This window comes from Halichoeres trimaculatus, unplaced genomic scaffold, assembly GCF_033239565.1.
Source record: "Halichoeres trimaculatus isolate MK-OKI-2021-1 unplaced genomic scaffold, fHalTri1.1 fHalTri1_scaffold_12, whole genome shotgun sequence".
Classification (NCBI taxonomy): domain Eukaryota; kingdom Metazoa; phylum Chordata; class Actinopteri; order Labriformes; family Labridae; genus Halichoeres; species Halichoeres trimaculatus.
The window spans coordinates 25,852,252-25,923,671 of NW_027437190.1; the positions used below are offsets into that span (position 1 = coordinate 25,852,252).

A 71,420-nucleotide genomic window follows, 5' to 3' on the forward strand; every position below is an offset into this window, starting at 1 on the left:
TGGCAGCCTCAGTGATCTTACATGAATGGGGTGAGATTCAGGGAATAAGCAGGGCAGAGAGGGGTGGATGTGATGCCATGTGCTGCAGCGGCTGCTGGTGAAGGCCGTTCTTCTCAGCCTCAATCATTTTCTAAAGCTTTAACCTGTCCTCCTGCTCCTTCACACGGCTCTGTGGACAAGCCTTTCAAGAGCTCCTCCGCACTGGAGGAAAATATTTAACCTCTCCTGCAAAGAGGACTTAATGTACCACAGCAAATATGTTGTATCACTTTCAGTCTTCAGTTATGAAGTAAAATGAAAAACTTCAGTGTTGAGGAAGGAAAGTTTGCTTGAGTGAGATTCAAGTTAAAATCTTGAAATGTGACAAACCTGAATTAGATCCTTTAAAATGATTGACACTTTTTTTTCCCCTTGGTGGGAGATTTATATCATTTAAAGTTACTTTCATAGCTGCCTATTCAAAACCAAATATCTCTGACAAAATTCCACTTTCATTTACATTCACAGACAGACAAAGTTAGATTTTTTTATAACAAACAGCATAGATGCTCTCTTAAAACTGTGTTGGATGGACAGCAGGAATTGAATTCACATTGCACCATAATGAAAAACAAAACAAATCAGTCTGAGACATGGCAGCTACTTTCTGGGGGAAATCTGCTGAAGTCTAACTGAAGTTCCCCTGTGAGAATTATTGTTTGACTGTGCACAGGTGGAGCTATCAATCCAGTGTTTGTTTACATGGCAGCCAGATGTTAGCCATCATGACCAAGAGCAATTCACAACTTAGTGTTTTTTAATGAACTTTTATTGAAGGAACAGACCCAATGCTTAACTTGTGTCACTGAATGTAACATTAGACTGTCTTTAAGTGTATTTTATGCTCACTTTTTTCTTACTTTTACCTTTGCTGCAGGTCATAGAGCTTATTGTTGTTGAATTCATTAGAGTTCCATAAGTGAAATGGAACTGTTTGTGAATTGGGGAACTGTGGTTTATAATTTCAAATCATATTTGTTGTTTGTTTAGTCATTGTAAGAACTGAGTTGAAATGAAATAAAGTAGAAATTGATTAACTTTCATGAGTTTACTGTGCATTGCAAAGCTATAGGGTGTTCTTCTTCATTCATATCTTCACTCTGACAGTACTCCGGAAAAGGTAAATTAGGGCACAGTAACACAGGCCATCTGAAAAGTGCCACAGCATGCTACAACCTTAAAGTTCAGTTTGTTTGGCCAGTGTGACCTTAAGTCTACTATGCTCACACGTGTTTCACTTCTCTGCTTTGGCACACTTTAGAGAAGTGTACTTTACAGGCACACACACACAACCAGGGCATGGCATATAATCCATGACAGATAACCCTGATGACCACTCCCCTTGACAAATGTTTCAAACAAAGGGGGTGTTAGAGGATCTGTGTCGCGGCAAAAGGACTGAACATCAGCCAAAAAGTCACTAAATTTATAGCAATGTACTCTGTGCTCTCCATTGTGTGGACTCTGATGAGCACATGCTGCTTGTAAACATTGCGTGTGCCTTAAGTCTGGTTCATATTTGAGTAGTGTTACTGTGGGCCGTACTGGCTAGCTATAGAAGGGTGTTACCAGGGGGAAATTGTGCTTACAGCATGGTTCAGATGGCCAGTGTGACCGCACTCTTGCTTTAGACAGTTTAAGGCAGGTGAGTAGGAGGGAACTGAACATGAAGAGTAGATCAGAGTGGAATGGAGTGGAGTAGAGTAGAGCACAGTGAAGCCAAAGAGTATAGTGTACTGGAGAAGGATAGACCAGACTTAAGTAGCCTGGAGTAGGGAAAGTGGAATAAAAGAGTGAAATAGAGTGAATTAAAGAGTAGAGTTGCTGTTTCTGATACAGAGTTTTTAAGCCTAACATTGTTAGGTGCCACATTTAGCCTCCTCACTAACATCTACAGGGGACCTACTTGTCAGTCCAATGAGCTGTGTCTTAAATTGGGAAAACTCGTGATCTTAATATCAGCTAAGCTGCTCAGTTATGAGAAGTATTGAACCATGCTTATTATTTTTTATGGAACACTGGGTATTGTGTACATTGCTCCTACAGATACTTTGATTTAAAAAAAAATGTATATATGACTGATCACATTGAATAAGATCTAACCAAAAAAAGAAAGAAAAAGAGCTAGAGACATATTTTTCTTTAAAAAAAAAAAAAAAAAAAAAAAAAGCTTAAATGTATATCTATTGTACAAAACCATTATTTAAAAATTTTTGTTGTAGGGGAGACTGGGGACAGTTGCAACAAGGGACGGTTGCAACAAGCCTTATTTCTCCAATCAGAAACATGCTAGAGTGATGACACTCACACTGCACATGCTCAGTTAGACCCTCTACCCACCAAGAAGAGAGAGGCCATATTGAGAATCTGGTCCTGCTTCTATCAAGTAAAGTTGTTTAGGAGGTATGAAAGTAGCATTTTTCATGAGCTGTTTTTTTGTCATACTGTCCTGACCTTATGTATGAATGAATCCAAACCTGTTTAGTTTGAATCACTGTTTGTTGACTATTAAATGACATGATGAGCATGTGTCAATGTCAATGTGGCTAGCTAGCACATGGCGTTTTGTCATGACTGGTACCATGGGGACAGTTATAACTGTTGCAACTGTCCCTATGCTATTAGGTTAGTCATATTAGAAGAGACCACACAACTATATTTTTAAGATTTTTAGTTCAAAATAGGCTAAATTAATATCTTTTATTGCTCATGATGAACAGAACAGGCAATCATATGGAGAAACTAACGCTAATGATAAACAGAATAATTTCCCAAATAACTTGTTGAGCAAAAATTAGCAATTACATATTATTGTATGATGTATGTGTCATATAAACTTGTCATATAGTGAATAAATCATCTAAATAGAGAAATTGTTAAAAAAAAAAAAAAAAAGAAAGAAAGAAATTATTCCATTCTTTTTGTCCCCAAATAATTTTAAACAAAACAAAACAAATTAAATACCTTAAAGCTGTACAGAAAAGAAAATTGAATTTGAGCCCACTCTGGGTCATGACATTAGTATTTGTCCTATTTAGACAAAACACTGAGGATAGTTAGTGAAAAATTAAAGTTTTTTTTTTTTTTTTATAAAAAACACGTCCCTGATCTGTGTTGCAACTGTCCCCAGGTTTGGGGTCAGTTGCAACGTCTGAATTTCTCTATTCAAATTAATATTGTGATTAATATGTTATATGTAGCCATCTTTAAATGGTATGGGCATTTAGAAGACAGATGTAGGTTTAATATGTAAAGATTTGGTGAGACTAGTCCAAATATTCTCAGAGTAACTGAGGGTAATGTAAAAAGTGTTGCAACTGTCCCCAGTCTCCCCTATATAACCTTAATGCACTTTCATAACTGCAATTTTAACACTTTGTTTGCACACATGTAGTAAATAGAAAAATTGGCAATTTCATTTTTGCAAATGGATGTTTTTATTTCATCTTTTTACACATCTGGTATTTTATTAAATATGAGCATCTGAATGTTTTTTCATACTTATGGGCTTTTGTATGTTGAAAATTGCATTATTCCTACTTGTGATGAAACCACAATTTGGTCTGTCCCAAAAGTGACACCTTTTGTGATATAGATCCTTAAAATGTGTGCAGTTTCACTTGTTCAATAGCTAGGGCTCCTTTGTTATCATCAGTGTTAATGTAATGGACAACGTTTCCAGGGCAGCCCATCAGCCCAGCAGGAAAAGTAACACTCGTGTTACAGATCAGGTCAGGTTAATTCCACATACGACAGGCGGGCAGGCAAAGGCACTGAACGTGACAAGACAAGATGAGGCAGGGCCAAGCAGCACAGGACCAGACAGGTACACAACAGGTCAAAACACAGTGCATCACTGAGCAGGACAAGCTGCAATGTCACCAGACAGGACTGGGACACAACACACCACTGCGCATTTGAATGTGTCTGTTTCACCTGATGACTGCAGACGCTGTCAGTCAGGACTTGCATAAGCCCCCTGGTTTCCTTCTTTAAGTTTATGCTAAAGGTAAATTCTAACTTCACTAATGGCTGTGCTGGCTGTTACATCGTGGCACTGCAAGTAAACAGCAGTTAAAGAAAGGGAACTGGCAATAGTTGCAATTTGTGTGCAGTGTGTGTGTAAGTGTTGTTTTTGTTGTTTTTTTTTCTCTGGGGTTTGTTTCCTCCAATCTGTGTTTCTTTAGCTGCCATGTTGTGCATGCTGATGTGTCTCTGTAGGAGGACACGCCTGGATTCCTCTGCGGTAAAACTGCAGGAAACTCCAGTGAGTTCAGTGTCAGAGTGTTGTTAGTGGAAGTGAGTGAGGTTGGGTTGATTTTTCACATTTTGCGTGGGCGTTTTGTTTAAAAGTCACATTTTATTTTGCATTTTTCAAGGAAAACATATTCAGTGGTATTTATTTAACCCCCTTATTGTGCGGTGTAAATCCAGACATGAAATTCATGCAAACATCAAAACAGAGATTTTCTTTGATACTCCCTCTCTGTGTCATGTTGGAAAGGTTTTTTCACATTACGGGGGCCACTCTGTTCCCACTTGGTGTAATTTAATTACAGTGGACCTTGGCATGCCCAGGCAGTGCCCACGCAGAGCTGTGCAGAACGCCAGCCGGGAACATCCTGTCTGAGGCGACAGGAACATCAGACGCGACAGATGGCTCATAAATCATGGAGGTGCGTGCACAGTGTCACTAGGAGGCCTTCCTCTGGAGAGCACGCTGTGAGCAGGTGGGCAGAGGGAGCATCAGCTCAGCAACACAAGCCCTGGACGCATTACCACTCTGACTGGGGAGCTGTCTGGTGTAACAGAGGCGAAATCAGGGGGGAAACAGCAAAATCAGTTTCCATCCCAACATTTTTCTGTATGATTTCATGTTTTGCAAGAACTATTGTATTTTGTTGCCTGATTGGGATTCATTAACTAGTAAGACACCTGCTTGTAGAGGAACTGTTTTAACCACATTGCTTACATTGTGTGCAATATGTCAGATAAACTGATTCAAATTATTGCTGATCAAAACAAAAATATGATTTGATCAAAATAATCTCACATGGATAAATTTAGAATAAAAGTAAAAAATTATTTATTCCATGGACTTTAGCCTTATCTTTATCATGATTATTGTGCCGTGGAACTGATTGGATCATTAAAACTGTATTAGAGACACTTAAAGAAATAAAAAATAAATAAACTTTCTGAGAAAGAAAACTCAGGATTTTCAAGAAAAAAATCTAAATACTTTGTGTTAACAAGATGGGTTTGCCATTTTACAAATTTGCAGCTTTACAAACGTTAAAAATTAAAAACTTTTGATTCCTTCATGTGGCCCTAACACACCGTCATAGATCATTATTCTGCCTTAACAACAAAAATTCTTGAAATAATGTAAAACCTTTTATAAATATATATATATATATATATATATATATATATTTTTATATATATATATATATATATATATATATATATATATATATATATATATATATATATATATATATATATATATATATATATATTAGGCAAGGGATATTGTATCATGAGCAGGAGGGTATGTGAATTTGAATCTTTCTCGTTTAAGGCTTGCTCACCGTGTCCGGATTTTAATTAGCATACACAACCGGTTACTATAAAATCATCCTACAGCAAAGTAAAGAAATAACTTCATGGAACGTCACCATTTTGCTTCATTGAGGCATAAAATCCCGCACTTTATAGCAATCTATCAAAATTTGTCTACACCTATTCATAAAGAAATCAAACTATATTATTCAGGGTGTAAACTTGAAGCAAAATTTTTCAGTCTGATCAGGCTGCTTTCACTGCTCACTGCATCAGCTCATGTCTCTGCATCATTCAACACCTCAATTCATCCTCATCTGACGTGAGTTAATTAACACAGTAAAGCATTAATTGATCCTGATTGCTATTCACACACAGGACGAGTCGTTTCTTTTACAACTGCTAACTGCCTTGGATTCTAATTAACACCTCACTTTGTATTCACTCGTATGAATACAGAGCTGCTGCTCCTTTGAGCATGAGGTAGAGTGCAGCAGGTGACACTATTGCACATTTACTAACAGCAGTTTATTCGTTTGGGGCTTTAGTTATTTTTCGAATTGTGCCCATGAAATGCAAGAACATTGCATACGACAGGTTCTGCTGTTCCTTTGATAAAGAATAACAAATATTTAACATAAACTATATATGCTGAGGATATGAGTATCATGATAACGATCGCGACAAACAGAAGAGGAATAACATGGATTACTCTGAGTAATGATGCCTTTAAATGAAAAATTGTGCTTTCTTCCTGATTTGGCAACGTGTTGCTATGCAGGTCCTTCACTTGTTGCACTGTCTGGAATCACTAAGCAGATAAAAATACATGCAGCTAAAGTGACTTTTTTGTCCCAAAGTATACAAACAGATGGTTTAGAAGCAGCCCAGCAGGTGTATTATTATCAGCAATTATAACACACAATTAATATGGATATTTTATGTGTATTTAGTTTGGGGGAATATAGAATATTTTTTAAATACTGCCTCTGCTCCTGGGCTTTTTCCACTCTGGTATGAAATAAGAATAGGTGCAAATTTGGGTCACTTTTGAGGAAATGTCATTTGTTTTGTTTTGTTTTGTTTTGTTTTTTAATTAAATGAAGAACCCTTGTCAATAATAAAATCAATTATGTTATAGTGTGTTTAATAAACCATTATACACCACAATCATGACTAAAATTGTACAGGTAGTCAGTGGATAGGAAAATAATACCTGCTTTACTTGTCTGTTTTTGTTTAAAGTGATATAAAAGAGACATAAAACTCATTAACAATTATTGTAAAAAAAAAAAAAAATCTTAAAAGTAAGAGCATTTCCAAACCTTATCACATACATTTTCATACCAAATCATTATCCACATAAAAGAGTTATTGGCACATTCCCCTGTGCCTGTTGACACTGTGACAAAATGAAGTTTTATTTTGTGTTTTTAAATGGTAAACATTGTTACAAGAATATTAGGACCTGTCTCAGGCTGGTCTTGAGGATCAGGAATTAATGACAGTGACTTGGCATGTGTGTGAAAGCAGTCTGAGGAGGCTCCAACCATCTTGGAGCAAGATCATGTCCTGCATTCTAGTCATCTGTAACAGAGCTTGTGAGTAAAGTGACTTTAACCAGTGTTTCGTGTCAATACTACGACAGTCTTGCTTACCCTGTTGGGTTTTTGAGTCATGCAACCACCTGTTCACTATGCATCATCAAGTATTAACCTCAGGCAAGTGTGAGGTGAAGCTGTTGGTGTTAAACGGAGTATTGCTGCTTTATGCTCCTGACTCCTCACATTACTTGTCAGTTGTGTTTTTTCTTCTTTTCTTTACTTTAAAACATTATTTTACTTGTTGTAGTGATATCAATCAAGAAAGACTCCTCCTCATCTTTTGCTCTACACCCAGTCCACCACACCCCGCACCTATATAAATACACAGACTGTTTTGAGTTGTTAGAGCACAACCAACACAGATCATCTCTTTCTGTGAGGTACAATGTGAAAGAAAACATGAGGTCTTGAATCTGAAATGAGAAAATTTCAAGAATACCAAAGTAAATGTGGCTGAAAATACTCTAAATAAAGGCTTTGAATGAGGCTGAAGAAATTGGAGAGATCATTTGCAGCAACCAGTCCTCAGCAAAGGTCATCATATGGTGACACCTGCTTGATCAGTGGGGTCACCAGAGGTAAAGGCCTCAGCTGATAAAATATTCAAGATGATTTCAATTAGAGACAGGGACCACCCTTTGATAAGCGGATACACGGCTAGAAAAACCAGCTGACAGATGGATTGATGAATAAAACACCAACAGACTTTATAAGTGAGATTGATTCCTTTTCAGATCAATGCTTCTCATGCTTACCTTGATGTGAAAGAGCAGGTATCACCATTCTGAATCAGAGCACATCTTTGCCGGTCTCCAGGGAGCCGCTGCACACTTCAGTGTAAAAAAAAGACTAACTGAAATATTCAGCAATAAGTCCACTTGAAGCCAATGTCACTGGATCTTCATTCAGCAGCTGGCTTTTAAACACACACACATACACTCACACTCCAGGGTTTGCATACTAATGGCTGAGCTCTTAACACCTTCCCAGCATTCCTTAGAGGGAATCTCAAGGTGCATAGATAGCCTACACACTTGTTTGATTTTTCTTTGTATTTACCTGTTAATGAAATAAATGCACAAAGCATCTTGCATCTTGAAGGGAAGTTTGTTATGTCAAGTTGCTGTGCTCAGTCTGCGACCCCCCAAAAAACTCTGAGGCTTGTAAAAATCACCAATTTAAAAAAAAAAAAAAAGAAATTACAAAATGGATTTGAAATAAAATTCTGCATAATGAGGAACTCTGGTGAAGAATTTGGAATAAATATGACACAATTCAAGGACAAAAACATCTGTCTACCATGTGGTTGCCTTGGTTTTTCCACTGAAATATCTCAACAGTTATTGGATGAATTGCTGTGAGATTTAAGCTGACCTTTCCCCAAGGCCATGACATTTTTTGGTATTAGGCGGAATGTCTTAACAAATACTGGATGGCTTTCCATGACATGTGTCACAGACTCTGCGTTTTGTTTTTGGTGCTTCATGAAAATGTGAGCAATAAAAAAATAGTTTATAAAGGTATTAAAAAATGGTATTTTGGGGGGGATCAGGTCAGTCAAATGTATCCATCATTGCATCAGTGGTTGAATATATGTTTCAAAGTGTGCATGCTTCATTTCTAAGGTCATGGTAGACCAAGTAGCCTATAGATGTAGCAGCAGGAGGCCAATAGCAAAATATTCAAAATGGAGCAACAGATATCAGTACCTTGCCCCCCATCATGGAAGGCTGTTTCATTTTCAATGTCCAACTCTTTAACACTCGCTGCGTTGTTTTCAGAAACTTCACAGAGTTTTCTTTCTGCAGTCTGTTGACAGCTCTCTCTGTGATTCCAGCCTTAGATTCTGCAACTCACTTCAGCGCAATGAAGCGAGATTTACCGCCACGCTGCATGCTTTGCTCTTCATGCCCCATTTAAAGGGACATAGTCGTTAAGCTGCCACCTGCTGGCTGATGATGTGTAATGCGTTTTAGGTGCAAATAATTTCACCCCACCAAGCTCCACTCTCATAGGCACCTTTGCTGCTAAAGTCAGTGGAGGCCTGAAGAGACAAATAATCAAGTTGCGTTCATTTTCATTGCACATTATTTATTTTACTCATGAATTATAAAATATCTTCATTAATATTTAAAAAATGAATTTTTTTTTTTTTTTTTTTTTGCCAACTCATTAGATTAGATTACGACCACTGTGGACAGTGAACCTGCAAAGTTACTCTCTAATACTCATTATTCGCGTTATGTTGTGTTACAACCCTGGCAAAGGAGAAGTTACATGAAGAGGACAGAAAAAACAATATTTATATTTAGTCTGCTGTAAACATCACCAAATCATTTTAATTAGGTTAATATTACTTCACATTTCACACATTTTATCTGCTCAGTTAAGACGTGATTGGTGAATATAAATTTGAGTTTGCCTAAAACAGCTGACAGTATTGACTCTGGATGTCCTCAAAACATACATACACATGTATCACAGATCTAGTGTCTTATTTCTATGCTGTTTGAGGAGTTTTCAAATTATTTTATAATCCTATGCTGGCTTTTACTTCTCAGATCTATTTTATTGGAGAATAAATTTTCAGTATGTCAATATTTCATCATTGGAACAGTTTTGGAGATTAAAAGTTGTGACAGGAAGCTATAACCTCTTTAAAGTTGAACCTCATATTTCTCTACCAGCTTAAGTCTCCGGGATTCTGGATCGCTTTCCATGCAACAGAGTATCAAATCTAAAGTGTCTAGTATAATCGTTGCTGAATGGCATTTTCTGCAGTTAATAATTTAACTTAACATAATCAGGGGACAGGGGGTTTGAAATGCCTTATTGCACGGTGATTACAGAAGTGGCATCAGCAATGAGGCTTCACTTTCAGGCTTCATACATGAGGTTTTCTCCGCTCTCTGTTTTTGTCTTTTTTTATCGTTTTACCCCGGCTTGTCTCTTTTGTTTGTTTCTCACATCACAAGCTTGTGCTGAACAGGTTGCCATGTTGAAGTGTTGATCTGAAATGCTTTTTTTCTGTCAGATGTTTTTTTTTCCCCTTCTTTTAGGGATAAAGCAATTTACCACAACAAACACCTGATTACAAATGAGAGAGGCATGTGGGAGTGTGGGAGTAGAATAACTTGTTTTGGCCATTTAGATTTTAATTGATGTCATTATGTTTTCAAATGTTTTAGGTTTCAGGGATAGTGGCTGTGCAACTTTTACACCTGTTGTTGTAAGCCCCATGTCTCTCAGTCTGAATGTTTATCTTCAGCTGTCAAAAAAAGATGCTCCAGACCCTCTTTGCAGCACTTTGCATTAAAACTATTCACCTCCTATCAGTTCAAATAAAATAATATAAGTAAGAATATATTTTCTTGCTAGTTGTCATATGTTATATACGTTTTGACTTCTGTCACTGTGCGTTGACCTTTGACCTTCATTCCGTCCAGAGGGAATCTCCCTGTTCCTCAGCTGTTCCATCTACCAAGGTGGGGGTGGATGCGAACTCTGCTTGGCTGCATGTCAGAGTCAGGAGCAGAAAGTCAGATGTGTCATCGATCGGTCATATACAGTACAGTCCATCCAAACCAAGAATAAGCTCCTCTTACATGCCCTTTAACCTGTCAGATTGACCCAGACGTCCACATGGTCCAACAATGGAGAATATCCAGATGCATAGTCCTTTTAAACAATGCATATATTATCCCAGTAAATAAGAGGTAAATATTCTATGGTTAGTATCTGTGTTGTTGGACTGTTAATGTTGCATTTAAGTCCATCTGGGCAGCTTTTGGTGCAGCACTGACACTCTCTGTATGCACAGACGACACATGGCTCCATGAAGCTGAGTGGTTCATGGAGCAGATTTTCGCTGTATTCGCATTACTGTCTCCTTTCACTGCAAGGATGCCGGCCAATTAAAATCTCAAAATCTGTGTTATTCAGCAAAACCAAATGACTGTTTACTGCTGTGCAGAAGCTTACAGTGAAGAGGACTGAACTTCCTCTGAGAAGTTTAAGGGTGAGCTTCCAGATGGTCGACAGAACTGTTTACTGCACCGTAGGGGAGGATGTGACTACTGCTGCAGTACAATTAAGCTAGTCGCATATGACACTTTAAAAAACATTACTTTGCAGCTACTTGAGTAGAAACTTCACCAAATAATTGGTACATGGTTTAACTGTTTTTTTAAATCTTTTTTTTTTCTTTTTCAAACTAGCTTTTATCATCGATTCATTATCCTTCAAATTGGCAGAAAACAAGAGGGAAAAGGGAGGCTTAAAGGTCCTGTGAGGAGTTTTCAGCTGGTCAAAAAAATGAGTGAAATTATTACTAATGTTCCTGTGTGGCCCACAAAGCAATCAAGACTCATGGTGACAAGAGTGATTACCCGCTCGTGGTCATTTTTAATGCTTGTGAGCCACTCGATACTTTTTTTTTTTTTTTGCTTCCTTGTTTTTGGCAAGGTGAGTTTTAGCACAGTACCAACAGAGTCTTTGTTGGCATGTACCAAGGCAAAGACTCAGAGTGGGTGAAATAATTGGCTGTTATTGAAAAAAAGCACAAGTTTTCCCCAAATAAATAAATAAATAAACAAATTTTAAAACAGGGCAAGATGTACAGTACAGAGGGACCAAAAAACTATTTTAAACTGAAAGTTTTTCACAGGGGCTCTAAGATAAGATAAGGAAATCCTTTAATTCATACCAGAATAGGGAAATTTACTGAATTACAGAAGCAAAGACAGAATATATTGCAAAAAAAAAATGTTAAAAATAAAAACATACAATGGCCAATTTTTCACTTCGTTTTTAGCTTGCCATTTGATACAGCAGTGGTTACTATTAGCATAACACAAATGAAATGAAAAATAAAAACATTGAAGGTAGTTGCAATATGGGTAATGTAGATATCTTGAAAGGCACTACTGAAGATTTAGGAGAAAAGGTACAAAGCCTGCTTGGCTCCAGGTGCAACCAAAGTTAAGCCCGACAAATTGAATCAAGCAATGTCAGACTAGTTAGTGTTAGTTGGACTGCAAATTTGACAATCTGTTTGTTTCTGTCTGAGGATGAAAAAGTGAAATTACAGACATCTTTCAGGCCTGTTTTAGGTTTTTAAAGGCAGTATTAGCTGCTACTAGCTTAATACAAATAGAATCATTGACTATAGTATTAAGGTAGTTGAAAAATGGGCAATGGAGACCCAATATTTTTGACTAGGCAGATGAGCAGGTGGAATAAAAAAGACCAAGACCAATATACAAACATACCATCTTACTATTCAGGTTTGGCATCATTAGGAGTATGTACAAAAGTACAAGTTTAAGATGTTCAGTTTTGCATAATAAAGAAAATCACAGTACCTTAAGTGTGATTAAGTAGCTTGCCAGCCACACTCAAAATGCATTGCGACACTTAAAACTATTCTATAGCACAACTGACCATCCAGCAACAAGCTGCATACAAATTTAAGTGTTATAGTCTGTGAGTTCAAAATTATATTCAAACACCTACTTTGCAAACAAAAGTTTGTTTAATGTTGTTTATTTCTTAACTTGGTTGACAGGCAAGCTAGCTTAGCCATCCTGCTAAGCTCAAACCTGAAATAATTGTAGTCGCTATCACTGCTCAGAGTGACAAATGAAGCAAAATGCTCAATCCTTCAAAGGTAAAATCAAATTCCAAGTTAACAAATCAAGTAACAAAGAATTAATAAATTTTAAGAAACAACAAAAGAATATCCCATGTTTAGTGATATCATATATTCTATTTCAAGTACACTTCCCTTTCATGGTGTCACAGCAGTGTGAAGCACCGTGTGGTTGCCAGGTCTGGAAGCAAAAGGGCAGGTGGGTGCTGACAGAGACGGCTGCACAGACACCATGAACAGAGGGAAGGAGCCAAGACCTGCCAAGCATACACAGACACCAGCAAGCCCCCAAATGACACAACATATGGAGTACAGCTGAGAAATCCCTCCGCCTCCCTCCAACCCGCCATCATCTTTTCCTGCCACACAGCAGCTCTGTGAAAAACAGGCACAAAGCTGTGATAGCAAGTGCAGAATTTGAATATCTATTCCTGTAACAAAGGAAACTGTGTTAGGCATTCTCAGAAGACATGCTAAACCGTATACTGGTTCATGCTGAGAGTCCCTCTGTTGAAAACATCTAGTTCTGTATAATAAGAGAATCAGTGAAGCTTGTTGTGAAATAACATTTTCCCTGCAGAATCAAAGACTGTGGGTTGATATCCAAACATCGCCTTTTTCTGAAGACAGAGTTGATAAGAATCAGAAACGGAGGAATGCAAGGAGACTGTTTTTACCATGTACATTTCTCTAAATACAATCAATATGGTCGATGTGTTTCCCTCTACAACCACATCATCTTTTATTAATACATACAATGCTTAAAATGGCCTTATCAGGAACACGCAAACATCCGTAGGCCAAAAGGGGGTGAAGACTAAGCTTGGCCAATCAAACAACTGCTAAAGCAGGTTTGAACAAAACAAAAGTTTTAAGTCTTTGTTTCCTGTAAAAGAAATATTTGTCAGCTTTCTAGAGGACTTAAAGGCAATCTCAAGCATCAGACATTACAGACTTTCTCCTATTTCTTGACCTATTTTTACTTCTTCTTCTTTTTTTCAGCAAACCCAAAGATTATGATTTGTTTCTCTATACTACCTGAGTCTTCATCTAGCTTTCACAGATGGCCTGTGAAACAGTAGCGATAATGTTTGAATGATTTTAAATAGCACAAGTCAGAGCCAAGACATGACAGCATTAAAACCACACATGGCAGCTATGAAAGGAAAGACATCTTTAACCATCTGTTATCTCCCACACTGCTTTGGATAGATGCAACAGGAGCAGGGAAACAGTGAAGTTTGAAGCACTGGACCACATGGAGAAGGGTTGTAGCTTAAGCCCCATTTCCATCAAGTGGTTCAGTTCACTTCGTCTCAGCAAGACACACATTTTACAGCATTTCCACTGACTAGTCCCGGGATAGACCCCCAAATACCTGAGACCAGTGGTCCCACTTTTTGGGACCCAGACTAAACCGGTCCCAGAAGGTGTAGCTCCAACTCTGCACATTTTTGATTGTTCGAAAGAATCATCACTTACCGTGCAACAGCAGCTGCATTCCCCCTGGTGGCACACAGTCTTCTCTGAAACAAAACTTGATTGTGTTTTGTAACAAAGAGCCACATGGCAATCACAAAGAAATGAATTGCTGGATGTCTCACATAGTTGCTCTTTGTTTACCGTGTCAGATAGTATTCATTTGAGGATAAAAGTCATTTATGTTTAAGACATTGAAGTGTCTTATCTAATATATCATCAACATGTCTCATTAGTCTTTATATAAGTCAAGACCAGAGTTAGAAATATATAAATTTTTCCCAAGATATCCCATACCTAAAATAAGGCCTTTAATGCTTCTGACCTGTAAGGAAATCAGGTGCAGCAAGTATTTTTCTTCTTTAATATTATGTCATTTATTCTGCATTTAAAGATTTATGTGAAATTTGAAAAAGCTATATGTATGGTACAATAAAAATGAGCAATATCAAATGATATGTTTTAGTTTTATACATACAGTATTTGGTGCAATACACTTCCATATCAAACAATATTGTACAATAAGATTTAAAAAAAAAAACAATACAATACAATACAATAATTTATGATACAATAGGAGACGATACTATATGTGATGTCCATATGATGCCCAAATACACAATGGAATTCAACACAACACAATATGATGCAATAGGATACAAAAGGATACAATGTAATGCAATATGGTATGGAACAGTCAACAGTAAAATATGTTACACTGAGACACCATACAATATTATATGGTGTAAAAAAGAAAAATACAGTGAGGTGTAATACTATTCAATATGATATACTATGAGGTATGATATGATATATGATATGATATTAAATGATATGATATGACATGACATGACATGACATGACATGACATGACATGACATATCATATCATATCATATCATATCATATCATATCATATCATATCATATCATATCATATCATGACATGGTATGGTATGATATGATATGACAATATTTGGTGCAATACATTTCCATATCAAACAATATTGTACAATAAGATTTAAAAATAAAAATAAAAACAGTACAATACAATAATTTATGATACAATAGGAGACGATACTATATGTGATGTCCATATGATGCCCAAATACACAATGGAATTCAACACAACACAATATGATGCAATAGGATACAAAAGGATACAATGTAATGCAATATGGTATGGAACAGTCAACAGTAAAATATGTTACACTGAGACACCATACAATATTATATGGTGTAAAAAAGAAAAATACAGTGAGGTGTAATACTATTCAATATGATATAGTATGAGATATGATATGATATATGATATGATATTATATGATATGATATGATATGATATGACATGACATGACATGACATGACATGACATGACATGACATATCATATCATATCATATCATATCATATCATATCATGACATGGTATGATATGATATGATATGATATGATATGATATGATATGATATGATATGATATGATATGATATGATATGATATGATACGATATGATATGATATGATACACTAAGAACGGTACTGTGCTATATTGTTTGTTGAGTTATGATAAAGTTTAATACAATACAGTATAATACAGTATGACATGATGCCATAAGATATGATGTGATTGACACAATACAATGAAGATGGGTAGTAAGACTGTAAGTTGCAGTAGTCATAGAGAGAAACACATCAACCATGCTGGACTCTAATTTTACATGTCAAACTATCTTTACGACAGTAAAGATACTAGCACACTGTTGTGCTGTTGATGTTTACCTTGGTGTCCAAGTTGTTGAAAAGTATAAGGTCTTATAATGTAAATGCATCATAGGATCAGATAACATTGTTTAAACTCAGAAAAAGCACAAGTTTGTGTTTGCTTTCTAATATTTATCAAATAGCAACCGCAAAGGTGAACAATCATTCAAAAATGCAAGAAGACAAGATAAAAACCTTATTAACAAAACATCTGCTGCATCACAAGGTGGCAGATTAAACTGAAAAGACAAATTGAAAACAAAATTAAGGCCCTAAATGGTATTAAAAGTAAAACTATTATGAGGAAGAGGAACTGAAATTACCTTGCTGTTTCTACGTCTGCTGCCTTATTTGTTGTAATTGTTCTTATCATCATTAATATTGTTGTGAAAATAATGAGGGAGCTGTTATATTTATGAAACAACATGAGGCTCAGACAGCAGCTGGCTTAGCTGAATTCTGCCTTCAAGGAAAAGCAATTAGAGCCTCCTGATGAAAACAGTACAGAATGCGTGGTTGGAAGAAAAACTGGGGGGAAAAAGCATTTTGTTCAGGTAATAAACTGTGGAAAACTAAACTACTGATTTGAACTGTGGAAAGTAAACAGACTTTGTTAAACTAACTGACTTGCAGAAAGAACTTTAACCAAACAGTGGAGATACGTGTGGATTTAGCCAGCAATACGCTGCTATAATGTTCAATTAGGTAAGAATTCAAGTAAGAATTTGCTGCTGAGCATCATGGGAATTTACAGGAGGTGACTTTTGCTGGGATAGCAAAAACACTCCACCATGATTGATTCATCTCTCCCCCTCTCCTGACTGGCTTGCTTGGGTCTCTGGGCCTGTGTAGAACCAGACATTACTAATTAATTTCAACACTGAGCCGAGCAAGGGGAGACAGTTCAAGACAGCATCATGCAAAATGGAACACACCCCATCTAAATAAGGCCTGACAGGTGACTGTGTCCCCAATGCAAGCCTCTGCATGCACGCTGCAGCTGTCCACACGAGGTGTTTGTTTGTGGATATCATAAGAGTAGTATATGCTGACTGCTGCTTTTCCTAATTGGTGTAGAATTTGGAGGAACCATCCCGATGGTGTCATTGCTAATTACACTTAAGGTCCTACAGCAGCTTGTTGTCACTTTTTTTCTTGTTATGGAAAGCCTGGAGGGAGGGCAAACAACAGTCTTTGTTCCAGTTCATTTAAAAATAATGTGAAGGTAGGCTCTGAAAAGCTAATATTAATTGTTGCCACAAATTGCAGGCTTGGCATGTCAGGTGGAGGCAGAAAACCACAATAAAAGCACATTATGAACAGATGGAAAGGAGGGCTCTCTAATTTGATAAAGTAGAAAGAAGTGGTGCAATACCCTTGACAACAATAATTCGGTCATTTATTTTGTACTCAGTGTGTATTTTGACCATTTGTTCCTCACAAAAACTGTTGCTCCTCATGTGTGAGTATGTGTGTGACTGTTCCTCCCCTCCTCTCCTCTCCCTCACTCCCTCTGCTGATTGCTATTCGTGCTTTGGAAGCAGCCTGAGCCCTAGAGCTCAAAGAGTTCAGTATCTGTTGTGTACAGCAGTGACAGGAGGAGTGAGGAAGCAGCAGCAGTGGAAATGTGAAAGAAGAGGGTCCTGAAATTCACAATGGCAGCTGCTAAAAGCCAGTGTATTTATCTAGTTATCAATAATTTTCGATGGGAATAAAGGTTGGTGGTATCTTGTGCCCTTTTCAGTCTAAAACATAAGGCTGCTGGTGGAAAGGGGGGGGGAAACCTAGCTTGACAATGCTTTTGAGCTGCCATTTGCTCAGCAGCTCTTTCTCACATGCAAACCAATGAATCACTGATTGTCTCTGCACAGCTGATGTGGCATTGGGCAATGGGTCCTCTGTTTTACTTCTTAAAAGCCTGCTGTCATATTTCAATCATTAATCTATGACGTACATACCCAAGAAATTACATTTGAAAGGGTTTTAATGTTTTATTTTGTTTTATTTTTTCATAATTAGATGAGAGGCGATCTTTAATATATGCATTTTGCCTGTAGTTGTTTTACCCTTGCATTAAAATTCCATTAAGAAGTTTAAATTAGGGAATAAAATGTCTCTCAGTCTTTTTCTTGGTATTCTGCAGCCTCAGAATTGGAACAAGATACACCAAAATGCTCACCAATTGCACAAAACCATATCAAAGATTGCAAAGCTGCACATATCCTCACTCTCTTTCTCTCTCTGGATTCACACAAATAAGCACACACACATAACGCCCACACACTACCACTGGAAAAGACACTCCAACAGCACTGTTTACTGATATGCGGATTGGGTTTAAGACCGGAACGCTGAGCATTTCAATCTAAACAGTAAACACTCTTAATTGGATTGTGTGCTTATGAGCTTTGATGTGAATCCTCTAAGGACTGTGTATTATTAGGCCTAATTGATTCTGATACACATTTACACAAGTTGGGGAAATTAGTCCAAAACAAATGAGAGTGGTTTACCACCTTAAGGGTGTATCAGCCATTACTGGATCATTGTGCCGTTGCAGTGTCAGAGTTCACTGGTCATTTGGCAGCCCGGTGAGGCCACTCCGTCTGTGTCAACATCTTGTGGAAATGACACAGTAGACCTCCCGCTCATCACAAATGAGGCCCAGAGGGGCTGATGGGGGCTGAGCGAACGGGCTCGTTGCCACACTGAGGTTGAGAGGTGGAGCGCTGATCCTCTGTAGCTGACCTCGTATACCATAACCTCCCTCCAGAGGTGTGTGTGCGCGTGTCAAACGATTCAACCTCGTCCACATGGGATGCAGGTCTGCTTTAGAGTCCCTGGAAATGTCAGCCAACACAGGGCACAGTACGGTCGCTTTGCTGAAAGAAATGCCACCAACACCAGTGTCTATTGAACTGTTTGAATGTGTCAGTCTGGGTTTTTTTTTTATAAGGATTGTCAAATGTACAGACATAAAAAGTTCATACAGTCTACACCAGGCATCCCCAAGAAGTCTTAAATCCGACAACTGTGATCAAAATTTGTCAAAGTATAGCCTTTAGGTTAAGACATAGACTGTATAAGACATGGTTTTAATCTCTGTGATGTCATGCATCTGTTTGTGACACTTTGAAACCCATCATTATCTGTCGCCATATTGGAAACGCTGAATTCAACTTATATCAATCAGAGTACAGTGAGATACAGGGGAAAAGAAATGATCTATTCAGAATGAAGGGTTGGTTTTTTTGTTTTGTTTTGTTTTTTTATGTACCTGGTTCGAAACATGTTTTTCTAAGCTGTATAGATCTGCTTTTTGAATTGGCACATATGTAGTCTCTGGTACTTCAGGAGCCAGCCTCAGGTGGATATGGAACAATACTTAAGGCCGAGGGCTCTTTTTTGGGTCTCTGCTAGAAAAATGACTGACCCAAATTTAAAAGAGTATATTTCTGCATCTATACAGTCTGTATGAATAACTCTGGGGTCATAATAAAGGGAACACTTGTGTCACTAGCTCAGAGTATAACTCAATTTTTTTTTTGCCTTCAGTTGAAGCGTGATCCCAAAATCCCCCAGTTGGGGGACATTAGTGTTTGAACGGTAAACTGAAGTTTTTAGCACTTCCACCACCACTTCATTTCTCACAGCCAGACGTTTCCACACAAGCAATGACGTGCTTAAAGGGATCTAATCATTTTTAACTAAGATACGGGGAGCTAGACTTTTATTTTTAGATGGCCAAAGTGGGGCACTGACCTTTCCAGGGGAGGCCAAGTGTCGTAAACATTAGGGGCTTAACCTATGTGGGGTTATCACCACATCACATCTACTTTAACCCTGGTTTAAAGGGAAAAAGAAAAAAAATCATATTTTTATATATAATCTTTCCCTCTGGAAGTTTAATTGAAAGAGTATCAGTATTTAAATCTGCTAAGTTCAATGTTATAAAAACCCCAAAAAGACATTTGCTTAAGTCACCAGCACAAAAAATACTACTGAAACACAACCAAATTAGTTGATTTCAGTATTACACTATGACTGGCCTGTTGTATCTAAAGTTGATGGGGGATTGCTCAGAAAGACAGCAGCTCCAGACCCTCCTGATATGAACTGGTCCACAGGCCTGGTGACACAAAACGAACAGGTTGGCACAGCCTTCAGCAGAACAGCTCTCATAAACACTTACAGATGGTTAAATAACTGTAGTGTTAAAAGTATTCTGCTGTCCTCCTCTACTCTGATAATCTGGCACAGAATGTTGCCGGAGCTGTTAGTCAACAGAGCTGCCAATCATCATGTTGCACCACATTTTAACCACACCAAATAACAAATTTTATTAAAACTTTCAGAAAAATGAACATTTGAACTCCAAATTTGCATGATAACAACTGATCACAATGACTGAAACTATTTTCACTTTCAGGGAGCAGTCATGTCTCCCATCTTTTTATGTAGTCTGTGATCTAGTCTATCCATAACAATAGACAGATGGTGTTTGGAGTGTAGGAGCAGAGAATTAGGTCTGTAGGTTGATGCCACTTTTTGGCTCCAATCCCCCCTGGGCAACACCGTGGCAGGAAAATAACATGAGCTCCTTGGCCATGCAGACATTCACATCTTTGGTTTCACATCACCTGCAATTTAAATTCCATTACTTGCCGTGCCACACTTCAAATAAAGCTCAGGCCTATTAATTACCAAAGTGTGGGTTCGGGGTAAAAGGTGAATGTGCAATTACAGAATTAAATCAGGGCCCCATTTTAGCTTGTCAGTCCTGACAGAAATAATTTGAGTGAATTATTAAATGCTTCCCTATGCTCTCAGCTGCTGCACTGTTGGCTCAGACATAGCCTGTTACATACCTGGAATCCAAGCTTTACTTATTTTGCCTTTGAAGTGATGCATTGTGTTAAATTATTTAGTCTTGAGCTGTACATGTTTATAAAAAGGCAAGATTACTTTGTTGTGTATGCCTCCAAATTATTCTTTGCACCATGTACTCAAAGCTTTATTCAGCCAGGCTTTATTGCATTATTTAACTTTGTGATTGGGATGGTGATCATGCACACTTGTATATAATTGTTATAGCTTTTGGCGAATCAGAAGTTTGGGGATGAAACCTGATCAAGTGGTTTAATGTTCTGTTAGATGTTAAAATAATTTTCAAAAAATGCTGATGCTGCAAAATCAATACAAAATTTTACCAACACAACTGTAGAAAAATAAATAAAAACAAACAAATAAATAAATAAATATTATGGAAAATAATAAATAAATCATTTTTTACACCTGAAGCTCACTTTTCCACTTTTAGATATAAATCTCATTTCACTTAAATTAAAAATTACAACAAAAACACCCTGTTTTTTTTTCTCTGCTGCTACCAAGCATTTTAACTAATTGCCTGTAATGAATCAATTTGCCTGTGGCTGACTGGCTTCACTGGTTGAGTTTTGCTCTCCATGAAAACCAGCTGTCCGTAATTAGTGAATCAGAGGCAGGGTGAGTTTGGGGCAGTCACAGTGGCTACAAGAGAAGTCAAGAGGGCTATGAAGTGAACGCTGACATGGTTCCAGGGATGCATGTACCTCTGCTTGTTTTTCTCAGGTATCTCACATGTGACTGTGGCTTAAAAACAATCATGGCTCCTCATTGTGTTTCTGTTTGGCTAATGGTGTTTGTTGTCTTCTGCAGCACCGCCGTGCTTCGGTGTGCATCAGCTGGGGGTGCGTATTGTGCTAAAACAGCGAGAGGTATGTAATGCACTTTGATTAGTGGTATTGCTTCCTTTTGATTACCAGTTGGCAGTTTATGTGAAGCTAAAAGTAAGAAAATGGCAAACAGAGAGTAGAATTTGTGTTTCTCTTTGTTCTGTAGCACGCGCAGCTGCTTTGGGATTGGATTATCCTGGCACTCATGGAGCTCCTGATCTCTCCGGACCACCTCACAATGGGATGTACCCTCACACAATACCTCAAAGTTACTTGTACAATGATGGGGGAATAGTTGAGTCTGATCCTAACGTAGCCTCCTACAGACAAAATCAACCAGGATTTGGACCCATAGATGACAGAATGTATCGACAGTCTCACCCCATGAGGTTTGAACCTACTCTTCTTCCAAGCCGTGACATTTATAATCCAGAGTACAACCCCAACCAAGGGCCCAGCTTCCCAAGAGCACGGTCAGTTATTAACCACCACTCTGATTTTGAGCAGGTCAAGCATGTTGCCCCAAGAGCCCCAGGCCGGCCTGACCTTGTGCATTTGAATCCCCATAGTCACAACAAGCCACCCCAGTCTGTCCAAAATGGGCATGACCTTGTCGGTGATGAGTCTGTCCCAAATAGACGTGGCATGTCTCTGAGTGGCCCCCCCCTGCCTCAAAGCAGGGGTCGTGCCACTTACCAGAGGGGTTATGGCCCGGGAAGAGGAGTCCCTGTCCTTGGGTCAGCTGGACTTGCCAACAAAGAGCACGGCAGAGAGATGAATGTCAGTAGGCTGAAAAAGACAAGGATTCCTGGCCGTGTATCTCAGCCCCTGCACAGAAGAATCAATCCCAAACAGTTAAAACGAGGTACACATCCATAGAGGCATACAAAACCAAAATCAGTCCCAGTTACACAGTTAACATACTAAAGGATGTGACATAAGGCACAGGGAGGCCACCTTGTTAAATATTGCTCTTAGCAGGGGCTCCTATTTGTTACTGGTGGGCAGTTTCTGCAAGAATTCACCTATTTGTCTGATGTACTTCACTTTTTACCCAAAAAAGGGTGGAATTCTAACTTCTGAGTAGCCCATCCATTGCTGCTACATCTGTATCTCTAAAACAAGCCAAATCATACAATAAAAATGAAATTCCAGTCACTCTACCTCTGTCCTTTTTGCTCCTTCTCTTCCTAAATATCTCACTGGGGTCTGGATGTTACCAGAGTGCCATCTGTTGGCTCTTGTGGGTAGATCTCCTTTTGGCTCACATTGTTCTACACAGGTGCTGCTTAGCAGAAGGTCAGCCCTTTAACAAATCCTATAATCTGTTTACAATCTGTTATGTGTGAGTACTACCAGTGGTTATGCTAATTTCTCCAAACAACCTTGGTCTTTCAGTAATGACATGTTTCACAGGTGGTCAGGCATCCCTGAAAGAGAAAATAAGTTGTTGAAGTGCACCCTTAGATTTAAGATTTAGTAAACTGTAAGCAATTTTAGAAAATGTACACCCGCATGAGTAGGAACTCTAAGCACATCTAGATTTTAGAAACATGTTTAATAAATAAATTTCAAATACACTGACCCATTGATTGCACAAAAGAAAGACTTGGTATGTGAAGGTAATAGGAGTATAATGTGGTCCATTAATTGACCCATAAATCAATCAATCACTCAGGAGTGAAGAGAGTGAGTTGGTTATGAGCACTCGTCCAGAACGTGACCAAGGAAATGGGCGACAAAACCAAGAGAAGCAATCAACTGTTTATGAGGCGCGGGAAGGAAGGCTGTCAAGAGTGGTTGTAGATCATACAGGACGTCACACAGGACGAGCAGACGGGAAGAGGTTTGAAGCCCACCGGAGACCACATACTTGGTATGTCAGTCAAAACCTAGAGGTCATGCATGTCTTGCTCTCACTCTTTTTAATCTAAGAGTATCACATGATCGAAAAAGAGGAAAATGTCAACCTCTTTATCTCAAGTGTTCAGCAGTCACCACCATCTCTGAAAGCTTCAAACACTATTCGAAAAATCTGTATCTAGCAACTCTTTTGTAAAATGTCAGCATCAGTTGAAAAAGTAAGATTCCTCATGCACTCATGCTATTAGGCATGTAAGATTGATTCTGCAGCAACACCCCATAGTTGTTCGCCTCCTTACCCTCGATCAATAACCTAATGACCCCATGTACAGTTTGAGGGAGGAGGGAGAAAGTCAGAGCAGATCAGAGAACCAACTGTGTATAAACAGCATGTGGGCTTCTGCATCCTCAAATGAACCTGGGTTATGTCACATCAAGGCAGACGCATATCTGAATACATAAGACATCTCAGAAGAGTTTCACAAAGATACAATGGTGGACTCTGCTGTTTTTGTGCTGTATTGATTTTACTTTCTTGTTACTTTACCACTAATTGTTTAATCCACTTCTCAGACAAGATATCCAAATGTTGATGTTTTATTGCTGTGAGGATCAAAGGCCTTGGATAGACATCAGTCAAAGCCATTGGGTTTGTGTTGCTGAAATTTTGTATTTATTAAACTGACACATTCTTACGGTGGCTCTGAAAGCTCACAGCGCTGCAACTTGAGAAGACACATGCAAAAAGACAAAACACAAGAAAATTGAGAAAACATCAAATTGACAACATGTACACAGTATTTTAGAAAATGCACTGCAAAGATCACAACACATTAGAAAACGCACTGCAAAGACCATAACACAACATATTAGAAAAATGTGCTGCAGGGATCACAACACAACACAGAAAGACATGCAGCAAATACTCACAACACAACAGAATTGTTTCCAGAGGACACTTAAAAGTGATGCACATGTCCAAACACGCTTGTTGTTGATGCAGATTTTCAGGCACAGCTCAGTTATGGTTCTCTTTCTGTTAGTTGTGTTGGAAAATGAGGTAAAAACGATGTGTTTTTGATTTATTTAAAATTGTAATAGAGAATGTGCAAGAGAGCTGTGACTGAAAATCTGCGGCAACAACAAGGATGCCAGGACATGTGTACCACTTTTAATGTGTTGCAGTGTATTTGCAGCGTGTTTTTCTTATGTGTTGTGGTCTTTGCAGTATGTTTTTCTGAGATGGTGTGCACATGTTGCCAAATCCGTGAAGATGTTTTCGTTATTATGAATAAACTCACTTAACCATCAAGATTGTTAAAGCTGCCCAGGCCAAGATAGAATATGTGTGAACTTTTGTTTACAAACTAGTCAGGCCTAGCTTGGGTAGCATTTTCAGCATGGCACTTTTAGCATACCCCCAAATATGGAAGTACTTTGTTTCCCATCATTACTCTGATTTCAACAGTAGTAAACTCTTTGTGTCAAAAGGAAATAATTATCTATAACCAAAATTCTCTAAGTTTGAGCTACTTCTCTGAGCTAGGTGAACAGGTGCAGTTATTCAGATTCATGTCAGTGGGCATCAGCATCTCAAAAGCTGGCAGTGCACTGTTTTGTAGTACATGTGGATGAAACTGCAAGTTATTTTATTTTATATTATTCCTAAATAAGTACATTGGTAATGTTGTTAATGCAAATTCATTTGTGATTAATATGTGAAAGATTCAACATTTGACAGCCCTAGTTATGAAACGTCAAATCTAACACCGCAGGAAACACAGACACTGGAACAAGACACAATGCAGTCACAGCCCTGTTGTTTCTAACTGAATTCAACCCCCCAAAAAAAATCCAAGGGCCAGTTAATTTTTAATGTGTGTCAGATCATTGTCCACAGACCAACACATTGTAAAAGTTTATAGAGCCTGCAGAGAAGGTTTGTGCCACTCAGCTTGGTAGTGGGTAAAGTTTGTTCTGCCTATGTGGGCAACTTTGGCAACAAAGTTACACTTTTATACCCTGAGAAGTTGGCTGAATGTGCTCAAAATTTGAGACTCAGTTTTCTGTGGTTGTGTGTTAGGTAATCCTCCCCTAAGGACAAGGGTCCATATACAAGGTACTTTTAAAGGACTGAGATAAAATCAAGACGTGTAAATCCATATTTTTCCCCCTCCAAAGGGAGAGGACTTATTAAATATGTGAGGACTTTGGGACGGCTTCAAGGCTGACCACTTCTATAGGTTCCAAGTTCTTGTCACTGAGTTCTCTTACACATATTAGCACATAAGTTGGCCTGATCTTAGTCAGGGCTTTAGACTTTGGTGCATTTTTTTGTTGCTTGTTCATTTCCCCTTTTATATATGTATGTCACAGAGGTTTAATGATGACAACAAAGTGAGATTTTTTCTCAGATTTCTAAAGAATAATCTAAGCATGGGACCTAATTATATTTTAAGTAATGTTTTGGTTCAGAATTTGATTTTTTTTTCTTTTTTGGAATTACAAATAAATAGTAAAAAGACACATTTAAAAAGAAAAGACCATGGATAACAGCAGAAGCTAAACAACTATCCCCCTATGCCTAACCTCGACCTGGTACTTGGGAGCCCAAGTTGATCTGAAAGATTTATCTCTACTTTAACAACACAGGCACAGTGCAGAGCTTGGGTCAGTGCCACCTCTAGCTTCCCCTAGACACACCCCTGGGTGGGAGCAAGTTGTCCTGCTGTGCAAGCATTTGAGGAGGTAAGAGAGAGCAGGCACAGAACAGCAGGACCGTGTGTGTGTATGAGAAGTTCTAGCTGTGCGTTTACCACTCTTGCTTATGCAATGCCATTACACAATATGGATGAGATATTTGCACAGCATTAAAGTTGTTGCAGGATCAGGAGTTCAGAAAACCTTGGGTTTGGAGAACATTGTCAGCCACTGAAAATGTAGTTTCTGAAGCTAAAAGTCCCTGGCTCTCTTGATGTAAACAGCTGAAAACTGCAAAAATGATAAGAGCATGATGACTCGAAAGCTTTTGTTCATTGTGACATTTCATATATTGATTTTTAAAAAAGGTAAAGGAGTTTTGAACAATCTGGTGTCTGCTATCCAAAAAAGCACTACTTCTGTGAAGTATAAGAGTTTTTTTACACTACTTGAAAATCTATAAGAAACTTCTTCCTTTGACAGCTATTAAGAGACTGTAGGTGTATGTGTTAAAAGTACACTAAGCTGGCATGGTAAGGTTTAGCCCACTTCCTCCTGACTGTGTCTAACTTTAAAATTTCCCACAATCAGCAACAAAGCAGAGGCTTTATAAAAACCTGTTTAACAAATCTGCTTATTTTGTTGTCCCCTATTTTTGTTGTTCTCAGTCTGGGAGTTGTGAGCCTCCAAGGAGTCCAGAAATAAAACTAATTAAAAAACATAACTTACACTACAAATAACTTTGTTAATCTTTCTGCTATACTTCTAAGGCCTATCTAGTGTTCCTTTCTATCAACAGACACCGCACTGAGAGCTATCAAATGAATCACTCTATCAACAGTCACGACCACCTATGATGTTTAATCACTTGAGGTGATATTGATATATTTTAGAAGACCACAGCCCCCAGAACTTTAGAACCACAGCTCTGTTTCATTGCAGCAACATCCACTTTAACAAATCTTGGATTGCTCACAACATTTCATATGCTCTTTAAACTTTTTCTGCCTCACAAAACAAATCCCATCACAGTTTTATCAGAGCTCTGCCAGGCCCAGAGTGTGTTTCACTACACATGTTGCAGCACACACTTTTTCTCGAGCAACCTTTATTATCTCCCTCTACAAAATCCTGGAGAATGGTGGTTAATGGGAATGTGTATCTGCACTGGTGTGTGTGCGTGTGTGTGTGTGTGTGTGTGTGTGTGTGTGTGTGTGTGTGTGTGTGTGTGTGTGTGTGTGTGTGTGTGTGTGTGTGTGTGTGTGTGCGTGCGTGCGTGCGTGCGTGCGTGTGTGTGTGTGTGTGTGTGTGTGTGTGTGTGTAGTTTTTTTTATTTTTTTGTAATGTGTGTGTTTCCTCGTCGTGTTCCTCTCTCCTCTCCTCTTGTTGTCCCACATGAGGCTCTCAGTGAACCCACTCTCGCCTGCCAGCACAACTGACCTGTGGTAAGGGGGAAATCAATAGTCAATTCCATTTTGCAGCCAGCGTGTGACAGGTACTAGATAGGAGTGGATTGGGTCCATGTAAGGAGCAGGAGCGTGAGTCGAAGCTTCTCTCCTTCTTTCTTTTTCTCTCCCTCTCTTGCCTGGCCATGCCCCATGGTGGAAACAGCAGTAAAGTTCAGGGGGTATGCCCCATGGTGTACCAACAACAACTCAGAGACATGTTATCACATAAAATAACATGTACTGTGAATTTCAGAAACAAGGGAGGATTTTACTTCACATCTAATGATCAAAGAGTGTATGCACCATGTTTTTTCAAAAAATAAAATCAACTGATGTAAATCACTGGGAAAGAAATGACTTCATTGTGTATGGCAGGATGATTTGTTCAGTACATATGCAAATACCAGCCAGTTGCATGCAATGATTATAGCAGGGATGACAGGAACAGAAAGTAAAGCACATGCACCTTCCACACTTCCACTTTCAGGACATATGGTCCCTCCATCTGGGAGTTTTGATGAGGTGGGCAGCTTAGAGCCACACACATCAAACAGTTGGTGTAGAATACAGTTTCAATTTCAGCAGTGTCTCTTAGTCAGTAAACAACTCTGGTCTCAGCTGAAATATCAGAACAACTGTAGAATTGATTGGCACGTTGTTCCTTGCCTTTCCTCTCATTCGGTCAAAAAGGCATTTAAAAATAGGATAGTTTTGACAGGGACAATATATGTAGGCATTGTTTCATCTCATTAAACTGCAATCAATGCAGTGTATGTTGAACTTAGGCATGGCTCATGCCTGTGGATTCATTTCCCCTTATGATAAAGGGTTCAGAATGATTCAGCTGTGACTCAGACAGTTATTTTCCCCCTTCTCTGTGCTATGATGTGTGTTTGAATATAAGTTAAGTCAGCTTTTTACCCTCTTTGACTAACACCACCCATGTCAAATAACATCAAAGCTTCATGTTACATTTGAGTTCTTCTTTTCACAGTAAAACTGATGTCACAATGCTAACTTCCCTAATTTTAAGTGATGTGAAGCCAAAAACCCTGGGACAAAAGCAGATGTATTGCACTGTTGACATAGTTTAGACATAGGAATTGCACTCTGTCAGATGGAACCATCTTTCATTTATATAGCCCATACAATAAAGATCCCTCAGGTTGGTTCATTCCATACCAGAACAGATTCTTAGTTTGATTCGTGGACACTTGTATTTATGGATGTAATGTTTCGGCTTCACTGTAGGGGACCTGTTGTGCCATCCATCTTTTTACCCAGTTTATTGTCACAACTATTATTGCAGAGTTACGAAAACATACCTCTTTGACTTCATCTCTGACTTGATTCTTAATTCTACAAGGGCTGAATTCTTTTCGAACTCAGCGGTTTAGAAAGATCCTGAGTTCTACCAATCAGAGGCACAGCTCAGCTCACATGACTGATGGGGCCCCTATAGCTGTTAGTGTGGAGACCCAAAGCCCACCCCATTTCCTGTATGGCCACCCCAAGCTTCAAAATTCCATTTCAGAAACAGATGTCAGGGAGACATGCACCTTTTATTATACAGTCTATGGTTGATATGCATACCATCCATGTGAACATTTAATGAATTTCTGAATTAATTTGAGTTTCTTCTTTCAACAAAAGTGCTGTCATTCTATGTCATGAAAAGTGCCACGCCATGCCAACTCAAGATATAGTAACACCTCAGTATAAATAAATCTTTACAAAAGTGAAAAATAAAAACAGAAACAAAAACAAAACAATAAATAAATAAATAGAATTAAATAAAAAAATAAATAAATAAAAATCAGGAGAAAAAAAAAAAACAAAGAAAAAGACAAAATGCCTTGCCAACCCTTCATCTTATTTGTGGTAAATGTTACAGACTTCATTTCAGATTTAGCAGCACTTTTTGTAGTTGTTGATACTGAGCACATTTGATTTCAATGGCCATAGTTAATGTATTAAGAGTGCACTGGGCTTTAAATGTAGAAATGTTAGTATATGATAAGTAGAAGCTATTGTTTTGGATTGCCTTTACTTTTTGCAATTCTATGTACTGTAGTAAATAGATAGGTGAGGACATTTCCAGCAGTGACTAATTTGTGGTTAGCCACATCTTAAATGTGAATAAGGATCTAAATAGGAAACAGCATTCTATTAAGTACTGTACAAGAAGCGTAATCAAACCAAGCAGAGCTTCATCAGTTCGACTTAGCTTCAGGGCCCTCAGCTAATTTTACTGCTCACTGAAACGTAGCATGTAATACCCAGTGGATGGAGAACACTTTGTTCATTACTGCTGATTAGGAAAAAAGGATCAAGCTAAATATGTCAAGGAATGATAACCAGTTAATGTATTTTTAATTAGCGCCTGCTTTTCTTTTCTCCTGTTGATTCCTATTCAAAAACACAGCACTGCATGTGTTTAATTCCTCCTCCAGCGGCCCCTTGATTAGCCGTTAGCTTCCATTATGTTTTTGAGGGCGGCAGAGTGACCGATCAGGGATACAGCTGTTAGATTAAAAGTTGAGTGGGTGAGCTAACTGGCTCGCCTTGTGCATGATTTGAAATGAGGCCTGAGCCAAAGAATCATTTTACAATTTAATAAGCTAATAAACGTGATATGGCAAGTAGTTTCAAGTGCCCTTGGGGGGTCAAGGCACAGTTTACAATCCCATTTAAAAGCTTGTTCTATTACCTCGCTGACAAAGGCTTGAATGGGCTCAGAGAGGGAGATGACTGCTTTTTTTTCTGAGGCAGGCTCGGTGATACAGCAGTTCTGCTACTTCAAAGGTCAGTTTCAACATGGAGGGGTCAGTCTGAACCAGACTTATTGCATTTTCTCCCCTGGAGTCATATTGTTGGGTATTTGACAGCGGACATATTAACATTTTTGTGTAAAAAGATCATGAAATAAAGATGAAATACTCTTTTATGAATCCAGGGAAGACACTGTGCTTGTCCAGATTCTACTCATGCCCATTGCTCATATTGCTGGCTTGCATGTTCCTACATTTTTTTTTCCCTTAAGTGTCAGGTTTGTCTGTACTGTTTGTTGCTTTTTTTTTCTTTTGGAGTATATAAATTAAAACATGAAATAATTGGTAATGGGGGAAGTTGGGGCCTGGTGGGGAACTAAAAGTAATCTCAACCAAAGCATTCTCCCAAACTGACAGATTATTCCTGTTGTTTATATATTGTTTGCTTCAAACCTCAGCTGGTAGGTGGTGATAGCTAAGTGTCTGTGGCATAAACTGGCCACTCAAAACAAAAGCAAAGCAAAGCTAGACAATGACTATTGCTAACTACCACCCTATGTGAAAGATGTGAAAGAAAATACAAAGACAGAACTATCTGTTTTAAGTGTAAAAACAACTCCGCCAGCTGTCACAAAGGCAACATATTTAGGTGTTACATAAACCCTTAAATCACCTGGGAGAATTATTGATTCTTTCTCATGTTGTAAAAGTTGTAAACTATTGAATGTGTGTCTGACTAGCACAGCTTTGGGTTGTAACACCCCACTTTTCTCCCCATAAAGGGCCCCATCAGTCATGTGTTGATGTCTTCCTGAAAAATAGTGAAGTTTAAGAGCTTCAGAACAAGGACATTGCAGCTGCTGTTGCTGCTTGGTGAACACACGCACACACACATACACACACATCCTCTCATCTGCTCTGCTTTGAGCCACACTGTTTCATCTGGTGCTATCAGGGCTGATGAGAGCCTCTCGTCTTTCTGGGTCTGCTGCAGCTTGTATGCGGTGAGTGAAAAGCCTCTCTGATGGCTCTCCTTTATCTTCACATCAAGCGATTTGCTGGTCCTTTCATTTTGATACTTGTGCCAGATTGAAAAGGGAAACTTCATGAAAACTTGTGTCTTGATGACACCGGTTCAGGTTTGGAGATTTGCATCCTGATCCAACTCTTGGGCAGCTCTACTTAATTTCTTTTTATGCTCTTCTGTACTGTACGTGTGCCATTTGTAGTCCTTTGTAGTTCCTGACAAAAAAAAGGCCGAAAATGTTTTTTTACCCAGCATGAAATACTTCAGATGTAGAAGATTGTGTGTATCAGAGCTTCAAATACTGGAAGATTTGAGGAGACATTCTCAGATAAGATAATCCCTTTAAAATAAACACACATAAAGTTACAAACTTAAAGTGAATAAAATCAAAACTTATAAACAGACGCTGAGCTAGAAGACAGTTTCAAAGTTTTAATTTAAGGAAGTCAGACATTTCTGAGTTTTATTTTTTACAACATTAATCATGACATTCTTCGAACTGGTGATGGTACCACCATGAAAGTAACTTCTCATGTAAAGCTGTGGCAAATCTGTTGATGTTCTGTTCATCCATGACAAAAAAGAGGATGTGAAACAGATTGCTTTTCTGCTTTTTAGCTACTTGGATTTTTACAACTGCTGACTCTTAAGGTCATTGTGTCGGAGCAAGAAGTAACTATAGTCTCCGAGGAAAGGGTCTCCAGACACGACATGTAAGTTTCTTTAAGACTTCTGAAGTACTTGTTAAAACTTTACTGCTTTGTGTGAGAAATAAGAAAAGAAAGGGGAAACAGCGACAGGTTTCTCATTACACTCTGTGCCAAGGATATTGCCAAATCCTGAGAGTAGGTGTTTTGTAACCCCCCAACAGCAACGGGAAAGGAAACACACGGTGAAGCAAAGCGTCCCTCTGCTCAGAAACATGACTCACTCAGGGGCCAGACTTTATCCTGATAACAAATTTTGCATCAATATATTAAGAACAAAATTTTCTGGAACCCTTAGAATGGCCAGTTTTATTTTCAACTGTCTTTTCTTAAGCGTATCAAATTGTTTGTTGTCAAAATACACTCCAGATTTCCTCTCTCCCTGTCCGTCTCTCTCGGCTGCCTTTTGTCTGAGGCACAGGCAATTACGTTTTAGGAGTAAGCGGGAATTCTAAAAGGGAAAGCGAGAGAAAATGAAGGCCTTTATGTATGCAGCTGATAAGAACCAGGGAGAAATTCTATTTCCCGAGCGTTGCTCTAACAGACTTCACCAAACTGTTGGTGATTGTGGTCCAAGGGCAGCAAGCTGAAGTTACAAGTTCCAAAAGAAGAGCCTCCTCATCTCCTGAAATTGTTTGCACTTTTAAGAGACCAGATATGATTTTCTTTGTGTTGTTTGCAGATTCTATCTCCTGCTTAATTTAATTGCACTTACTTTTGTCAATTTCTTGTTTTCTTCCTGTCTGTGATAGTTAAGAGTGAACTTCTTGTCTTGCCTCCTCTGCTTATTATTTTCATTAGTTTCTTGGTTCAACCTTTGCTGTTTCCTATTTTATTTTGTAATTCTTGCACAATATGTGTCTGGTTTGGTTTTACTTCCTGCTCTTGTTTTCTTCCACTTTGGTTGCAACTCAATAGTTCCACCTGTGTTCACACCTGAGTGTGTATTTTTTGTGCTTCTTTGTGTATTAGACCCCTGTGTCAGCTTACTCTGTGGCTGCCCTATGCATTTTCACAAAGGTGATACTTGATGTTTTGAGATCTTGAACATTTCAGTACATTTTTTTTCATTGTTCTTGTTTGAACTCTTGTTATTAGAACATCATAATTGCAAGTCTGCAATTAGATCCTTGATTTTATCGTATTTCTTGAGTCATGACACCTGAGGAAGTTTCTCAATGATGCGGTCCCGTTACTGACTCAGTATGTGCGTGTATATGTGTCTGAGTGTTCACGTGTGTGTCTGGCCTAATCTCTGATGGAGAAATCAATGCAGTTTATCTGGTCAACCATCAGGTAGCAAATGGGAGCTTTGCTGGGTTCTTGGTAACTACAACTTACTTGTCCAATTCAGAAAGAGCAGGTACTTTATACATACATTACTTTTAAAGAGCGTACATCAAGATAAAAACAAGACTCAGTCCCAGTATAAGATTAAGGCCTTGTACACATGTAGCCTGGTTTTCAAAATAGAATATCCCCCTCTTTTGTTTTTAAAAATACTTTTGTCCACACTCAGTGGGCAAATATGCCGGTGAGTGCGGCTCAAAGCATGCCAAACCTATAATGGGCCATGTTTTTCCGACGTGAAATTCGTGCCATCCAATCAGAATGAACCTCCGTCACTCAGCTGTGACGTCTGAGAAACAAAAACTCCCAGTTTCCCAGCGTCTACACGAAATCACAAAACCAATATCCAATATCTTCACTTTGGCTGGAGTTTTCAGTAAACATCGTTTTCAGTGACATAAAACTGAGGTTTCGTGTGGATGACAGGCTTGAACATATAAAAATATATGCGGATTCCCAAATAAGCAGCTATGTGGACATGGCCTTAGTCTTTTCTCATACTAATCCAGCAAAGTGCTGCATATAGCAAGGTACAGTAGGAAAAAAACATAAACTTCTTTTTTAACCAGTAAAAAAACTTGAGAAGAACCAAACTCAGACGGACATCTGCTTTGATAACAAGAACATGCAGGATGTGGTCACAGTAACCAATACTCAGAGGGGTATGTGTACTGTTTAGAAAAACAGCAAATTAATTCTAACTTATATTAATATTTATGGTAGCTGAAGTCAAGAAGTCTCATTTTTGAAACACATTGACAGCGGGTTTGTTCTGTTTGAATTTTTTTTAAAGAACCGGGCTGTCGCCATACTATTAACTTGCTTTACTTGTTGACTTCTTAGTTGGGTTGTACACTGACCCATTTCTGTCAGTGTTTTAGTATATTGAAATCTGTAAAGCAAAATCAAACAGCAAATCAACTCCTCGTCTCTTAATGAATAATGTGACTGTAATTCTTGTAATGAACCTTTGTGTCTATTTAAGTGCATTTTTGAACATGCCATGGGCTGAAGGTGACGGATGAAAATGATGAGGTGTTTTTTTCCTTTTGAAGGACAAAGTGATTTAACTTTTCTCAAATTTGCTTGATATAACTTTGAGATTATGTTTTCTAAGAAATAGTGTTTTCACTTCGGAAATGTCTCAAAATTACAACTTTTCGTAGGTAAAATACTTGAAAATTACACATGCCTGCTCTTATGTGTCTGGTGTTACCTTTGCAATAGGCCTGGTTTAAAACAGCCCCCCTGTTTTCTGTAAATAAACTTTAAACTTCTCTGTCCAGTAACTGTGTTTTGGTTTTTTTTTTTTATACAGCACCACACACAGCTGCAAAGATGCTGTGAAGGCATGTCTGTCCCATGCTGGAGTTTCACTGTGAGCTGGAAAAGAGTCCAGTAAAAAATCAGCCTCTCATGGTTACGTACTGGTGAGTATTTTTCAAATCAAAAATCTCAAAATACTAGTTTGATTACTTTTTAACAAAGTATCTGAACCCTTGTTTAATATCCTCGCCATACATGGGTATAAGAGGAGACAATCTGTGTACATTGTCGGTATGTGTATTTGTTCTATCTGAGAAAACAAATTCTATTTTGTAACAGCGTGCAGAGCTTTAAATGTCACACACTTTGTGTAATAACGTTGCGTAAATGTAGACCCAAGCTGTCACCACTGTTGAATCTTTATATTCATGAGCGTGTCATACGTCTGTGTTTGGGTTTGTACGGAGAATGCTCTGCAAACACTTTACTCAGACTACAGATTGCTCTGCGTTGTATTGTAGAGCAGTGGGTGCATTCTCTATCTGTCTGCTTATACTAAAGCATAATGCATTATGGAGATCACATCGTTGCTCACATCACACACTCCAAACCATGCGTTGATGATGTCTTTTGAAGCTGGAACCGTTATTCACCTCACACAACACGGCATGTTGCTCTAAAGGGAAGGCAATTCAAATATATAGTTTGATAGGGCATGAAAGTTTTCCATTTGAATATTATGCTTTTCATTTTGGCTGCCTAACAGGTTTTATCATCATGATATCCACATGGGTGTCGGTGATTGTCACGCTGGTGGCTTTTGTGGATGAAGCGAGAAATGGTGAGTGTGTCTCTCAGACTGAAATAGAAAAATCTAAATGGAAATATCTAACTGGCTCTGACAAGGACAATTGTTATGACACCTTTCTTTCCTTTGCCTCTGAGATCCTGTCTATACTAAATAGAAGGCTTCGCCATTTTCAACAATACCTTTTTTTCCTTCTAAGATTTTTTCTAACGTGCTGAGTTAAGATTAAATTTCACTTTCTTAGAGGATGGCAAACAACCGTGTGCAAAGATCAAGATGTCCAGCTCCGTCGTTCCTATGGGGTCCCCTGTCTCAGCCACCTGTATTATCAGAGATGACTGCCCTCTGGACATCGGACAAGCTGGTCATATAGAGTGGCACCTCGGTGATCGTATTCTACCCAGCAGCCCCGGGGCTAATGAGAGCAGCAGGGTGTCGCAGGTTGTCATACCGAGCTTCAGTCACACCAGGGCGTTCCTCACCTGCTGCGTCCAGGCCTCTACTGTTCAAGTGGTGGCAGGAGTGGAGATCAGAGCTGGATGTGAGGAGGGTTTCAACTTCTTCTGCATGTTGGTTAATTTATAGTCAAATGAGTTTAGTCATTTAAGTCCCACCATCAAAAATCAGCAGAGGGAATAAAATATATGATTCTAGGAATATGATCTTTCTTTATTTTGTGCAGCTTAATGTATAAAAATAAACAAGTTAGAATACAATTAAAGAATTTTGAATGTAACTACTACAGTACATGTACAGAAGATCATGCAGATTAGGACATGAGGACATAAAAACATGTTAAGCCAAAGCTATAGAAGATGTTCATTTGATATCAAGATTAACACTGGTGCTTTTTATAGCTGGTGGAGTGGACTGTGTTTATATAAGGCGCTCTGCAGTCTTCTGATCACTTAAAGTGCTGTTAGATTACGTGCCACATTCACCATTTGACACCATAAGCATATAATGATGGCAAAGGCTGCTATGTGGAGTATACATACCAGTCATTCCAATGGTACAGACACTGGGGGCAGTATGGGATCTAGTGACTTGGCCAGGGACACTTTAAGGGCACTTGGACAGCAAGACTCGGGGGCACTCCCTGCACTTTTGTTTGAAGGCCTGTCTTCCTCTACCACAGCTGCCTCTATGCCATAAAACACACACAAAAGCTTTTACAAAGAATCCCAGGTTGGCTGCACAATCCCGGCCCCAAAAGTACACAAAAAGAAGTGACTTCACACGAGACACTAAACCCCAATAACCCCTGACCAGCATAGCCAGCAGCATGTGACTGCATAGGAATGGAGTGTGCAATGTGTGAATGGGTAAATGCAGTACATCATGTATAAGCCATTTCACTGGTCACAAGTTTGGTAAAGTGCGACATTATTCCTTAATGCAAAGTCGATGCATAACTCATGAGTGCCACCACTAGTCCCACAGAACCAACACAACACAATCAGAAGAAAACACAAGAGCACAGTCCCTGACAATTAAAATATATATATATATATATATTTGTCTTTGTTCTGTACCTTTAGATCCACCAGAAGCACCACAGAACCTCAGCTGTCAGACAAACCTAACCAACCCAAGCACCCTAACCTGTCAATGGGACCCAGGGCAACAGGAGACCCACCTTCTGACCAAGTACTCCCTCCACACACAGATATGGTAATATTCTTTAAACCTGCCAGGAATATACTGAAACAGTTACCAGAAAGCAAGCCTCATGTCGTGCTGTCAGGAATGTATTTTACAAAATCTGTCCGTGAGGTTGCTCAATGTGTTTTTCGCATCACTGTTTCCTCTTTTCAGGGATTCAAATGAGAACCACTCGTATGAGTTACAACCAGGAGTCCACCACTTGGTCATCCCTCGCAGTGGTTTTGTCCTGTTCTCAGAAATGGAAGTTTATGTAAAGGCAGTCAATGACCTCGGAGAAGCAAACTCAGCACCTATCATTTTAGAACCTATCAGTGCAGGTGAGTGACATGCATTTACGGCATATCCCCAACCACAGCACAGCTTACATCAGGGAGATGTTTTTAGCTTTTTGCTGCTCCAGAATAACCTTGCAGAATATATTTCACAACCTCCCGTGATGTAACTTAAATAAGCCTCAACTGGGTCTTAGCAAGACTACAAATTTGAAAAGAAAAAATATCTAGAGATGTTGCTCAAGAAGCTGCTTGTGGCACAAAGGATCCAATTCAAGTTGCATCCTGGGAGATGGTGGTCCCATTGAGAAAAACAGGATGCACGGCCTACAAAACATAAAACCCGGCTATGTCAGTGCGCTCTAATTTGGTGCAGCACTCCTTAAAAAAAAGCCTTTTTTCTGTTTTGACAATGTTTTCTAGTTGTCACCAACCATCCAGGATGAAAGTATTGGATGAATGGCATGGTAAAAGCAATTAACAGCACTTGCTTAAAACTGTTATTCTATTTGCGCAAAAAAAAAACTGGTGAGGTTATAAACATTTGCACACAAGACAACAGGTTGAGGAAGCAGTTTTTTAACAGACCCTGTCAAGGACTAAACAACAATATAGACAGCTGTACTTTATCTAATGGTATGACAATACTGTATTATTGTAATTTATACCTGGTAAAGCATCACATGGCAAGTAAGACTTTATTGAACATATTTCGGTGGAGCCTATTACAAGTCGTCATGACACAGGTTGCACCACTCAATGCTTACCAACAGGGGGCGCTTATGTTACTCACAAAATAGTACCGCTGTGAAGCTCAAAATAATAAATCATTATAATAGATCACATACTATGTTAAATCTCTTGTTAATTATGGCAACTGACAGAAACATACTGCGGCATTCACAAATGTTAACAAGGTGCTCTGTGCTAATAGATAAAAAGTAATCACCTCATGGGACTTAAGGGGCTTTGTAATAATTTCATATTTTCCAGCAAAAATTCCAAAACCTAGGAGAATTTCCAAGAAGAAAATGATACATAAAGGACATTTTTAATTCTGACTTTTGTTGTCTTTACTATTTCAGCCAAACTTGACCCCCCAAACATTCTGAATATTCAAGTGGTGCCGAAAAAATATGGCTGCTTAAAGCTGGGCTGGAGTTTATCTCAGCACCAAGTCTGGCTGCAGGGCTTCCGTCTGAACCTGGAAGTCCGACTTAAGACTGCAGACAGTAGCCAATGGGGACAACAACCAGTGAGTGAAGCTCATCCTCATGAAAGCTATAGCAATGACTGATTTCAATTAAGTCCAGAGGCTAGAAGCAGCCACACACATCTGGTTATAGTTGCATTCTGTCTAATTTGAGTCATATCTGTTGTGTTTTTCCAACTGCGGCCACATAAAAGATCTTAATGAGTAAGGTAAAAGCAACCAGACCTGTGGACCTGTGTCGCCTCCTCCACTGGACTCGGTACATCGCCCAGGTCCGTGTTAGATACAAGCAGAGCCCCTGGAGTGAATGGAGTAGCAGCCAGTCAGGAGTCACCTTGGAGAGCGGTAAGACCGGGATCAATTCAGGGTGACACAATCAGTCACTCTTATGTCTCCAATCTATTGCCTTTTCTTCCATTCCTGTTCTTTTCAATATATGCAAATGTCATGTTCTACATCTCCCATTTTTTTGCTCCAAAGCATCGGCTGAATTGATGTATTGAGCTCAGCTGCCCACTCTGGCAGTGAATCTATAGACATGTCTTTAAAGAAAAGTTTCATTTTTCAAAGACTGAAAGGAGAGGTACAGGCTTCTGACACGATTCTAAGATTACAGCAATTTTATTTATTTATTTTTTTTTTAGCTCCCACTGGATATCTGGATTCATGGATGAAAGTCTCAGGGGATATGAAGCATGAAGAACTCAATATACACCTGTTTTGGAAGGTACACACATAACACGTTTTTCGACACCTGTCTCACACAGACGTGTTTCCTGATGAATGTGTGAGGTCGGCTTTAAAATAGCCTCTCACTTTTTTTCCAGCCATCAAAACAATTCCGTGCCAATGGCCAGAATGTGTCATACACAGTCTCAGCTGGGAAAGGAGGAAAGGTGTGCTCTACGACTGGGAATAACTGTACTTTCCAGATTTCCAGTAAAGCAAAGAAAGTGTATATAAGAGCCAGTAATTCAGCCGGAAGATCTCCACCTACTGCTGTGCGGATTTACCCACCTATAGGTAAAACTGTCAAAATTCAACCAGATTAAATAATAATATTGTCCTACTTTATATATTTTAGAAGAAAAATGTTGGTCACAGCCACGTACGTATGTATGAATACCTTATGATTTAAGTTTGTTGTACATTTTGTAGACTAAGCAGTACTGACCAATCACATATCAACATGCTTTGGTATACATACAACAATCTGTATGGAGAGCAAAAGCAGGAGGGCCACAGTCGATTTTTATTTTTACAAACTTTCAGCACATTGTTGTGATTTTGATAAACTTTAAGCCAGTGTGAGAATATTTCTACTGTCATTAAAATCAGATTCAAAATGAAAAATAACGCCTTATATCCTACAACAACAGACAAAACCAAGATAGACAAGATTGACAAATTCTGTAATGTTCTTTGCCTTGAAACATCCTGCTGACAGGATGTTTCAAAAAGTTCCATTTGGACAGAAAAATTGCCTTGCCTGTTGCATGTTCAGGATTTTTTAGGACAAAATGTGAGGAGCCTTGCTTCATCCACAGGGGGGCGCTAAAATCAAAAATAACACAAACAATTCCTTGCAAGGGAAGTAAGACTGTCTGTGACTAAGGAGAAAGCAGGTGTAAGCAGCCAGTGTGAAGCCTCAATTTACAGTGAAACTGAGCCTCATAATTAGAAATCTCAGCAGTTATTTTGCAGACATAGCTAGAGCGGCAAATTTTGCTCCCCTTTTTAACATGTTTGCCTCTAAAGTTACTAAATAGACTGCAGTTACTGATGTAGTTCATGGAAAAGGAACTTCTTGCTGGAGGTCATTCATCACTTTACATCGTCATCAGCAGGTTGCTTCAAAAGTTGTTTGTCATCCTCAGAGGCGTTTGTTGTAGCTAGACAAAAAAAGATGGGTCCCAACATTGGTGATAATATGCATTTGTATTACTGTCTTGGTGTTAGATACAAAGTAAGAACACATTTGAATGTCTATTAAGTAACAGTGTAAAAAGAAAAAAAATCTCACGTATGATTTTTCTCACATTATGTTTTTTTTTTTTGTCCTTGTATCTGTAGCAGTTGCAGGGATATCAGACCTCTCAGTTGTTCCTCAAGATGACACATCCCTCTTGGTTCAGTGGAGAAGCCATGTTTCTTCCAGCCTCACTGGTTTTGTGGTGGAATGGAAACCTTTGTTAAACACAGACCTCTCCCTCGCTCAGTTTGAAATAGCTGACAGGAACCAAACAAGCATTGCTATAACAGGTAGTGTCTCTATTGAATGTTTTATTATCCATCTCCTGTTTTACTCACCTTTTATTTCTTCTCCCTAATCTATTTTTCATCCTTTATCACACCTTTTGTGCAAACTCTTCTTTTTCTGTGCAATATGTTGCCTGTATACACAGTTTTCAGCTTACGGGTACTGATTCACTCTGACTTCTTCACTCTCATCAATAGGCAGCTTTGAGCCCTACAAGCCCTATGAGATCACTGTGTATCCCCGATTTAAGGACGGGATAGGCCTTCCTCAGACTGTTGATGCCTACTCAAGACAAAAGGGTAAGTCACCAAAGACACTAGGAGGATCACACAAAGAGAAGGCGGGGGTGTGAGAGTCAGGTTCCTTTAACTTTGAAGGAGTGAGAAGAAGAACAGTTTTCCACACAAGTAAAAAGAATAATACATTGAGCAATCATTCAGGAAACAGGTGATACATGATGGAAGAATGCCCTCTTGTGGGTAGAGATGAACACTTTTATTTTCTGGCATGAAGGTCTCTGATGATACTTCTCTTTACAGCTCCAGCCGAGGTACCAAAAATAAAAATTACAAAAACCTGGCAGTCAAATGTTGAGCTCACCTGGGATGAAATACCATTAAACAAAAGGAACGGAAAAATCAAGAACTACAAAGTCTTCTACTGGAATGGAAAGGGAGTCATTAATGGTAGGTTAAAGATCTTAACTCTCTTGCTCTAACATATTCTTTCTATGCTTTTGATGCTATCTGATGCCTGACTCTTCTTTCAGTTGCAAATGCTGACCCTAAAGAGAGAAAGGTGGTCCTGACAAACCTGGATGGTGTCTCTCTGTATGAAGCTTTTTTGATGGTTAGCACATTCGGAGGAAGCCGCAATGGGTCGATAATTAATTTTGAAACAGAGCCCTTTGGTTAGTATGATCCTTTGGCGGTGGATTCAGAAACATGATAGAGGGTCAAGAGATTTTTTTCCACAGCTGAATATTTAGTTTCAGTATTTGTTTTTATTCTTACAGATGCGTTGTCTGTTTTGATGATTGCAATTGCAGTGCTTGTTGGACTGTTACTTGCGATCATCTTCATAGTCCTGGGTTGCTCCTCAAAACGCAAAAGGTGAGATCATTTACAAACTGTCAAAAGCTGTGGGGCTATGTATTGTTGACTTTCAAAACATCTTTCTTTCTCTCACAGGCTGAAGGGGCATCTCTGGCCTGTTGTTCCAGATCCAGCTAACAGCAGCATCAAGAGGTGGACATCAGAATCGACACAAGTGCGTAGATAGACCTGTTTAAAATAACACTTTTTATGCAGTAACTAAGCTAAAACTCAATAATAATAACAATTATTATTATTATTATTATTATTATTATTATTATTATTATTATTATTATTATTATTATTATTATAACAGTGGAAAGAATGCATTTTTATTCAATAATAGAATTTTATTAAGTCAGCCCTGTGATTGACTGGCAACCAGTCGAGGGTGTACCCCGCCTCTCGCTTAACGACAGCTGGGATAGGCTCCAGCCACCCGCAACCCTGATCAAGATAAGCGGTTAAGAAAATGGATGGATGGATGGAATTTTATTAAGTCGGTTTCATGTGAAATTGTTTGCTCAAGTTGGGAAATCCACTGACACTTTTCGCTTTGTTTTCAACCCTGGCTCTTGCACATCTCTGCATCTTTCAGTTCCTTGTTTTGGTTTTACAACCTGTATATACAGGCCCAGATTCAAATCCCATCCATAAAGAGTGAGCAGCAAGCTTTTATTTGCAATGTAACATCATTTTCTGATCAAAAATGTTTGCTCCTCTTCTATTTGCCTTGTACAGGACAGCTATCTGCCCTCTGACACAGAAGAGCCGGATCTAGTTTACCTGTCTCACCTCAGCTTCCTGGACCTCCAAGTCAAACCGAGTAAGAAGAGCCATGATGATGTGTGGTTCAACAGTTCAGAGGACACCAGTGACCTCGGAGAGTCTATTTGTGGTTCACCATTCATTCCTGAATACTCTGGTTCCAACAGCGACTCTGTGCCTTATGCTACAGTGGTCTTCTCTGATCCATGCAGCAGCCCCACACCTTCAGGGCCTCCAGTTTATCTGCGTTCTGAGTCCACACAGCCCCTCCTGGAGACTGAAGAGTCCTTCAGTCCAAAGTGCTATCAGAATATGAGAAGTGATGAGAGACAAACAGAGCAATGCTTTTTTGGTCCAAGCCATGACTGTGTAAGCATAGAGGGGAAAGACCTCAAAACTCTGTGGGATGAGTTTCCTTTTCTACAAGCATTAACAATGAATGATAATGAGTGTGACTGAAGGTTATTCCCTGTTTTGCAAGAGTGAATGATTTATAAGACATTCCGGAGATGTGAGCGTGTGTTTTGAACTGAGATACAATGGCTTGGTGTGGCACACAGGAAATGCACATTGGATTGAATTATACAATAACTTTAAATCTCAATGACTATGATGTCTTTGCTCTATCTATAAACTCTGAATATATATCACACATGTACCTTTTACCAGTGAAAATCTATATCATTAAGGGTTGTATGTTTGGAGTAGTTCATATGTGTAAAGCAAGAAGAACAGGATTAGAAAAAATAAAAAATAAATTTTATATCCTTTTTATTATTATTTTTTTTTTAAGTTATCAATGTTTAATGGATTTTTTCTATCATAATCTAATCTATCAATTTTACAGTAAATCATAGCAGATTATCAGATGATTTCCAACAAAATCCAAAGCATAAAGTCAGTAAATTGTAGCTAAATGCAAGAGTGTGTCAATGTATTGTAATTTAAATGATTATAATGCCTTTTTAAAATGAGATTTTATTTTTCTATATCCTTTCTTTTTTTTTACTTTTCTATTTCTTGCTCTGTTTTATGTTTTGCCATTTAAACTAGGTGAATAATGAGGTATAGCTTGATGAGAATAATGAATAAAATAAAATAAAAAGTTTTGCCACTGCTGTGCTATTGCAAAATAAGTCTGTGTTTAGATAAAAATCCACTGTAATAAAAAAATATATTTTGCATTAAAATGTGAACGTTTGTGTGCTTTATTCATTGAGTTGTTTCCAAACATTTTACAGAAAACGGGCAACAATTACAGGGCTTAACCCAATCAACAGAGAGAGAGAGAGAAAAAAATATTTCAAATGTACATATTTGCTGACTATTTAAGGTGTAACCAACAAAAAGTATTGAAAATACAAATCCTATTTTGGTTTTGAATAACTTCTACTGCTGACATCTGACACTCTTTTCCCAACTCCCAGTCACGCAACCCAACAATGTGCTACCGAACTATGTAGTGATGATTAAACCAGTAAATAACACTCCTTAGGCTGAATTTCTCTAAACTGCTTTAAGTTATTGCTCTGTTAAGGTAAAAAAAAAAAAAAAAAAAAAAAGTTGAAGTTTCACAATCGAGATCGCTGTTTAGACTTCTAATCGATGTGTTCAGGGTTTGGCAGCACAGCCTGGTCTATTGGCAGAAAGACAATCTTCCGTCGTCACTCGATTGGTATAGTCTAGGTAAGATGGCGGACCTCATGTAGGGGTCGAGTGTGATTATCTGACATCTTATTAAACGTTTGCAGGTAGTTTACTCCATTGTGAATACGATTCTGAACCATGTTCGCAAACATAGCTTTTCGGACTGTGCTGAAGTCGTCAGCTGGTGGTTTAAGAGAAAGCGGCGCTCTGTGCTCGGCTCTGTCAGTGAAAGCCTGGACATGCAGCTCGGCGCTGTTAGCAGGACCCAAAATCAGTGCTGGTAAGTATAACAGACAAGATAACCCTGAGGCGGCTGATAGTTAATGTCTGGGAGAAGCCGCATTAGGGAAAGCCGCATTTCTTGTGGGAAACATAAATTGCCATGTATAAACACTCTTGTCAACATTTAGCTGGGCCATCTGTGTCATAAGCTAAAGCTGACAGCAGTGGGCACTGTTGATATTGGGCTGAAAACTGTTGGTTAGATTCACACAAAGAAAGAGAAAATACTCCGTAATACTAATGACATAGTGCTAACTAAGTCTGCATGACAGCCATGTAGTAATTGTCGATAATACTCCAGATCAAACTTTAAAAAAATATGGAATTCAAGGACTATGATATCTAACAGATATCATTTTGACATAGTAATTTAAAAGAACCAAAAAGTGTATTCATAATATAAATTCCCTTAGTGACACCAACAACACGTACAACAATGTACTATTTGGAGCCATATGAAAGTGACTTACAGTTAGAAATACTTTGTTTACAATTTTATTTTGTGTCTAGCACCTTTCCAAAAGTACCTGCAATAAGGAGTCCTCCATACTTGAGTGCCGAAAGACTTATTCAAAAACATATCTCTAAGTAGCACACACATTAACAATGTAGTGACATATACCCTGATTTTATAGTGGAAATGTGACTTTAGAAAGAATTTGAAGAGATTTTGACTTAACAGCAAAAAAAAAAAAAAGTAAAAAAAAAGATTAAAAATCCAGACCCAGCAAGCACAAGTTACATCTTGAATGACTGAACCCCAGTTTAGGAAAGTTAATCAATCTGTTGGAACACGTAAGCATTTTAAAGAAAGACAGAAAAAAATTAAACAGTTCATGGTCAAGTCCTTAAAAATGACACTGTAAGTATAAATTTAGTGACTACACACTCATAAGTGAAATGTATGACGCACGATTGCACTTTAAAGCAGATAGTGTGATGGATAAGCATGTAAGAAGTAAGGTGATTGCAAAGCATCAATCACACATTAGCCGCAGTTATGAAAGCATGGGAATTTGCAGAGAAGAGTAATGAAATAGCTTTGTCACAGGTTTAACATATTATTCTTTATGCACTATACACTTCATTATGCTTATATCAAGTGCAGCAGTGCGTTTCCCTCTCATGTCTTTTGTTAGGTGATAACTTGTTTTCACACCTACAATGGCATCACATTTTCAACTGACTCCCAACCACAGATGCACAAACCCTTCTTCAACAGGCCCACCCCGAATTTGGTTAACATCTTCCTGCAAACTTAGTCTCTTCTCAAACACAAGGAAATTATGACTCAAATGAAACAAATGTCACTGACATGATTTAGAAATACGAAAGAAGATCATCCAGGTCTTGAAATTTCATGGTACTTCACATGACGATAATGCCAAGAAAGTTACAGAGACAGCTAAGACACCAGACATGCATTCATGTATTTTTGAAGAAAACATGAGTGTTCAAAGGAAATGACCTCACTTAGTGTTTTGATGAAGTTGATTTTGAAACCACTATCCTCTCACTATCTTCTAACAGCGTATGCAGTCGTGCTTAATCTGGGGTGTGTGGATAACTGTGTTTTGTAGATTATCTTGCAAATGCTGTTCAAATCATGCAGCTTCAACGTGTGCATCAGTAACCCCATTTAATTTTCTTCTTACTTGACTAATTGGAAATGAAAGAGAGAAATATACATTGAGCTACTTTTATACCAGGGAGCATGTTGTGATTCATAATTTCCCGGAGTTTTATTTGCCAGCAGAAAGTTTTCTTCATGTGACCAAATGAAGAGTAAGTGAGGTATCTGCTTTGGAAAAGCTTCAGTATTTTTTCTGCCCCAGATACTTGGTCTCTACTTTTACATAGTTCCCAACTTGAAGAGTCATTGGAAAAGTTTTTGACACAAGTTTCTAATATCTCCTCTGTTTCTTGCAGGAAGCTTTGCTGTTCCGCCTCCGGTCAGACATTATGCAAGGGGGGTTAAGAAAAGGAAGACAGGTACAGTTTGGTTACATTTTGGTTTGATTGGTTATCACCAAAACCAGGTTTTGAATGTTGTTAAAATGCTCCTCATTCACAAATCATCATGTTCCCTCCCAGACCCTGAGAGCCAGCTGAGTGATCTTCCTCCAACGATGTTAAGGATGGATTATGCAGCTGTACCCCTTGCCCAAACGTAAATGCTAACACATATCATACTTTGTATAAAATGAGTGAAGAAGCTATCTATTCACAGCTAGTTAAAAGCATTCTTAGGATTTAAGCATCTTTCTTTTTTTCTTGTCTTCACAGAACTGATGATATCACCAAAAGACTTCTTTCCCTGGAGTTAGCAAGCCATGTAAGTGCACATGCCCCTTTCACTTTTACTTCCGCATCTTATTCTCTGCTATATTTGAGAATACTGACTGAATACCTAACTGTTCTTTTTCGTTTTGCAGAGTGAAAAGCTACGTCTGAAAAAGGAACAGCTAATTGCAAAAGTTCAGAAGGATGAGAATGACCACAGCTCAGTAGAAGTTCAGGGTGAGTTCCCTTCACCATGATGTCGAAACAGTGTGATAACAAGGAGTGGGAAGTGCAACAGCTTCTGTAACATCACTTGTGCCAGGGTCTACCAGAGCAGGGATTTTGCAATCACCAATTTGGACGCTTTTGTCTCTAATGGAGATTTACTTCCTCAAACACTTGTGCAGCCATGGTGTCGGCAAAAAAAAGTTGTGTAACAGGATGATTCGTGACATAGAACAATGTGGATTGAATCTCAGTCTTCTCCCTGTCCGCTCTGAGCCATACTAACTAGCCAAAGGGCACCACAACTCGTCCAGATTGAAAGATCACCACTTCAAGCATTGGCTACTAATTTTGGATTCACACCAGATCAGTTTCTTTTCCGTCTCTGCTCTGTTGTGTTTTAATGGCATGCTATCTCGGCCGGCTAGTATGTCAACACACTGACAAATTCAGATCCAGTGCCATGACGGAGCAAACACAGGCCAAGGACAGATATGGAGTGATTTGCCCATGTTTTAGCTTTAATAAAGATCAGATAAATTGGGGATCAAAACTTTGGTTTCTGGTCACATTTTTTGCACAATTTCGGTCCCCAGCTGTTGGAACACCTTGATTCCAAAATAGACTTGTCAGGAAATGGCGTCAGTATTTGCCATCAGTAATAACTAAACCCAAACAGTAAAATAAAGAAGTTTTCTTAAAGTACAGACAGAAATAGGAAAGAAATGAAAATCCAGGTCTCACAGATTCACTCAGAAGCTTAGAGGGGATGAAAATGTGTTCACATGCATGATCCTTTTCTCAGATTGTATCTTGATTGGATACAGTTACAGTAACAAAGCAAAGAAATCACCACCACATTACCCACCCCTCCAGCAAATCCAAATATTTGGTGAACAGTACCTTATCTTTATTTTGATCTATTTTTCAGTGGCTATTTTGACAGCAAGAATCCGCAACTACCAGGAGCACTTGCAGAAACACCACAAGGTGAGTGAAAGAGCAAAGTCCTGAAGTCTTCTTCCTGGCTTATGTAAGATAAAGTCTCATTCCTCCTCCACCAGTTTTTATATAAATCTCACAGTCCTATAACGTCAGAAGACAGTTGATTTGCGCCACGACAACTGTTATGTATGAAGAGGTGGCGTCACATTTCCTCTCTTCCTTCCTCTGGTTTGATGGGACAGGATATCCTGTGCTGTCCCCACTCATGTTAAATGAGAACATGCACAGCAAAGTCATGGTTGGAAATTTCCACGTTACATCATGCATAGATGTGTGGTCAGAAGTGACACAGACGCAAAGCACAGTTTGTGAGTGGTGGTAAACTTTTTCTGTTGCGTAACAAACACACGAATAAGCTTTATGCGGTATCTGTGTCTTTACCTCATTTGGCCTGTTTGAATGACACCTAACATGTTGTCTTATCATGTATGTTTTTTTTAATTGTTGCAGGACAAAGCCAACAAGAGGCGAATGCTAATGGCCATCGATAAAAGAAAAAAGCTTTTGAAAAACTTGAGATTGGTCAACTTTGATTCTTTTGAAACCGTGTGCGAGCAGCTGGGCATCACATACACGTTCCCTCCAGAGTACTACAGAAGAGTCACTCGCCGCTGGCTGGCGAAGAAGGCCTTCTGCATTAAGGTAGCAGCAAGAAACTTTGTCAATCTGCCAAAATATTATCTTTATTTTCTGTATATACTAAGTTATTCTTTATGATTATGTATCAGTAGGTTTTTGTGCACATTTCAAGTATACCACTCAAACTCTGTCAGTTGATAATCAACAAGTTCAAGGTGTGATTTTTGTGTGTCCTAACTGACACTCCATACATCCTGTGTGAATCTTCTCAGGTCTTCAAAGAAGTGCAGAAGCAGAAGGCAGAACAGAAGCTGAGGATGGAGTCAAGTTTAGCAACGACGGACACATCAGCAGCAACAGCAACAGCTGCTTCGACTCAATAAAAGAAACAACCTTACAACAACTGATCTTCACTTTCAAACACTCATATGGAAAAGTAGTTCCCCTTTCATCTCTTCCCATCTTTAAATATTGTTTGACTTTCACTTTCAGGTTGATGTCACACTTAAATGGAAATAAAATGTCACAGAAAGGTATTTGTGGTTTTGTTTTTTTCAGGTTGCTTTACACTTACTTAAAATGTGAGTAACTACTCCTTCTTCCAGAGCGCTGCATTTAGATGCGCTTTGAACACAACACAAATGAAGCACAGTTTTTTAGTTCCAAAGAACACAGAAGCTATCTTGTATTCATTTTATTACTGATGTATTAAAAATGACATACATTTGGTTCAGTAAGTGAAAGAAAAACATAAAACAGTCATATTATTATCTTGTTTTGACTGTTCTGGCATGTTTCAGTAACAGAACTTTGAATTCTATCAAAAACTCTTTAGTATCCTTCAGCACATGCTATTGATATTGCTTTGTGACTAAACTTTTCTGAGCTTAGTTTGACTATGTGATATGTTTGTCTGAGATGCTTCCTGATATGCAGAATCTAAAATATAACCATATGTACAATATGATCAATTCATTTTCAGCCTGTGCAAAGAAACACAGACTAATTGTTGCATGTTAGTGTAAGATCAAGTTTACAGCTGGGTGTTTTGTGAAAAAAGGGGCTACTTTTGAAGCAATACAAACTGGGCTGCTGAATTTTATGGAAATGTGTCTCCCTTTTGTCAAAGCAAGATTTTCCTGAAGAGTAGAACATCTCAAAAATCTGTGGTGATTAAGCAGAGGGCCACTACTACTACTGAATCTTGTTTCTTGCTTTGCAAATTTATGAGTTTCAGGCATGGGAGCATCTTTTTTTTTTCCTAACCAGACTGAATAATTAGGTTTGACAACCTTGCACAACCTTATTTTATCTTCTGTGGCATTTTCTTAAACTTTTTGGAGGTAACATTTTGATTTTTGTGAAATTATTTTGTTAGTACATACGCTTTCTCTGCATGTTGTCATTTTATATCTGTCTACTGTCTCTCAAAAACTAAGTTAACAGTAGTGGTGACATGGTAGTCAGCTGAAGATTTTTCTCAAAAGGGGTCGCAATATATTGAGAACCACATCAATTCTCTGAACTGCTGATCTAGAGTGAGATTGGAAGAGCTTTTAAAAAGAAGCTTCATCCCTGACCTGTGTGTCTGTTTTCAGATTTAGCCCATTTTCAGCCCCTGAGCAAATGAGCAGTTCTAGTTAGTCAGTGAAATACCCACAGATCTTTGTCATCCTGAGAAGCAGCAGTTTGTTGCTAAACCACAGCTCAACCTCGTCACAGCTTCCTGTGTAGAGCGCACTTTTGTCAGTTAGATCAGAAGGCGAGCAGACAGACGCTTCTGGTAAGTGACACCTTTTTTCTCTCTGTCGATTAACTTAAGAATTTTACTATTATGCAGTAAGATGATGCATTTTGCATACTTAAGGTTCTACACTCAGATGAACTTTGGTTGACAGCACTGAGACAAAGTAACATGGGCCTTTCAGATCAAACAGTACCTTCTTAGTGACAACTCATTATATGTTGTCAGCTTTTAGCTCAAATGTGATCCTCACTAATTTCATTTTGTTACAGTCACCATTTCCTGTGTTGCACAGGGAGATAATGATCATGATGACCCATCATAGGAGGTCTACTTTTTTATGAAAGAATCTTGTAGGAAAAAAATTGTTAGTGCAGAACAAAACGGGTTTATTCTGTGTCAAGCAACCAGTAAATGTAAAACCTGGTGATACAGCACATGCTTTTGCAAGTGCTGACTGAGCTGTATGACTTGCACATGATTGTGGCTTTAGTTATCCTCAAATAGAGAGATTTGAGCACATGTACTTACACATTGAGTTTTTCTGTAAAATTTCAACCCTTGATGTTTTAGAGATGTAAAACTGACAAAGTGTGAGAACTGCAGTGCATTAAGCCTGATTTATGACATTTTTGTCTGCTGCAGCAAACATCACCTTTGCTCTACCTCTATTAATAGCTGACTCTGTTTGTTTCCAGGAAGCTCAATTTAAAAAAAGAAAAAGAATAAAAAGCTCTTTCTAGATCGAGTAATCAACAATGTCAAACCCAGTGGTCACCCATCAACCAGGTGCTGGTGGCTATGGAACAAATGTGCAAACAGGAGAGTGGAGCACAGGCCTGTGCTCCTGTTGCAGTGACATTTTAGTCTGTGAGTGCCTTACATTATTCTTAAAATAATGTTCAAATTAGATACACACTTTACACACTTTTTACATTAAAAACTGCTGTTATGTTGTACAGGCGCTCTTGGTTGCATTTGTCCAATTGCACTGAGCTGCTACACAGCAAATAAGTACGGAGAAAACTGCTGCTTGGGCTGTTTGCCTGGAGGCCTAACTGCCATGAGGACTCACATGAGACTGACGTATGGCATCCAGGTAAGCTCATATCATTATTTTAGATTCTAAACATCTAAAAATACCTTTGATCATCTTTTGGGTGTTCCTTCAAATCTCATACGGGAAGAGTGGCCTGTTTCAATAACCTAGCTCTTGAGAAAGACAGAGATTTCATAAACTTTTGGGTGTTCCCACATGATTAAGAAAGTTAAGTTGTAACAGGAGAGGGATGATCCATGATGTGATTGTGTTGCAATTTATTCACCACAGGGAACGATACTCAATGATGCCCTGATGACCTTTTGCTGTGGACTTTGTGAGACATGCAGGATGGCAAGAGAAATCCGCATCAGGAATGGAGAAGTTTCACTGTAACAAGACTCAAAGGAGTCATTAATGTGTAGATGATTAGTGGAAGTGATTGTTTATTCCTGACATAAGTCTATCCTTATGCAGAGAACAAATAATGATCATTGTCAAATAATGCAACCCCTGTAATTTTGCAAGAAGAGCTGTGTGTTTGTGTCTGAAGAACAAATTACTTGTATTGTTCTGAAATTGTAAATTAAGTGCTCAAGTCAACTTCTTTCAAATCAAATTGTAACATTAAATGACAGTCTATGTGTACAACATTTTCAGTAAAGTTTATTTACATATACTTGTTTTTATTTCATGAAACCTTTGATGTAGGGGTTAATACAAGTTTGCCAGCTGACAGTGACATCCAGAGATGCCCAGCCAAAAAAGGGGAAAGGCATATTTCATCTCCACGACTGAAGAACACATAAACACATCATCCTTCACATAAGGTCAAAGGTCAAAAAGTTGCATGAAAATGATTAGATATGTCACCAAATTGCAAGAAAAACATTGTTGTATTGTTTTATTTTATTTGTTCACTATTATTATTTTCTTCTGATGTTAGGCAGCACACGTTTTTTTGGAGAAAGAAATATTTCACATTCAAGTCACTCAGGTGCAAAACAGGAGGGTTACATGGCATTTCATAATCACAAAGCTGACCAATTTCCAAGAGCGAGAAACATCTTTACAAGTCCAGTATGTATGAAAGACCCCAACGAAGAGTAATTAGGCTCTGAGTAAGAAGTTAAATGGAATTTGTTGATGACTGGGGTTCTTAGGTACTTGTTTCCACTGTATCACCACTTACTTTTTGTTTTATTCTAATTTAGAAAACCGAAAACAATAAACGGTTCCTGACTTATGTCAATACACTGTGACTGTAATAAAAAAAAACTTGAATAGCAAAAAAAATAATAAAAAAAAAAAATAAATAAAACACAGCTTCGCTTTACTTATTTACTTACTTATTTACACTGTTGGCACATGTCCTACCATAACAGCAGCATTTCTGCATATAAACATCAAACAATACTATGTATGCAGCTGATTTATTGTGAAAAACACTTGGTAGAAATTCTAAAAAAAAACACAGTATAACAGGAACTTGAGTCCAGATGTTCCACAACTCTTGGTACATCTTCCAGCCTGGGATTCAGCTTTTAAATTTGGCTGTTTCTTTTCACACTTTCTTCGTGCTGAAGACTGTAAATGTCGTCTGGGAACATTTTCTCTGATCTGACTGGCTGATTCTGATACTCTGCACTGCTTCTTGGATCTCTTCCACCGTGAGGTAACCAGCAGGCACTTCTTGGATCAGGAAGTGTCCTTTTGAGAGTATTGTCCACAATGTTCCCCTCTCACCACCTTGAGATGTGAGAGACGCAAGGAAATGAAGAGAGGAGATTCGTTTTAGGAGCAAAGGAACATCCTCTCCTCCGAAGCGTCACGTGAAGCGACCTGTTTCAGTGATGACAGCATCGTGGATCACAGCTGGATCATCTGTCAGTCAGCTCCAACAGTTGTTTGTGTGTCGGTCGGCACATGTGCGCTGTAATGACTCTACGAAAACATGAACAGTAACAGAGCTTTGACTGTTCCTTTGGCCTGCTAAACAAACACGACACCATGAAAAAATCCTACTCTATTTATTCTGTGTCCTGTTTAGAAGCACACGGATCACTTACCGGTAAAATGCGACGTTATTAGATTAGGCTATTTATAAACTATTTAACCTTTATTTAGAGCGCATCTGATCGTGAACTCTGGGACTTATTAACTTAATAAACTGCAGCATCCAATTAGAGAGTGATATTCCATAGGCACTGTCAGTACAAAGACTTCCGCAAAGCGTTTCCTCGATCTCCTCCGGTCAGTCTCCTTTCTCCTCTCTCCTCTGGGCACAGATTCCTCACAAAATATTCATTTTCAATCCATTCAACATGTTATATCTCTCCTGCACCATACAGTGGTGCGGATTGTCCTCGCGTCGCGACTCTGCGCTGCGTTCACAGTCCAATAAAGAAGTGGGAAATCCCTTTTTTGTATAGGCGTAACGGTAAAAATCATGTAATTTTTAGATCGATAGTTCCTAAGGGCGGTTTTGAACAGCTCTTAAAGCTTTTTGTGACCCCAGCATCTCTTTATTTACAGCTAATCAGGTTAATACACTGTACAGGAAGTGTAGAATCAGGCTTCTCAAAGTTCCTACGTTTCCTGAAGGCATCATCACCGAGGAAGGCTCAAAGCCACCTGGTTTATATCAGAAACTGAATTTGAATTAAAACATTGAATTCGAAAAGCATGATGTTTTGAAAATGATTTTTTTTTTAATTGAATTATGTTGTTAATTGAATTTGAATTTGTATTTTGCCTATGAAAATTCAACTCTTTCTATACTTTAATTCAAATTTTTTTTAACTTAACATTCAAAAACACAGAATTCAATTTCAGTTCACAAAAATCAGATTAAGTTTTAAAATTCAATTTCAAGTCTGAGTGGCATGACCATTACGTCATCTTGTGCCTGTCGGTGGGACTAAAAGAGCAGATTGACGGGCTACCTCCGGGCAAATCAGTGGCAAAAAGGGGTACTTGTTTGATAAAAAAAACTTTCAGAACAAAATTACACAGATCAGTTTTGAAATAAAATAAATCATGGTAGAGGTTGGAATACCATGTGAAGAGACCGTTTACTGGTCAATGTTAATTTTTTCACAATTATTAACTATTTACAGAACATTGATGTAGTCAGGAGCTCCATTGTGACCAGTACTTTTATCTTTTTTTTTTTTTTTTTTGGAACAGTGGTTCTTGCGGGTACCATGTCGCTGACCCCTGCTCTAAGCCTTCTTTGCTATGCTGTCACTCACAATTCCAAACCCTTCTCAGTCATGACCACGCTCCTCATGCCAGAACAGGGCCAAAAGTTTGAATCCTAAAGAAGTGATCTGAAAGTGAAAAAAAAACTATATATATATATATATATATATATATATATATATATATATATATATATATATATATATATATATATATATATATATATATATATATATATATATATATATATATATATATATATATATATATATATATATATATGAAACCCAACAAAGATTTGAATGCAAAACAAGAAAAATGGAATCTGAAAAAAGGAATTGGCTGGGGCGGCATGTTGTGGGGGATCCTTCTACGCTTCTTTTTTAGTGCCTTGTGGGAAGAGCTGTGTCAGATGTTCCTGCAGGAATGACCTGGGGATCACCAAAACCATCAAGCTTGTTGCAGCGATGAAGCAGGACCTTCAAGATCTTCATCAGCAGTTCCCCAGGATGAAAATAATCCTTTTTGCCATCACCCAGAGGAGCTGGTGGAGATTTGTTCATCCCAAAAAATGGGCAAAGCACACTGCTATGTGAACAGTGTGATGGCTACCTTTGTTTTATCTGTAGGTGAATGCACTGTGCATCATCCTCAGATAAAGCGCTGAAATCCTGGACTTTTTTCAGAGGATGGCGCTCATTTCACCCCCTTGGGTAATAACATATTATCAAATAACTTAGCCATGAGTTTGAAAGATCAGATCCTGTAGGGTGGTGCAGGATTTGGTTTTTTAATCACCTTTCTTTTAGTAGAAAAAACATGTTCAGGATCTATGTGCTGTATTTGATGTGCATTGATTAAGTATTGTAGTAAACACTACTTCGTGTTTGGGTAGCCATCACACTGTTCAGTAGCTTGGGGTTTGTAAAAAGTTATGTTCACATTTCTTTTCATTTATTTTAATATTTTTTTAATTTAAAAAGGAATGAATCTGGAATTCTTGCCTCTGATTCAATGTAACAGGAGAGCTAATAATATACACTACAGATCAAGAAACAGCATGCTGAATTAGGTCCGAGTAAAGCAGTGGTTCCCAACCTTTTTTGTCTTGTGGACTCCCTAACTCGTGCATGTTGATGATTTTCCAAAGGTAACCTAAAAGAAAACTGATAACTGAATGAAAATCATTTCATCTCCTTAATTTGAACATTTAATTCTATGGCAGTTTCCTCTTTTACCTCAAATTATAACTAAAAACAATTAAATACAGATGAAAAAAAATAAATGAATCAAAAATCAAAATAATCAACCCGCCTTTGTTGTAAATAGCTCCTGTAACATTGACCACAAAAAATTGAGTCCTGGTGAGTAATTCCCTGTTAAACAGGCATTTCAACTTCAAAAATCCGGAACAAATCACTGAACAAAATACTATTCAGACTCACTTTAGCAGTTTTACTTTCTTTTCACAAGTTATCTGAAGTTCAATGAGACACCTGAGCTTGTCTTTCATAAGCAGGTTAGCATCTGCTTTGATTTTGATGCAGCTGTGCCACATATTACTGTCTCCCTGGGGAAACTAGTTGTAGCGCACACTTATTGACGGCCTAATCTCAGTAGTTCCAAGTTAAAAATGGTGATCAAATCTTTCTGTGTATCCCCTGCAATGTGTTACCCCGGGTTGGGAATCATTCGAGTAAAGTATTTGTCTCAAAATACCAATCAAAGCCAAAAAACAACATTCATTTGTACTTAAAGCTGTTGAAAGAAAGAGAAACAGTTATAACAGCTCAACATTAGGACAGAAAACGTGGAGACTGAATGGTTTTGACAATTTTTTAGGTGGATGAAAGCAGGCTGGAGTACAATGTACATTATGGGACACCCTCAGGTCTCAGGATGCAGTGTCAGTTATCAGAAAAACTTCTGTCATTTGTCAAATGAAACGGCATCAGTCTAAACAGCCTTAATTGTCAGACAAAATGGCATCATAGCAGAAGACATCAGACCATACAGCTTTAGACCATATGGCTTCAGACCATACGGCTTTACTTGTCAAACCAAAGGCCTCAGACAAAACAGCCTCAGTTGGTAAACACAAAATCATATTGTATTTGGAAGGTAGTGGGAGTGCAGATCAATATTCGATGGTCGAAATTTACAATGCCAGCATTTGCTTTTCAGCTGTGTTGGATGCGTTAGTAAGTTGTTGTTTTCCTTTAATTTTTTGCTATGTTAAGATATATCAGCGTATTGTTGGATTTACCCACTTAAAACCCTGCCTGAGTGATGCTTAGCACAAAATATCGGTGCGATGTCATTTTTAACCTAGACAAGTATATTTGCTTAACTTTATTAGCTTCAGATACTAACCCTAACCCTACTGTATAATCACATTTTGTTTGAGTTGGGACACCGATTTTACAATTCATGACCTAAGCTGTCAATCCTGTATGAAGGATTAAATGTGAATTAATACAAAAAGAATCATGCATTAATACAGTTAACATCACGTAAGAAACAGTTACAACAAATTTAACTTTGTCATGTTACTATCACAAACAGGGTGACAGGTACTGAGCATGACAGAATCTTTCATTTTAATTTTCACCTCCCTGAGTCCGTTTTGCCTGATAACTTTTATAATGAAACCTGAGGCTGTTTCATCTGACGCCGTTTGGTTTGACAAGTACAGCCCTTTGGTCTTAAGCCGTTTGGTCTGAAGCTGTATAGTCTGAAGCTGTATAGTCTGAAGCTGTTTGGTATGTTGTCTCCTGCTGTGATGCTGTTTGTCTGACAAGTGAGGCTGTTCGGTCTGATGCCGTTTCATCGGACAAATGACAGAAGTTTTCCTGGTAACTAATACCTCATCCAGAGACCTGAGGATGTCCTAAAATGTACATCGCACTGGAAATTTGGCTAGAGTGGTCTGCCTGAGGTGGACAGGTATGGCAGAAGATTTGAAGGTAGATGAACCAAACAGACAGCTGAAGACTGAAGCCAGGCAGGTCAAAGCTTGAATTGTGGTTAAACAAGTGTGAAGGAATATTACTCAGTTACAAAACATATCCCACAAATGTAACTTTTTTTTGCTACATGTTTTATGAAAGACTGTAGAGATATACTAACATTCAGACAAAGAGTTGAACTGAGAGTGGACGGAAAAGAGGCCACAAAGGAAAAGTTCTCCATGTTGTCAGTGGTTGGTGACGAGGCCTGGCTCAGAGGGGCTTCTGTAAAAGCACACAGAAATATAATAAACATAAAGATGATTGTGAACAGTTCTCTTTTACTACTGATTGAAGATCTACCCTGCTACTGCAAATGGTTCTGGTAAACATCAGGGTCCAGTTGTGAAAAGGTTTAATCTAATTATTCAGAAACTTTAATTCAAGCTCACTTGATCTGCTATATTTTGATAATGTTAAATAAATCCAATCTAATTCACATATAGACTTCAAAGATAGAGACTACTGCCAGTAAGTGATGATAGAAACAAATCAACACAAATAAAATCTTCAATGTTTGATTTCTTTCAAACAGACAGTCCTCTCGCATGACAAGAAAGAAACAACTCATGCTACTCAACTGTTATTGTCTTTGACTAAATCAGGTACTGCTCAGTATTACGTGAAAAACAGTTGAATACCACGGAAGATACAAGTAAAAAGGGGACGAAAGTGAAAGTTGATCCTGTTCCTTTTATTCAGCAGGGCAAGTGTTTGATCCAAAGAACAGAAAGCCTCTAAACATGATATTTCTTCCAATATTTGCTGCTACATGATTCCTGCCCAGTCTCCTGGTTTGTGCTTCACTTCAGACTGCACTTGCTTGACACACTAGAAACACACTCACCAGCAGATAGCTGCTGAAACTATAGGTTAATGCAAATAATTACATTGAAAGATTTTTTCATTTAATCTTATCAAACCTAGTTTTTCCATAATGAGCTTATAACTTTTTTGTTGCTGACTGGACTTAGATATAGCACAATGTTATTATGTATAATAGTTTTATGACTTTAAGGGTTAAATATGTCAATTATGCATTAAAGTATAATACAATATATCCCATAATTACAACATTTGAAATAATAATAATGACCTGTAGTCATGATGTTTACAGTACATCACAAATTATACACGGTACTTGGTATCAAACTGCAGCTCGTTACTTTCTTCACCATGTGTTTATCTGTTTTTGCTGTTTGGCTGTTGTTGACTGTGCTTGATCTAACTTCCCTTCTAATGTGGCTATTTAAATAAAATTTGGAAATATGTGAACTGTGTGAGCTTTCTCCTACTTTCAACAACACAACACATGTAACAATCTTTTCAACACAGGTGGGCCTGTCTTAGTTGAAAGCCTACTCACCACGATAAGGTGCAGGCCATGAGTGGGGGCACGAGACAAGACGTACTTGGCAAACAGGACAAACTCTGACGGGACAAACATACATATACACATAAAGTAGATAGAAATGACAAACATACAAATACACATAAAGCAGATGGAAATTACAAATATACAAATACACATAAAGAAGTTGGAAATGACAAACATACAAATACAAATAAAGCAGATAGAAATTACCAATAAACAAATACAATCATAGGAACTGAACTTTTCAAGAACAAAAAGAATACGCATAAAACATTGATTGAATAGAAATAACATTTTTACAGGATTAAGTGTCAACTAAGGCCATGAACACGCTAAAATCAATTTGCTGAAAGTGAATAAAGTTTATACGTAAGGCATAATATGTAGTTTCTTTCACAAAGTGTGACCTCAAGATTGTTGAAGGCATTTGTTTAGTGATTGAGTGAGTTTTCTCAATAAATAGCATGTAGCCGTCCAAGTCCAAGTCTTTGACATCCATTGCATTTTCCTTTTCAGGTTTTGCCGTCAGCTCCTTGTGACTGTTGCTTATCCACTGGGTAAGATGGAATCCATCCAACCAGTCAATCCACTCCCCAGCTGATGTTCCAGGTTCAGTCTCATCCCATCTGAGACATTTCCAGCAGAAGTCCTGGTGTAGCCTTTTGGCTGTTAAATCCCAAGGAGCAAGGGTACCCAAGAGGTCAGAGGGAGCTGACCATTGAAAGGATTCCATGTAGTGTCAGGGTTTCTCCTGGACATTAAGTTGAGCCCGAAGATATCAGACTGTACAAGCCATTCCACTCCCAGAGCTTTCTCAACAAATAGCATGTTGCCGTCCAAGTCCAAGTCTTTGACATCCATTGCATTTTCCTTTTCAGGTTTCCTGTCAGCTCCTTGTGACTGTTGCTTATCCACTGGGTAAGATGGAATCCATCCAAGCCAAATGCTTTCTCTTTGTTTCTAGAGAAGCTGCTCAGTGAAAGTTTGTGAAGAGATGCTGCTCTGTTACATTTGTAATCAGACACTGCTCTGTTACAGTTTAGGAGTTTGCCAGTCCAGAGGATGTGGCTGTTGCTGCAGAGTATTTGGTTGAGCTTTCTTGTTTTTCTTTTTTGTTATTAGACATGCATGTCTTTTTACCAGTTGATATGTTGTGTTTACCCATTGTTTAATGGTTTGACCCAAAAACCTTGCAAGGCAAAGTGTGTAGTTTCTTTCACAGAGTGCGACCCCAAGATTGTTTAAGGGATTTGATTAGTGATTGAGTGAAGTGTGTTTGAATTTTCAAAACAACCATTTTTATAATCTCAATGTAAAAGTTTGTATTTTTGGCACCTACCATTGTTGGAGGGCATACAGACCCTCTGGTAAAGGGACAGTAAACTTGAGGAGGACAGCTTCAATGTCTATCCAGTGAGAGTCCAAATAGTCCCAAAGTTGAGTGGTTTTAAGCATCTTCTGATACAGAAGTTCTTCTGCTGGTGTAATACCTACAACCAGTCAATCCACTCTCCAGCTGATGTTCCAGGTTCAGTCTCATCCCATCTGAGACATTTCTGGCACCAGTCCTAGTGTAGCCTTTTGGCTGTTAAATCCCAAGGAGCAAGGGTACCCAAGAGGTCAGAGGGAGCTGACCATTGAAAGGATTCCATGTAGTGTCAGGGGTTTCTCCTGGGCATTCAGTTGTGCCTGAAGGCATCAGACTGTACAAGCCATTCCACTCCCAGAGCTTTCTCAACAAATAGCATTTTGCTGTCCAAGTCCAAGTCTTTGACATCCATTGCATTTTCCTTTTCAGGTTTCCTGTCAGCTCCTTGTGACTGTTGCTTATCCACTGGGTAAGATGAAATCCATCCAAGCCAAATGCTTTCTCTTTGTTTCTAGAGAAGCTGCTCAGTGAAAGTTTGTGAAGAGATGCTGCTCTGTTACATTTGTAATCAGACACTGCTCTGTTACAGTTTAGGAGTTTGCCAGTCCAGAGGATGTGGCTGTTGCTGCAGAGTATTTGGTTGAGCTTTCTTGTTTTTCTTTTTTGTTATTAGACATGCATGTCTTTTTACCAGTTGATATGTTGTGTTTACCCATTGTTTAATGGTTTGACCCAAAAACCTTGCAAGGCAAAGTGTGTAGTTTCTTTCACAGAGTGCGACCCCAAGATTGTTTAAGGGATTTGATTAGTGATTGAGTGAAGTGTGTTTGAATTTTCAAAACAACCATTTTTATAATCTCAATGTAAAAGTTTGTATTTTTGGCACCTACCATTGTTGGAGGGCATACAGACCCTCTGGTAAAGGGACAGTAAACTTGAGGAGGACAGCTTCAATGTCTATCCAGTGAGAGTCCAAATAGTCCCAAGGTTTAGTGGTTTTAAGCATCTTCTGATACAGAAGTTCTTCTGCTGGTGTAATACCTACAACCAGTCAATCCACTCTCCAGCTGATGTTCCAGGTTCAGTCTCATCCCATCTGAGACATTTCTGGCACCAGTCCTAGTGTAGCCTTTTGGCTGTTAAATCCCAAGGAGCAAGGGTACCCAAGAGGTCAGAGGGAGCTGACCATTGAAAGGATTCCATGTAGTGTCAGGGTTTCTCCTGGACATTAAGTTGAGCCCGAAGATATCAGACTGTACAAGCCATTCCACTCCCAGAGCTTTCTCAACAAATAGCATGTTGCCGTCCAAGTCCAAGTCTTTGACATCCATTGCATTTTCCTTTTCAGGTTTCCTGTCAGCTCCTTGTGACTGTTGCTTATCCACTGGGTAAGATGGAATCCATCCAAGCCAAATGCTTTCTCTTTGTTTCTAGAGAAGCTGCTCAGTGAAAGTTTGTGAAGAGATGCTGCTCTGTTACATTTGTAATCAGACACTGCTCTGTTACAGTTTAGGAGTTTTCCAGTCCAGTGACTGTGGCTGTTCCTTTACAGAGTATTTGGTTGAGCTTTCTTGTTTTTCTTTTTTGTTATTAGACGTGCATGTCTTTTTGCCAGTTGATATGTTGTGTTTACCCACTGTTTAATGGTTTAACCCAAAAACCTTGAAAGGCATAGTGTGTGTAGCTTCTTTCACAGAGTGTGACCTCAAGATTGTTGAAGGCATTTGTTTATTGATTGAGTGAAGTGTGTTTGATTTTCAAAAACTATTTTTATAATCTCAATGTAAAAGTTTGTATTTTTGGCACCTACCTTTGTTGGAGAGCAAAAGGCCTTCTTGTAAAGGGACAGTAAACTTGAGGAGGACAGCTTCAGTGTTCATCCAGTGAGAGTCCAAATAGTCCCAAAGTTGAGTGGTTTTAAGCATCTTCTGATACAGAAGTTCTTCTGCTGGTGTAATTCCTACAACCAGTCAATCCACTCTCCAGCTGATGTTCCAGGTTCAGTCTCATCCCATCTGAGTCATTTCTGGCACCAGTCCTGGTGTAGCCTTTTGGCTGTTAAATCCCAAGGAGCAAGGGTACCCAAGAGGTCAGAGGGAGCTGACCATTGAAAGGATTCCATGTAGTGTCAGGGTTTCTCCTTGACATTATGTTGAGCCTGAAGGCATCAGACTGTACAAGCCATTCCACTCCCAGAGCTTTCTCAACAAATAGCATGTTGCCGTCCAAGTCCAAGTCTTTGACATCCATTGCATTTTCCTTTTCAGGTTTCCTGTCAGCTCCTTGTGACTGTTGCTTATCCACTGGGTAAGATGGAATCCATCCTAGGCAAAATGCTTCTCTTTGTTTTTTAAAAGCTGCTCAGTGACAGTATGTGAAGAGATGCTGCTCTGTGACATTCGTAATCAGACACTGCTCTGTTACAGTTTAGGAGTTTTCCAGTCCAGTGACTGTGGCTGTTCCTTTACAGAGTATTTGGTTGAGCTTTCTTGTTTTTCTTTTTTGTTATTAGACATGCATGTCTTTTTGCCAGTTGATATGTTGTGTTTACCCACTGTTTAATGGTTTAACCCAAAAACCTTGAAAGGCATAGTGTGTGTAGCTTCTTTCACAGAGTGTGACCTCAAGATTGTTGAAGGCATTTGTTTATTGATTGAGTGAAGTGTGTTTGATTTTCAAAAACTATTTTTATAATCTCAATGTAAAAGTTTGTATTTTTGGCACCTACCTTTGTTGGAGAGCAAAAGGCCTTCTGGTAAAGGGACAGTAAACTTGAGGAGGACAGCTTCAGTGTTCATCCAGTGAGAGTCCAAATAGTCCCAAAGTTTAGTGGTTTTAAGCATCTTCTGATACAGAAGTTCTTCTGCTGGTGTTATCCCTAGAACCAGTCAATCCACTCTCCAGCTGATGTTCCAGGTTCAGTCCCGTCCCATCTGAGACATTTCTGGCACTAGTCCTGGTGTAGCCTTTTGGCTGTTAAATCCCAAGGAGCAAGGGTTCCCAAGAGGTCAGAGGGAGCTGACCATTGAAAGGATTCCATGTAGTGTCAGGGGTTTCTCCTGGACATTAAGTTGAGCCTGAAGGCATCAGACTGTACAAGCCATTCCACTCCCAGAGCTTTCTCAACAAATAGCATGTTGCCGTCCAGGTTTTGCCGTCAGCTCCTTGTGACTGTTGCTTATCCACTGGGTAAGATGGAATCCTAGGCACAGATGCTTTCTCTTTGATTTTAGAGAAGCTGCTCAGTGACCGTTTGTGAAGAGATGCTGCTCTGTTACATTTGTAATCAGACACTGCTCTGTTACAGTTTAAGAGTTATTCCAGTCCAGAGGCTGTGGCTGTTGCTGCACAGAGTATTTGGTTGAGCATTTTTTTTTTCCTCTTTTTGTGATTAGACATGCATGTCTTTTTACCAGCTGATATGTTGCGTTGACCCTCTGTTTAATGGTTTGACCAAATAACCTTGCAAGGTATAGTGTGTAGCTTCTTTTACAGAGTGTGACCTCAAGATTGGTAAGGCCATTTTTTTAGTGATTGAGTGAAGTGTTTTGGAATTTTTGAAACAACCACCTTAAATTGCAAAATTAAAAACAGAGGTTTTTTTTTTCCAAACACACTTTTTCATTCATTTGTTGCACCCATCTGAGTCCAAAAGAGGAGACTCTATGTCATAATAAATGACTTTCAGAGCAAAATACAAAGCAAAGTCAACTACCACAGCAGTGAATGAATAAAAAGTAAATCAAACACTCATTGCTTCAATACGCAGAGCATCACCAACCTGCAACGCCTCAAACATAGCACACCCCTGCTCCTGAAACAGCGACAATCCTTTCCCAGTTTTCAGTCCCCTCCCCAGCATTTGACCCAGTCTTTTTTCATACATAAATATACAACACCATCAGAGCACTACCCAAAGAAATACCTTAACCTAATAACCTTGCAAGACATTGTGTGTAGCCTATTGAGTGTGACCTCAAGATTGTTGAAGGCATTCCTTTTTTGATTGAGTGAATCATTATATTTTTAAAACAACCATTTTTAATTTGTGAATATGATAAAGTTAGTTTGTTTTTTATTTTTACAAACACCTTTGTATTCATTTGTGGCATTCACCTGAGTCCAAAAGCTGAGACCACTTGTTGAAATAAATCACCATAAGAGCAAAATACAAAGCAATACCAGAATGAATGAATAGTACATTAACCAACATTGCTTCAAATCACAGAGCACGCGTCAGCACACCCTGGCTTCTGTAAATACCTTATCCCAATAACCTGGCAAAACATGTTATGTAGTCTCTTTTATAGAGTGCGACCTCAAGATTGTTGACAGCATTTGTTTTGTGATTGCGTGAATTATAATTGTATTTTCAAAAAAAAAAGAAAAACATTTTGATATTTTGAGTGTAAAAACTTGTATTTTTTATTTTCTGAACAACACACATTTGTATTCATTTGTGGCACCTACCTCAGTCTAAAAGTTGACAACTAATAAAATAAATCATAATCAGTGCAAAATCAAAAGCAATTTCAGCAAAATCCAAATTCAAAGCAAACTCAGAAGCAATCCCAGTAAAATCGACATCCACAGCAATAAATGAACAAAAGAGGCACATTAAACACACTTTGCTTTCAATACACAGAGCCCATGCCAGCCTGCGAGGCCGCAAACACAGCATGTTGCGAGCTCCAACAGTCCTTTTCCCCCAGCATTTGACCCACTCATTTTTCATACACAAATATCACAATCATAGCAAAATACAAGCAATTTCAGCAAAATCCACATTCAAATCAAAATCAAAAGCAATCCCAGCAGAATCAACATCCACAGTAATGAATGAAACCGCACATTAAACACACGTTGCTTCAATACGCAGAGCGCGCGCCAACCTCCAAGGCCGCTAACATAGCACATCCGGGCGGCAGCAATCCCACTTCTCGCTCCGTTGTCAACAAAGAGAAACACAGAAAACCATGAGTTACTTACCAGCCAGGGCGTTTGTGGTACTGCCGTCGTTTCGTGTGCCGGTTCAGTCCAGATGGGTGTCCGTGGCTCCGATCTTCATCTTCGTTTCTGCTGTAATTAGATTCATAGGTTTCGTTTCTTGCTTTTCTTGCCACATGAATCCAAAGTGGTGCACGGTGTCATCGCGAAAATGAAGCAAACAGAGCGAAATAATCAACGCAAAAGGGTGAGTTTACGGTGAGAAAACCTACCTGGACCGGGGACCAGCCTGTCATGCTGTCATCCTCTGTCCACCGAGACATTTAAACCCTCTTCCTCTGTTTGTTAGGTTGGCAAACAACGAAATAGCGCATTTCCGCCACCTACTGGCAAGGAGGATGGACCAGAATATCGCAAAAGGAACGCTTAAATTAACCAAATAAATTAATAAATGAAAAAGAAAAAATACATCAATAATAATAATGTAAAAAAAATGAGATGCCTTTATCAGCTCTGTCTCTGTGAGGTACTGAAATAATTTTTCGTAACACGTCCTCTCTGTCACCTGTGCCGGTAAATTTCATGTTAAACCCATAGACTGTAAAAAAAACCTCCCGCCATACCATATGACACACACCGGAAGTGACGCAATGAACATAAATGCAATTTAAATATGTACAGTAAGAATAATTACTAGAGACTGAAGGCGAAATAAATAAACGAATGAATTAATTCAAGGGGTGTTTATTATACAATTTTAGTTACATGGCACAAAACAGCATTTACAAAGAATAAAACAGTAACTGTTTGTATCATTTCCGCTTCAAACGGCACCTAGTCTTTACGTCATAAAAACAGGGCGCCTCATTGGTTGTCCGCTTCGTGGCCTGGCAACAAGAAAAGGCTTTACTAAACAGACCCACTGCCAGAGCTAGCCTCAACTACTAGCGGAATATTGTTTCTAAAAAAGATATTCACCCATTAATTTGCCACCATGTCTTCAAGAACCCTCCCTCTGCTTTTTATCAACCTCGGCGGAGAAATGCTATATATCCTGGACCAGCGGCTTCGTGCTCAGAACATCCCTGCAGACAAGGCTAAGAAAGGTAGCCAGCTAGCATACTTGATATCCCGATAACAACAAGTGTCAGCCTGCAGTAGCATGCGCATTTAGTTCGGTTCGTCAGTCCGTTTACTTGTTTGTGCAGTAGAGGTACATTTTGTGATTTCTGGAAAGTCAATTCTTATAATTTGTTGGTCAACTGTTTTACCCACTTATTTCTTGATTTAAACATTACCCACATCAGACGATAGTTAGCATTTCATTGAACTCTATAAGTACAGACTCTGATAAATTTTCCATACATGAATGGTTCCAGAATGTTTATAACTAAATGTATGTTTCAGAACACAATTTCATTCATCCATCTGCTTTTAACTTAAAAAGTCTCCACTATAGCTGGCTGGATAGAGGAGGACAGAATGAGAGGTATTATCACAGGGCTGCACCAGTAGCTATTTGCTTTGCTTTTACCTAGAACAATGAAAAACATGCCTAATGAACAATTAGACGTCATACACTAATACCAGATGAGATTCAGATGCACAATGTGGTTCACAAGTACATCATGCACATGCTTAAGTTACTTATTAAAGAGAGTTACTCTGAGGTTGTAGATATTATTTAAATTTTAATGTACAAAGCCAGCCCACAGACTTTATGTGACACCCAATACAGTGTAAAACAACACAGTTACAGTGTAGTATTGTTTGGTGTAACAAACAAACAAACAAAAATAATAATAATAATAATAATGCATTTTCACTTGAAGTGCATTTCAACAAGCTCATCTGGGGTATAAACCCATCTCTCAGAGCTGTATTATTCATTTATTTATTTATTTTAGCTCCTCATTTTGTTGTTGAGCCTTTACTTCTTTTCTCATTAAAACAGCTAAAAACTTCGAGAACACCTAGCTTTGTTTGGCAAGTTCAGTTTCCTATACCTTGAGTCATATCTGTAAGAGTGGTTGATTAAATCCATCTTAAAATATTTTACATTTCTGGGAGAGCCTGAACACAAATAATTTTTAAAGTAAGATATGCCTTGAAGGATTGTAATGCTGCTGCTTTATTGGGGCACCTGGGAAGAGCTTTGGGTGAAATGGTTTGGCCAACACATAGTATAGAATGCTTATCTTGCTGCCTTTGAGTGAGTACAATCTCTGGCGACTCGAATCCCTCTATTGTATTTTTATTTTTTTTGACTAGTTATGAATGACATCATCACCACCATGTTCAACAAAAAGTTCCTCGAGGAACTTTTCAAGCCGCAGGAGCTTTACTCCAAAAAGGCCCTGAGGACTGTGTTTGACCGGCTGGCCCACGCCTCCATTATGAGACTCAATCAAGCTAGCATGGACAAGGTGAGTCATCATGCAGAAAGATGTAGCCCTCTGCATGGTTGTATACTCTCCTCTGTTGATATTCTTCATACTGTTGTTTGTGACCCCCTCTGCTATTTATGAAGCAAGAGTTTTAGCATTAGTTTTATTTTGGTAGATAATATAGTTGTGTGTGTTCTCCTTCACAGCTCTATGATTTAATGACCATGGCTTTCAAGTACCAAGTGCTCCTTTGCCCCCGACCAAAGGACATCCTCCTGGTTTCCTTTAACCACATGGACGCAATCAAAGACTTTGTGAAAGACACACCCAGCATCCTTGGCCAGGTTGATGAGACGTATCAACAGCTCATTGAGGTATGACATGTGGAACTCCAGTCAAGTCCTCTTGCAGTTGTTGTGGTCAGTAATGTGAAGCTACAATGTACCCCATGGCTTGTTAGGGCTTCCTGCATTGAGTTCAAAGATTTTGGACAAGGCAGGTCCATTTCTATGCCACATTCATGCAACAAGGCTGTTCAAAGTGATTGATACCATCAAACATTACAACACGGGTAGAAAATGATATCATATGCCAATCCAGACACACTGTACAGCAATGAAAGCAAAACAAAAAAGAAAATGAGCTCCTGCAATATTTAAGAAAGGACAGGTGGAAACTTAATGCTTATGTGAACCTCCCCCTACCTAACATATTACTTCAGTATGAATAAAAATTTTAAAACGTGTCACAACAGAAAAGGTACAAAAGTGCCTAAAACAGAAACATACATGAATATGCCCCCCCATGCCTTCATACGAGGAGATTGTAACATTTACATCCAAACATTTCTGTACTGTTAAATTAACAGTTTTTTATAATAGGGCTTGAAGTTTTTTGTATTGTCCCACTTTTAAGTTTAATATCAAGGCTTTTCAACCTAGATTCAAAAAGAGTAAGACGTGCAATATCCTGGAAGCTTTATCTATATATGCACAATAAAACGTGAATGTTGCCTCTCTATCTTTGGTTCTGACCGAGAAAGCAGATTTGACCCAGATGACCAGAGCAGTCTTGATGGTTTATACTGGAAGAGAATACCCCTAAAGGCCCTGAATCCTTTAATGTTTTGTTGACCAGCAAACAGATTCCAATCTATCCAATTCCATCTTTTCTCTGACTGACAAGTAGGGCTGAACAATAAATTGAATTTAAACAGACATCGCAATGTACCAGGGTGCAATTTTCAAATCCCAGAGTCTGCAATTTATAAAATTAGAATTTAGAAAAGTTTAATGTACACAAACCTTCAGTGTATTTCAGTTCATCATCAGTTCATCATCATAACATGTAGGCCTGACCTTCATACTATAGAATGATAAAGAATGATTTCATTAATTGTTTTAGTAAATAATGCGAAAGATACCCCCCCCAAAAAAATAAATAAACAAACAAAATTGCATGCTATATCGCAATCATAATCGCAATATTGGTCCAAAAAATTGCAATTAGATTACTTTCCAAAATCGTTCAGCCCTACTGACAAGGAACCAGTGTAAAGACCTCAGAACCAAAGTGATGTTAAGCCACTGTCTTGGCCCAAGTGAGAAGCCAGACAAAGATTTCTGAACCAGCTGCAGTTGTTTTATGATGTTTAGACAGAGACCTATGAAGACGCTGTTACAGTAATCAAGGTGATATGGGAGCTTATTGGTTTGCAAGTATCTAAATTTGGATGTTTCCACAAAGAAAGAAAAGAATAGAAAGAAGGTTAGAGTTAAGAGCATAGTCTCAAATAGAAAATATGGTATGAGTCCAGGTATCACTATAAGGAAGAAAAATCCCTCCCATTAAACTGCTCGCTGACTCCACAGGAAACAGTTACTTGAATCACTTAAAGTGGCTGTGCCTGATTTAAAAGATGGAGCTAAACATTATTCTGAGTTTGTATATTTTATTTGGTCATAGAATTAGTTTTTCACAATGACAGTATACTGAATGTTTTGTTTCTATTTAAAATGTGTTTCAATAATGGATTCCACCCAGTCAGAAAGTCTTTTTTCTGATTTTTTTTTTTTTTTTTTTTATAGATGTATACACCGTTATGTAGTGGAGAATTCCAATTGATCAGACAAACGCTTCTTATCTTCTTTCAAGACATGCACATAAGAGTAAGTCCATTATTTTTGATGCATTGGAATTGTATTAACACCTATATTTGAATATCATAATCTAATTTGCTCTGTGTTTCCTTATCCTCACTATTCTTGTCTCTAAATGCTCTTCTGTGCCAGGTGTCAATCTTTCTCAAGGACAAAGTGCAGAACTCCAATGGTCGCTTTGTGCTTCCCACCAGCGGTCCTGTGCCTTATGGAACACAAGTCCCTGGCTTGATAAGGTGCAATGCTGTGTGGCTGTTAGCACTCTAATTGAAACTATCGATACTTAAAATTTTAATCCAGTATTAACATCAGTATCAAACAATTGACTTACATCGTAAAGATAACTAATGCACCTTCTGATGATCATTTTTGTTTGCCTTTCTCCCCCTCCTATGTTCAGTGATCTCACCCAGACGCGGTAATCTTAAGTAGACCTATCTGGAGCTAATTGCATTACAGAGGTTAATTTGTACAAGCATGTAAGTTCTAATTTTAGATCGGATGTGTCTAGCTTGAAGTCAATTACCTTTGCTTCGTGCTCAGTAAAACTTATAATGTATGAAGAACTCACACAGAGGGCATCAGAGCCTAGATACTGTGTAATTCTCTAAAGCACTGAGAGGAAGGGCTGTCACGAAAGAGAGAAAACCTGAAAATACATTTCTCTTCACAGAATGTTTAACTGTGATGTTTTGTGTTTTTTGCCTTGTTATTTTAGGATATTTAGCTGTTCTGGTGAAGAGGTGGGCAGGCTGCAGTTCACAAATGGAGGAAACTATACTGGTGCTCTTCGGGAGGGTTCTTTTGAGATATTTGGAGACAGGGTCACCAAACTTGGCACAAACATGTAAGATGCTGAAAATATTTTCATGAACTTGAGTGGTTATTCTGAGTCGGAGCAGTAGCAATGCTTTTGCAAAATGTTACATAATGAAAACTGAACATGAGATGAGAATGAGAACTGATCGTACTGGTTTTGTGCAGATAACTCATTCCATCCTCTTTATTTATTCATTCAGGTACAGCGTTAGCAGGCCTGTGGAAACCCACATGTCAGGAACATCTAAAAATTCTGCTCAGCACGCTAAGGTGAAACAGCATCACTGCTCCTGCTAGTACTGCAAACATTTTGAATATTTG

At 38.5% G+C, this 71,420-nt stretch overlaps 4 protein-coding genes and 1 long non-coding RNA gene across 8 annotated transcripts in view; 4 read left to right on the top strand and 1 right to left on the bottom strand.

Annotated features, from left to right (window-relative positions):
* Positions 1–21,596: 21,596 nt before the first annotated feature.
* LOC141801080 (uncharacterized) lies at positions 21,597–22,971 on the top strand. 2 transcript variants are annotated; one of them, XM_074683980.1, is made up of 4 exons: positions 21,597–21,708; positions 21,796–21,854; positions 21,979–22,285; positions 22,382–22,971. In XM_074683980.1, exons 1-4 carry the CDS (start codon positions 21,668–21,670, stop codon positions 22,689–22,691), a joined length of 717 nt encoding a protein of 238 aa, XP_074540081.1. In that variant the 5' UTR covers positions 21,597–21,667; the 3' UTR covers positions 22,692–22,971. The 2 variants fall into 2 exon arrangements, with proteins under 2 accessions (XP_074540081.1, XP_074540080.1); XM_074683979.1 differs by having other exon boundaries at positions 21,598–21,708; positions 21,979–22,971.
* Positions 22,972–31,461: 8,490 nt separating this feature from the next.
* Positions 31,462–43,925, top strand: csf3r (colony stimulating factor 3 receptor). Of its 3 annotated transcripts, none has more exons than XM_074683597.1 (18): positions 31,462–31,598; positions 32,240–32,334; positions 34,997–35,108; positions 35,711–35,785; positions 35,997–36,293; positions 37,294–37,426; positions 37,571–37,737; positions 38,778–38,947; positions 39,100–39,250; positions 39,550–39,632; positions 39,733–39,928; positions 40,979–41,167; positions 41,363–41,464; positions 41,705–41,851; positions 41,935–42,075; positions 42,181–42,277; positions 42,356–42,434; positions 43,001–43,925. In XM_074683597.1, exons 4-18 carry the CDS (start codon positions 35,722–35,724, stop codon positions 43,484–43,486), a joined length of 2,502 nt encoding a protein of 833 aa, XP_074539698.1. In that variant the 5' UTR covers positions 31,462–31,598; positions 32,240–32,334; positions 34,997–35,108; positions 35,711–35,721; the 3' UTR covers positions 43,487–43,925. The 3 variants fall into 3 exon arrangements, with proteins under 3 accessions (XP_074539698.1, XP_074539700.1, XP_074539699.1); XM_074683599.1 differs by having other exon boundaries at positions 42,214–42,277; XM_074683598.1 differs by lacking the exon at positions 32,240–32,334 and having other exon boundaries at positions 31,469–31,598.
* A 739-nt stretch (positions 43,926–44,664) lies between these two features.
* Positions 44,665–49,580, top strand: mrps15 (mitochondrial ribosomal protein S15). The gene is made up of 8 exons (XM_074683819.1): positions 44,665–44,954; positions 46,886–46,948; positions 47,051–47,126; positions 47,243–47,291; positions 47,392–47,476; positions 48,396–48,454; positions 48,920–49,111; positions 49,321–49,580. Exons 1-8 carry the CDS (start codon positions 44,813–44,815, stop codon positions 49,429–49,431), a joined length of 777 nt encoding a protein of 258 aa, XP_074539920.1. The 5' UTR covers positions 44,665–44,812; the 3' UTR covers positions 49,432–49,580.
* Positions 49,581–52,752: 3,172 nt separating this feature from the next.
* Positions 52,753–54,686, bottom strand: LOC141800964 (uncharacterized). The gene is made up of 2 exons (XR_012599359.1): positions 53,901–54,686; positions 52,753–53,775 (listed from the first exon to the last, which is right to left on the bottom strand). It is a non-coding gene; the product is annotated as an uncharacterized LOC141800964 (long non-coding RNA).
* Positions 54,687–66,595: 11,909 nt separating this feature from the next.
* The window catches only part of oscp1b (organic solute carrier partner 1b), a 6,922-nt gene continuing 2,097 nt past the window's right edge, over positions 66,596–71,420 (top strand). Inside the window, exons 1-7 of the mRNA XM_074683511.1 lie at positions 66,596–66,840; positions 68,006–68,160; positions 68,328–68,495; positions 70,209–70,289; positions 70,413–70,516; positions 70,999–71,127; positions 71,300–71,369. Of these exons, the coding sequence (XP_074539612.1) occupies positions 66,729–66,840; positions 68,006–68,160; positions 68,328–68,495; positions 70,209–70,289; positions 70,413–70,516; positions 70,999–71,127; positions 71,300–71,369 (819 nt within the window). The 5' untranslated portion in view covers positions 66,596–66,728. The remainder of the gene's footprint in view (positions 66,841–68,005; positions 68,161–68,327; positions 68,496–70,208; positions 70,290–70,412; positions 70,517–70,998; positions 71,128–71,299; positions 71,370–71,420) is intronic.

Bases quoted from the DNA above. Each gene is read 5' to 3' on its own strand.
- csf3r (XM_074683597.1), top strand. From the start codon at position 35,722: ATGATATCCACATGGGTGTCGGTGATTGTCACGCTGGTGGCTTTTGTG. The intron at 39,251-39,549 runs GTAAGACCGGGA...TTTTTTTTTTAG, and splicing joins AGGAGTCACCTTGGAGAGCG to CTCCCACTGGATATCTGGAT. The intron at 41,168-41,362 runs GTAGTGTCTCTA...TCTCATCAATAG, and splicing joins AACAAGCATTGCTATAACAG to GCAGCTTTGAGCCCTACAAG.
- mrps15 (XM_074683819.1), top strand. From the start codon at position 44,813: ATGTTCGCAAACATAGCTTTTCGGACTGTGCTGAAGTCGTCAGCTGGT. The intron at 44,955-46,885 runs GTAAGTATAACA...TGTTTCTTGCAG, and splicing joins AGGACCCAAAATCAGTGCTG to GAAGCTTTGCTGTTCCGCCT. The intron at 49,112-49,320 runs GTAGCAGCAAGA...GAATCTTCTCAG, and splicing joins AGAAGGCCTTCTGCATTAAG to GTCTTCAAAGAAGTGCAGAA.
- LOC141801080 (XM_074683979.1), top strand. From the start codon at position 21,668: ATGGTTCCAGGGATGCATGTACCTCTGCTTGTTTTTCTCAG. The intron at 21,709-21,795 runs GTATCTCACATG...TGTCTTCTGCAG, and splicing joins CCTCTGCTTGTTTTTCTCAG to CACCGCCGTGCTTCGGTGTG. The intron at 21,855-21,978 runs GTATGTAATGCA...TTTGTTCTGTAG, and splicing joins TTGTGCTAAAACAGCGAGAG to CACGCGCAGCTGCTTTGGGA.